Raw genomic sequence first — 67342 nt, 5'->3', positions numbered from 1 at the left:
ATGAGCCCTGAATACCACCTTTAGAGCCCTGTTCTTTGGTTGGCAGGTAACAGAAAAGACAATTTCTTCCTGATTTTATGGAATTCTCACTTTGGGGAGATCTAACAGCCCCACCTTTTCATATGTTAACAATGGTTTTAAAAACATTTTTCTTTACAAGCTGACGTGACTGAAGGGAATTGTAGTCCAAAGCATCTGGTGAGCACCATTGAAGGCTGTTACCCTTGTGTTATTAATAGAGTTTTCATTGGTAACTTGAAATCAGCATTGATTTTTTTTATTGTTTGGAATATTTATACCCCTACCAACTGGGAGACTTTCTCAAGGTGACTTACTAGGGAGAGAGAATAGTATATATAAGTTCCCTCCAGTCTGCAGATTTTCCAACTCCTAAATCTTAGGACAACAAGCAAATTACAGAGGAAAATAACTCCAGAGTGGAAATGACTGCCAGATTAGTCAGTTGTTCGTTCTTTACCAAGACTTCTCCTTTTCCTGATGTCTCTTACAGCTTCTGGCTTCTGAAGGCAGATGCAAAAGGCTTTTCAGGGAGCACAAGCCTCCTCACACATTTCTCATATGCCCCAATTGCCACTTTTAATGCAAAACTGGGGTCAAACAAAAGAAACTGTAATAAATGATTACATAAAATATAAGCATAAAAGGGGGTTTGCAAGAGCCCAATTCTTATTCTTGTCTAAATCTCTCTCAGCATGTCTCTGACTTCCCAGCTGGGCATCTGGTTCAGTTTTTTCTCAGTAATAAAGCCCAGCCATCTTCCAGAGTGTCTGGCTGATTCCTGACTGTGAGGACAATCTTCTTGAGAGCTGAATCCCAAACACATTATACACCCCTTGAACTTACAACTGAGCAGTTGAGATTGGGGCTGCACCAAATGTTTTTACACAAGCATTTTCAGCACAGAAAGGGAGCTTCTGGAGGGTCTGCAAACATGTTCTTCAAAAGACCTCCAAAACTTTATCGATTCTGCACCTTCTCTCTCACCTTCACTGCCCCTTGCAGCAGTTGTCCGCACTATTTCCTTCTCCTCAAGGGTGCCATCTTGAATATTTTTGGGGTGTGTGTGTGAGGTAAGTCCCACCCTGCATAATTGATCATAAGACGTGGCGCATGCCATTTGAATGGCAATGCCTGTCGAATTGACATGAAGGCATGTGACTCCCCCTATGTTTTTGTTTTAAAACCAAATGCAGACTTGGGAGGAGGTAAGCATAATGAGAGGTACAGTACAAAGGGAGAGACTACTTAACCCTTCCCCCCCTGGACATTTGCTGCTCAATGAATGCCTCAACCAAACTCCATTTCCCCCTTGCAGGGTAGAGCATATGAACCTCAAATCTCTTCGGAACGGTCTCCCTCAGGAGGTGGTGGGTTCCCCTTCCTTGGAGGTTTTTAAGCAGAGGCTGGATGGCCATCTGTCATGGATGCTTTAGTTGAGATTTCTGCATTGCAGGGGGTGGACTAGACGACCACTGGGATTCCTTCCAACTCTACAATTCTATGGTTTATGGAATTGTGAGGGGGAAGTGGCATACAATGGCATGCCAGACATATGTAGCTTCAGCCTGAGTCAGTACTTATGCTTTGGGCTCTAGATAGGACTGATCATTCCCGAGCTAGCAGTTTTATGCCACAGCAGGACTTGATACTGGTTTTTCTGCCCAGCATAAGGCTAGCAAAGCCAGTGGAGTCATGGAAGCTTTCTAGGAAAGAGAGGAAATTACCATTCCCAGCCAAGCAGTCCCGAGCCTACATGAGAATTGGGCAGAGGGATGTACTTCATTATTCTCTGGGCACAGTGTGTTCACCCAATATCTTGTTCTGCACTTAGCAATCTGTACTTTGCGTATCTCATAAAAGTCCATTTATTTCTTACTTTTAAAAATCAAAATGTATGTTTGAGTCATTGTTGCATAAGTCTTTGGATTCATTTGACATTTGGATGAGATACAGCTTGATTTCACTGGTTTGGCTGAAGCTTTCAGAATGTGCGTAAAATGTTTGTGCATGGTAGGTGGCTGGCATTTGGATCATATAGCACGTTTGAATCAAAGCTGTGTACAAACTATAATTGTTTTAAGCCTTGCAACACCTTAGCAAGGTAGCTTTTATTCTCCTGCATAAACCTGAAGGCGGGAGATATTAAGCAACAGGCTTTCGGCCACATTCAAAATCAGAAAGCAGAAGTCGTGATCTTGGATTTTCTGCCCTAATCACTGCATTGCATCTCCTGTTTTTCCCCATGAGGTGAACAAGGACTGTGAATATAGAAATGTAAGCAAAACAAAATCCTATAGTACTTCAGCCATAGGATCTCAGCTGTGGGACTATGTCCTCAGTTTTCAAGGAAAACCCAACCTGTTGCTTTACTGTTTTCTGTTAAGGAAGCTGACATTTGGGTGATGAATACAGCCCTACTGAGCAAAGTGTGGTTTAATTTTTCTTGGGGGATTTGTAATTAGAGCCACCCACTAGCACTTTCCCATGCAAATTGTATTCTTGATTGATTCTTTAAGCAGAGCATTTGAGTTTGTGTTTCCTTAATAGCTGTAAGTTTATGAATAATTTGGCATAATATTGTGATCTCCGGAATGTCAAAGTAAATCTTTCACAGTGTCACTGAGATGGCGGGTGGGTGGGAAGTGCCTTCATTAATGATCTTCAGCTGCTTTGTGGAGATCTCCTTTGAATTCACGATCATTTGCTTATCCAACCAATGATATAATGGTTTTTGAAGGTGGGGAAGATGCGCTTGCTTGTTCATAGGTCAGCATGGCAAAAGTTCCTCTAAGTTCCAAGAGCTACCACCAGTGCTTTGCCATTTAATTAGCAGGATTGTCCAAATGCATACTGTTAGCGCAGCTGCTGGCTGGAGTTGATGGGAGTTGTAGTCCAACAACTGCTTTGGACCCCAGCCAGCACATTCTGCCTCTCCCTCCCTGCATGCCCTGGGGCTGATGGGAGTTGTTGTTCAAAGCAGCTGGACAGCACCAGTTTGGCAAAGGCTGTCTTAGCAACACATCAACCCACATTGTTCTTCTCTATCATAATCATTCCCAGAGAGCCACTTGGCCCCTTTACAGCAGACCTCCTACAGATTTCCCCTCCAAGAAGGGCTTGTTTGCACTTTCACAAGACTAGTTAATGGCAAGTTATCACTGAAAAGGTCAACTTGTGGTGACTTCATGAAGAAATCACCAGGGCATGTTTGAAATGTTTGCGTGAATTGGCTCAGAGTTATGCTAAATGTGCAGTGAAAATCCTCCATGTGTAGCAACACAGAACTACCAGACTCTAAGATTAATGTTTATTAGGACTGTGGACATGGGTTCAAGCAAAGGCTGACACAACCTAAATTAGCACTACTTGAGTTCTCTGTTAACCAATCTGCTCCCAAATGTTTGATCTACTAAAGTTGTTCTCATCACTCCTTCCCATTCCCTTCTGCTTACGGTATTTGCCCATGATCCACAACTCCCCTACTTGAGTACTTAGTCTGATGATACCTCTGTGTGCTGTCATAGCTTTGGATATTGTACAATGGTAGAAATGGCCACTATGCAGAATAAACAGTCATGGCAGCCCCCAGATTGAATTCATCTTTGTCTTTGAGCATCTATGGAGCTGTAGTTTCTGTCTCTTTCTCACCTGCCTTTCCCCCTATTTCATTGCTGACGTAGACCTAGCCTTTTCACGCTTGCCAATTCTCCCCCAAGTATTTCCTGCTAGAAAAGATGTTCAGATTGGAAAACAGGGGCTGAGGCCAAATAGAAAGTAATGCCTTCAAGGCGAGCTAAGGACAATCATTTCCCCAGCTTGTTGAGTCACATGTGCTGTATGGAAACTACCTTGAGGATTCTGTGGAAGGAACCTCCCCCCCCCCCCTTTGGCTGATATTTTCTAATATGTTTTCTAGAGATGTGGAGAGGGCATCTGTTGCTGTCATGAAACCAGGCCTGAAACCAGGAACTAATGACATTTGATATGGGGGAAATTCTAATCACATTGAGGGAGCATTAAATTGGGCTTTTTCCTCAGTGCCATTTGAGGAGTGTGGGACACCAGAAAAAAATTGTTTCTGCACTGTATGTGTGTGGGGTGAGACACAGAATGGGCAAAATAAATTTCTCCCCTCCAGTGGTGCCTATGTATAGAATCCCAGATTCCAGGAACCTATCACTGCAACTCTCCCCGTGTAAAAAGAGTGCATGGGAAAAGGATGCTGAACACTCCCTGCAGTGGGTCACATCTTTGCTTTCCAGATGCTAGTAGGGAACAAGGAAATGTGGCTGGAGGAATAGACTGAGGGAAGGGAAGGCATGGGAAAGGGGGAAGATTCATCACCTGTAGGAGTGGACTTTGGTACTATGGTGCCCTGAGCTATGGTGCCCCCCCCAATCAGCCTTCACATTGTGCCAGGCTTTGGGAAGGAGATGTAAGGACTCTGGCAGGGTCCTAGAGCCACACTGAGATCTACAGGTAAAGGGTGGCATACTAATTTAACATATAGCAACAACAATGCCCTCCCAACTCCTTCCTAAAGCTGGACAAGCACTAAGCAGGCTTTGGGAAAGATGCAGGAGGACTCTAGGACCCTGTCTGGGCCCTGACACCTTGCCCCTTTCTCTAGTCTGAAATGCTGCAACTTTTTCCCATAGGGATACTTACCAGTATCACGTGTGTTCTCTGAATACTTTTTCGGTTCATTCAGTTCACTGGACTGCTGTTCATTTGGCATCATAACAGAAATCAACACCAGGACGGCAAGGTCCTAGGAAAAAAAGGAAGTTAGTTGCCACACAGAGGAAGGCTTTGAAGCAACAGGTCTTGTTTAGGGAAGCTAGTGTGGAACTTGGGGGCCTGAAGAGCATAGTTAGATGAGCAAGCTGTGCATTGGGACAGCGTCACCTTTTCTACGAATGTATGCACTAACACTGTGCTGGATGACGTGGTGCCTGGACAGGAAAGTTTTGAAAGGCATGGCAGGTGAAGGGAATAAGAACTTGCTTGTGGGCTTCCCATAGGCATCTGGCTGGTCACAGAAAAAAAAAATAGGATGCTGGACTAGACGGGCTTTTTGCTCTGATCCACATAGCAGGGCATTTATTATGTTCTTGGGTGTGAACCACTGTTTACAGGGGCAGACTTTGATCTTTCAGATTTTAGTGGCGCCCTGTGCATGGCCAAAATTCGACTTGCTCCCCACTTCTCACCCTCTGTTCTGCTCAATTCACTACATCCGAGTTGCAACACTCTGCAGAGTCCCCTCAGCTCAGCACCCAGTGCAGCAGAACTAGTTGCGCTGCCTGAAATCCACCTCTGCTGCTTATCAGGAATGATTGCATATGTTCATCCTCTTTTTGATAAGTTTCCTGTTGCTAATTTCTTTGGAGAATGCTTAAAATGATATCGAGTGCTACATTATAAAACACTTATAACTATGAGGACACAGGGAGGAGAATATTTCCGTGGCCACGTGTGTCATTGGTGGCCAAACCCGAACTTGTGGCCTGCTGGATCCCAAATGGAAACAAGTCCTGGGGTATGGTTTATTTACTCTGGAGGGCTTCTGAAGCCTGGCTGGATATGGGGCATATGCTAGAGCCTCAGCTGCCACAGCAGCAGAAGTGTTGATCAAGAAGTTCAGGCACAGGGACTGAATGTGACCCTGCAGCCACCTCTCTGGGCCTCGGGACTCTTCCCAGGCCACACCCCTTCTCCCTATGTCACATCTCTCAATATGGGAGTAGCCAGGATGTTGGGGGGGGGGGGAGAACCTCAGTTTTGTATTGATTTTTACTGATTTTGGGGGACAGCTGCCCCCCTGCCCCCCTTGGCTTTGCCCATGTCCCTCACTAGCCCTGTCTTGTGCCCTCCTTGAGTGCTTTCACTTGACTAGAATGTGTCATTGAACTCTGATCCTGTTTCTTGCTTCCCTGGACGGAAGGTAGAGAGGGGTGTGTGAGTCAATTGACATTTGTTTCTCCATTCACTAGGGCTTCCAGCCCTGCCCACCGCTGTTGTGTGGCCCCAGGAAGTTTGAAAGAAATGGCGTGCCCTTGGCCTGGAAAAGATGACCCACCATCCCTAAGTAATTCAGAGGCTTCATTCTGCCGTCCCGTCAGAGGGACCAGTGTTGCGCACACACCAGTTCCTTTCTGTGAGTGAAGGTAGCTCTGAGCATGTGTTGTTTCTGTATTAGCCACAGACCACGAGGTTCCCCTTTCAATCCCTGGAGTACTTGACAGGTTGTAAGGGAACAATCTGTGAACAGCTATGTTTCCCCACCTTCGGCTATGATCTTATGTGTCCCCGATTGACCTTGCTGCAGCATGACGACAAGGTCTGATATTGCTCTCGTTTCCAGCAGTGCTTTAGAGTTGCTAGTAGCTAGTTCAGCATGCAGGGGCACAGCTGATTACCGATCTAGGAAGTTCTCGTCATACTGAGCCTGAACAGCTTGTTGCTGTACCATGCCTACGGTGAACGTACACTTCCTTCTTCCATAAATGGCCGCACATGCACTTTATTTCTAACTGGAAAGGGGCTGTTTGGGAAAGAGGAGAGTATATTAAACTAAATAGGGGGAAGATGTGTGGGAAAGCAGTGGCGTAGCGTGGGTAGTCAGCACCCGGGGCAAGGCAAGTAATTTGCGCCCCCTAACCCGGGGCAAGGCAAGTAATTTGCGCCCCCTAACCCCTAACCATGGTCATTAATACTGACGGCTCTACTCTGGGGCAAATTTCGTAGTGACTACTGCCCTCCGTGGTGGTGTTTTTGCAATTAAAGGACCCCTGCCTCAAATAAAGCATGGGGATTGGGCACTGGGATTTGCCAAGGGAGCTGGGAATTGCAGTTCAGTGGCGGGTCAGGGGGAGAGGGTCCCTTCCGCGTCTGGGTGCCGTGGGCCCCTTTGCGCCAAGACGCGCGTCTTTGGGCGTTGCGGCGCAGCCTTCTCGGTCTCCCTCCCCGGCCCGGCTAGCCCTGACGCGGCTTCTTTCTGGCGCAGGGAGGGGGCGCCTCTGGGGCCAGTGGGTTGGCCAGCCTCCGGCGCGGGTGGGCGGGCCCCGTCGGGGCGGGTGGGCGGCGTGGCGCTTGGTGCCGAAGCCTCTGTCCGCAGCACCCCATCGGGAGACCTGGCCGGAAGGAGCCTCGAGCCGGCTGTCGGACGCGGCTGAAGCAGCCAGGGCGGCATGGCAGGCGGCGGCGGCTCCCCGGCAACTCCATGCGGCCAGCCCTGCGCGCTGGCCGAGCCCCGCAGGCGAACGCTGCCCGTCGGTGAGGAGGGGCTGCCTGGCGCGCCTTCCGCAGCGAGCGCTGAGAGCCGCTGCCATGGGGCTCTGGGCGATTCCGGAGGCAGCGAGCGCGCCCCCCCAGAAGTTGCGCCCGGTGCGGCCGGCACCCCTGGCACCCCCCCACGCTACGCCACTGTGGGAAAGAGACCTCTGTCAGTGGGTGTTGTTAACTATGCAGCTGTGTTGAAAATCGGATTCTGCACACAGGTTTGAAAGATGGAATGCCAAAGTTGTTCATTCAGATTTGTAGCCTTCTCTCTCCCAGGGGCTCAGGACAGAGATATACCCAGACTCCCAAAGAGCTCATACTTTTAATTCACACTGAATAGGGAAAGAATAGGGGAGACAGGATAGTAGGCAAGGGCAGTTCTGTATATAAATGGGGGAGGAAATGATGCTCTTACATGTAATAATAATGAACTGGTATAGACATAACCCTGGTTACCAGCTTCTAAATCAGCCCGTTGCTTGGTTTTGTTGCTTCCACAGGCAACTTGCAATTTATGCGGGGGTTACGTTCCAAGGCACCACACGTTTAAGTGAAATCACGTATATTTGAAACACCATTGAAAAAGCCTGCTAACACACCGCCCCACTGTGCCCTGACCCTTTTTAAGATGTTTTCAGGTCACTTCTGGGTTTGGCAGGGTTGCACACATGCTCAATCGCACACGTATTGGACACGCCTTAAACAGTTGCTGCCGGTATCTATACTTAAGGACCTTCAACAAGTCTTGTGAGATCAAGCAATGCTATAATAAAATGAGGTCAGCTAGGAATAGATGGTCGAAATAATTCAAATTGTATATTATTGGCCTATAGCTGATACATGGACAGTAAATCAGTACCCCACAATTATTATTATTTATTTCAACTTCTCAAAAAAACACCATTTTTTAAAATGGACTCTTGCAGTATGGAGTTTCTGAGACAAATTGGGGGTGGGGGTGGACACAGTCATCAACAATGAAGGATTGAATTAGCTTCTCCTAGGCTTCAGCGGACTTAGTATCAAATTCAGGCAAAATGTGACTTCCCCCACCTCCCTCTCTTTGCCCTACTGTATGAACAAAGCGGGAGAGCAAAAAGCGAGCAATGTGCTTCTTTCCTGCCTCTTCATGCTCAAATTATAGGCAAAGGGGTAGGGAGCCCTTCATGAAATCCTCTAACCCCCATCACACCCCTCCTTTTGAAGCCTGTTTAAAACAGTAGCTTAGCGGCCAACACAAAGAAATGGGGAGATGTTCCCCTTTTGCTTCCCCAGTAAGTCAAGTGCTGCCTTTTGTCAGGTTTTCCTAACAGCTTAAATTGTAATGCTGTGGCCTTCTGCTGAGGTGGCAAGGGGGAAATTTGCTATAGTGTCATGCTTAGCCAATTTAAGGCTCCCCCCCCCCCTTTCAGCAGAGTCTCCTGGGCTGGTGAGAGAATGGAGGAAAAGACAACTGTTGTAGCATTGCGGGTCCTCCCTCCTTTCCTTAAAGATCTTCATGTGCAAATACATTTTGTTTTTGCCTGAAATCAATTAAGTTGAAGCTTAGCGGTGTTCACTGAGCAGAAAATCTTACCCAGTGGGTGAGCAGTCCAGCCTGCCACTCTCACCACAACTACTGCTAGGGAAACCTAGGCGCTCTAAATGTACTTCTTCAAAGCCTGGGAATCAAGATGCTGCTGAACAGTTTTACAGGTGCCACATATTTATCTGAGGCTAACAATGAAGATGCAGAGATGATGGGTGTCCCAGGACCACTTGCTCACCTATATAGGAAATCTCTGATGATACACATCACAAGATCTCAGAGGGTGTATGCAGGATCAAAATGTCCTATTTTGGCCAAAGGTTTATACAAGAGCGGGTGTTTTGAAAAGCTGTATCTGCTGTTTGATAGGTTTAATTTTACAATACTGTGTATCATAGGGGTTGAGTCTTTTAAGATACCATGTACATCTTCACTAATGCTATTAGAATACTGTTTTGTATTATCTGTTGATTACTACACAATGAGAGAGGGCAGACACACCCAGGGAGACAAGCCTAGTCTTTAAAAGCAACACACGTTCACCCAAAAGTAAACAGCATACTATCAGTATACCCCAGCCAGCTGTAAAAAAGACAAAATAAAAATCCAACTTCTGTCTCCTTTGCTGGCTACTGCTGCTGAACTCATTCTCTTGGGCAGTAGCTAGTAGCCATCAGTCATCAAAAGCAACCAATGCTTATCTAAACTACATCTTCTGGCTATCAGTGCTCATTGAGCGAACATCTACAGAATCCTAGAGGAAAAAGTCACCTCCGCAATTGATGGCCATAAAATACTGGGTCTGTGCATTTCAAGTGAAGTATCCTGTGATCAGGAACAGTTATTAAATGATCCTCCAGTGGCCTCTCTCATTCATCAGTCTAAGCAACACAGACCACAAATGGAAACCATGTGCATTGGATAAAGCAAAGGTGGATTTAGGGGAGCACCACCAGTTCAGTCACACTGGGCACAGAGCCTCCGGGGCTCTGCAACTATGATGTAGAACAGAAGGCAAGAGGTGGGGGGACCCGAATTATGGAGCTCACTGGGGCCCTGGGTGCCCAAGAACCCACAAAATTCCCCATGAAGGTGCTGGGCACTCACAGATTTTGGACACCCATGGTGGCGGGGCCAAGTTGGCACGCCTGAGCGGTAGACATTATTTTAATCATTCTGTAGCAAAGGAAGTGCTTTGCAAAGTTTCATTTCTGTGAAATAGTCAGGCTGTGGGCAAGGCCTTAACTACATGTTATGCTAGCATGGTTAACAACCATGACACAGAATTTTAAAATAAAAAGCTCAGGGCAGAGTGGGGAGATTTTCATCAGAACCACAGTACGGTATGTGAAGAGGGTAGGCTCAAGCCTTCATTTGCCTTGGTAAAAATCATGCCCCATGCAGCAATAGGAGTTTTTTTCCTAATCCTAATTGATACACCAGGGGTGGATTCTTACCAAGAAAGTGGTTGGAGAGAGGTGGCAAGACAGCATTGCTTAAAGTTGTTCTCCCTTCATGCTGTGGCATTAGTCACTATTAGCCCCCACCCCACCCCTGGTATTATATTTAAAAAATCACATGATCTGAGTGCTAATCATGTCATTAATATAAGGCATAAGTAAAGGTAAAGGGACCCCTGACCATTAGGTCCAGTCGTGGCTGACTCTGGGGTTGCGGCGCTCATCTTGCTTTATTGGCTGAGGGAGCCGGCGTACAGTCATGTGGCCAGCATGACTAAGCTGCTTCTGGCGAACCAGAGCAGCGCACGGAAACGCCGTTTACCTTCCCACCGGAGTGGTACCTATTTATCTACTTGCACTTTGACGTGCTTTTGAACTGCTAGGTTGGCAGGAGCTGGGACTGAACAATGGGAGCTCACCCTGTCACGGGGATTTGAACCGCCAACCTTCTGATTGGCAAGTCCTAGGCTCTGTGGTTTAACCCGCAGCACCACCCACGTCCCCCTAATATAAGGCATAGTTAGAATCTAATAACCTACATAAAGGTTATCTGCTGAAGCTGACAGATGAGGAGGGATCTCAACCTAGATTTCCTGTGCTCCAACCCAGCTAGTCAAAGGAGATTGCTCTAATATTAAAGGTAATCTGCAGCTAACGATGCCCTGATTTTTTTTTTTTTTTAAATAATGTAAATGATAAGCATTTTCATCTTAAGAATTTCAGAACAAATCCTGCTCCTTGTTCAAATGCGGTGGCTAAGCACCGGCTGTGTGTGCAAAATATCCAAAAGCTGTGAAGGAGAGGCAAACTGGCCTTGCTACTTAAAATGGAAAAATGGGATTTGAAGTGGACAGGCTGGCATTATTTCTGGTGCAGGAGTGCAGCAATTATCTCAGCTCCATCCCCTAATGAATGGCACAGCAGCTGCAGAGGCTTGAGGATTCCGCAGAGAGGCCAAGACGGAAGCCACTCGAAGCATGGAAGCCGCCAGAATATCCTTAAAGCCGTATTTCATGCATTTGGATTTGTGGCAGTTCTGTCCTGTGGGCTCAAAGCAGGTAAAACACTTTATGGATTTATTTATAACTTTTGTATGCCACCCCGTAACATAAACGTTCTCTGGATGGCTTACAGTAGATAAGTAAAAAACACAATGCAATTTCGTTCCCAGGAGCATGGTGCCTGTAGCTGCTGTGGTGAGAGTCCAAGCATAGAAATAGACACAGGACATTGGTATTGGATTGAAATAGGCCACAACTTTGATTGATTACAGATGTAAGTACCGGTAGGTTTTGCCCAAGGTATTAGGGATGTATCTGGTATCAAGCAACTCATCTGCTGGTTGATAAGTAGGGTTGGGTTGACCCTGACTGGGGGAGGGGATCCACCCCTAACATGCACCAGGTGGTACGATCCCACCAGGGCCACCATTGGGAAGGGTGCTATTGACCTCATTGACCTGTGTGTGGATTTTTGGACAAAGACACACATTCCTGGACCCCTTTAACAGGGTACCTGTTCACATAAATATCCAACCCAATGCTATGAGATGGGCAAAAGCCTGCAGACCAGCCAACTTGTTTGCAGGAGAAATTCTTCCCTGGCCCTGAATATGGAGACTGAATATACCATAGCAAAGTCCTCACACTGCCCTGCCCACTTGCCTTTGGGCAAGAAACATAGACTGGGTGGGTGGTTAATCCCACGATGAACCCCTAAGAGCAAGGACCCCCGGATGTGGCCTTCAATTTGCAGCACCGCAACCCTGCCCCCAATGTCCCCGGATTAGCGCATTCAAAGGGGCCTTTGCTGCCAAGGCTACTGTGGCTGGAGAAGGAGGAGGCACTGAGGGTCCCACCCACAGCTGCGCATGAAGGAAAAATGGCCCCTGGACTGGGCAGCGGCTGCGCTGAGCAGCAAACACTGCTTCCACAGAACTGCAGGTAAACAGAGACTGCAAAGTAAAATGTGCAACCATTAAAAAAGGAGTGGGGAGCTACACAAATCCAACAGAATGGAACCTGACACTCCTCCGTATTAAAAACACAGATTAAAAAAGAACAATCCAGAGAAGCTCAGGTTAGTTATTTTAAAGGCTCGAGTGAACTCCTGACACCAGGCAAGCTTTCCTGGGAAGCCTCTTCTATAAATGGGGTGCCACATTGGCCTCTGGTTGGGGTGGTGGGAGTTGTAGTCCAGCAAGATCTGGAGGGACCACATTGGCTACCTCTGATGTAAAGGGTTGTGCTGTTAGGGGATCTGGCTGTGTACGGGGCAATCTGGGCCCTGCAGAATTGTTGTGTAAACATCATTGCAGACACATGCTGTTTAAAGGGCTGCATCCTCTTCCTACACCCACAGGCCGCCTGTTGGCAATACCATATTGAGGTATGATTAAATGGCATTCAGAAATTCTGCTGAGCTCCTCGTGTTCTGCAGATATAGTTAATCCTCAAGGAATTTGTGAATGGAGTGTGCAAAATACATTTGACCTTTAAGTAAGCACTGATCGTATGTCTTGTTTTAGGTTGTTGTTTTTTTAAATCACAATTTTCTACCCTGGCGACTGTAACTGTTACCTTGGCTGATTTTATATAACCCCACTCTTTATTTTCTCCCTCTTCCTGCTTTTTGATTTTTTCTGGTGAGTACAATTGAAAATGTCAGTGATGTAGCTCCAGTATCCTCCAGTAAGAGGAGAATTAGAGTTTTCCTGACTGAGAAGGGCAGGGGCGGGCGGGGATTACAACAGTGCATCTGACGTAAGAGAGGGCAGTTTATGATGCATCAGAGAGGATAACAATTATAGGAAAGCAGAAAAAGATGAGAAATGAATGGAATACATATCGCCAGGGAAAGCCAGCAATGTGTGTTGCAACTGTTCTTTCGGCAACCTCCCTGCTGTTCAGTGTTCTACACAAGACTGAGCCCACCCTTACGCATTCCCACAGTGGAAGCAATACACCTGATTTATCAAGCCCCATGAAAGGAAACCGGCTTTAGTAATTCAGTTACTCAGTTCTTAAGGCTTTGTGTTCCTCCCTCTGATGATATGTGGATAAATCTAGTTTTCCCTGCAGGATGCGGCATTGTACAACTGTAAGTTATCAAAAAAATTATTTCATGGTTTCTTTGTTTTTAAAAAAAAAAAATATTATGAGCAAGAGGATGATGTCAGGGGAATATTTCAGTAAATGATTTAGCACTCAGTATACAACAGTATCTTCTTTTTAATGTCTTATACATAATGCCAGAAAAGCCTAATTAATATGAAAATAAACCAACATTGGCAGTAATTCTATTGGTACATGATGCACTCATATAAATTAATTAAATGTTGCTTAAATTTGGTGGGATATGTAGATACAAGGGAATAGGAAGAGCTTACCGATTTTACACCTTGCCCAGTATTCTCATGGTTTGTACAAATGCTAAGTATGTAAGATAAGCACAACAGTCTCCTTGTAGACTGTATGCAAACTACATCAGCAAGACCACCACCACAGGGGCTTTAAGAACTGTCTAACCAATGCCAAGATTAGCGGACGTCTTGTTACTAATGTCAAAGAGTTGAATCAGGCCCTAATTGCCTGCTAAATGACCACAGAGACCAAAACACATCACAGGGCAGCTTTAGTCGTCACATTTAACTCATGGAAAATCACACTGGTTTGTTGCTGTGACTGACGTCATGCCTAACAGACTAGGGGGTTCTGTGTCAGTCTCAAAGGTGTTCTGTAAACTTGAAAGCTTGCATACTCCTATTACAGTCTACATTTCTTGCAGCACAATCCTATTTGTGTCTTCTCAGAAGGAAGTCCCATTGAGTTCAGTTACCCCCAAGTGAGTGTGAACAGAAGTGCAGCCTTATCAACTTCATCTCACACATTTTTTCCCAGCTTAGTTGTGGATATGTCATGTTAATGTAGTAATGATATTGTTTTGAGTTGGTGGGTGCCAGGGGTAATGAGTTCCAGACACTCATAATTCCTGGATTTAGTAAGTGTTAGAATTTAACCAATGCTTGGAGAACTAAACTGGAAGTCAGTCTCTTAATAGCTGGACTCAGATCTTCAAAAAGATGGGCCATTAGCAGAGAACAAAGGCAGGCATATGGGCTATCAGCAAAGCCAGCCAGCAAATGGGGGCAGCCCTTCCTGAACTATGAGATCACTGGTCATAATACAATGCCAGAGTTTTTCTTAGGAGGAAGTTTTAGGGTTTTAGTTGGCTGTAGTGTGATCAGGCTTGAGGTACAGCGATATCTTACTTCCCCAGCCACATTCACCTGCACTTTACAAAAAATTACATGAAAATTTAGAAGTGCACCCAGCAATTATATACTTGTGAATATAGCTTTTCTGTCACTCCCAGTTTCAAATTATTGATCATGGTAATTGGCACACTTTTCAAGAACCTATACGGAAATGACCACACACGTTTCAAATTTCATGCCAGCTACTGACTCTTTTAGTTTTTTCAACACTTTACTTTTCAAGTGTTGTTGCTATCTGTAGTTTAGCACATTACCGGCAAAATATAAGTGGTTTGAGTAGGTGTTATTGATGTCCAGTTGAGCTTCATCTAGGCCCTAGATTCTAGGGAATTGATGAAGACCACAAGGCCAAGTACACCTACTTGGAAGTAGCCACAAGCAAATATGTACAGGAATTTAGTGTGAAACCTCTACTCCATTCCAGCACTGATGTCATGAATTCTTAACACTTTGCATCATCCTGGCACAAGCCTCCTCTTTGAAGTTCTCTTTCCTTGCTAGCAGAGTGTTGCTGACAATGCATGTCTTTAGTAATGTCTTTGCCAATGTGTAATCTCCTTCTTCAAAGCATCTACGGGGACCACCTACTTACCAAACAAAAATCCAGCTCATTGTCAATCAGCAATTTGTAGAGCGGTGACTCATATCTTGAGCATTTTTGAGGGTTTGAGGGTTTCTAAATTAGCGTGATGGTACCTAAACTCTGCATTTCTCTCTTTGGTAAGATGAATTCAAACCTGTAAGCATTTGTGTGAAAATATTTCATCATTCCCTACCTGTAACTATACAACCTTTAGAATACATCTGAAGGCAGTCCTATAAAGGGAAGTTTTGAATGTTTGATGTTTTATTATGTTTCTGTATATGCTGGAAGCCGCCCAGAGTGGCTGGGGCAACCCAGTCAGATGGGCAGGGTATGATGATGATGATGATGATGATGATGACGACGACATCCTTCGCTAGCAAAACTCCTGTACAGGATTGCGCTATAATTATACTAGTCGAAAACTCAGTCTATTTCTTCTCTTTTTTTCTGCTTGGTGGGCAGATAACATTATTAGAGATGGATATTGACAAATCCTTTCTCACAAATCTGGGCTTATATACAGGATCAGGGACCATTCTTTCCATGCTTGTGCTTTGAGAATCAGTCCTGGTTGGTGCTCAGTAATTCCCCCCCCCTTACATTTTTATTTTAACAGTTTTAAAAGTAAATTACCTTGAATGAAATCTCTCTGCTTTTGCCATTTGACCTAACACTGCCCTCCTTTTTCATGTCAAGATGCACTTGTTTCTTCCTGCCTTCTCATCTCTTCCTTTCTTCTCATACTAATGTCCTCTTCTTTTTCCTTTGTGCAGGTTTGGTCTCTTTCCCCACCCACCCTATCAGCGGCTTGAAAAATCTGTAACCATTGCAAATGCCCAGTGCCTCCCCCATCCATTCCCGTTGCAAAAGGCTGAAACTGGTGTGGTAAGGGCCAAAGGGCAGTACATTGTGGAGATCTGTCCATCAATTCTCACCCATGAGCTCCAAATTAGCCTCTCTTGAGACAGACAGATCCTTTGGCTCTCCCAATGAATGACTGTCCTTTGTGCATCGCTATACATCAGCCTTGAAACTGATCCAGTAATTTTATTTTTAAAAAACAAATGCTAAACACCACACAGAAATGGAGTAAGAGTATGGAAGCAGCCTTGTAATAATAAGCCTCGTTGCCTGTAACCACAGAGAGCTGAATATTGGCGAAGGTTTTTTTCCTTGCTATCTCTACCAAGAACTGATGGTGAACAGAGTAAAATAAACAATGATATCAGTTACCTCTTCCTGACCTAAATAAAGATGTTTAGCTATTTAAATCAAATCACGGTTGTTGTGTTTGGGTTTCTGTATTGCTGCACAACCATGCAACACTATATGAAAAACTGTGTAGAAAAAAATGGGTCACTTAGGGGTATGCTTGTTATGCTGGCGAAATGTTTAGTGCCAGCAGAACTAATATTTGCATGAGAAAATGCTTAAGTAGGTTGTTGGTAACTTTGTTGCACAAACTATTGTGTAATGAGTTTTTGCTAACGTGACTGTTGCCCTGGATTTCACTGTTGCAGAATATTAAAACTCACCGGTCTGCTAACGCAAGAACCCTTGCGCTAGCAGAGGACATTAGATACAGCTTAATATATATTGTATTTTGTATTTGGCAGTGAATGCTCTGATAGTAAGTGGGGAAGCTGGTGCAGTGGCTCAGAAAGTTCCATTGCTCAGAAAACAAAGCAGTTTGTGAACTTCTGTGAAGGGAGGGGAAATTGTTCATTTTGGTCGGGAAAAGATTAGTGGTGCGCTGAATTTTGGCTGCCTTTTCGTTTTCAACACTGAAGTTTCCATTTCATAAATAGGTGAAGCCCAGATTGAAGAAGAAACCACCTCCAGTGAACTATCACTTTTCATTAGCATCATTATAAAGCATCTAGAGTTTGGTAGACACTGTATATACTATTTTTAAAAAAACCCAAAAAACCCCACAGACAATAATCTGTACCCAGTGTCTTACAATCTATGAATCCAATAGACACAACATGAAAGGAAGAAGGATGGGGAGGAAAGGGGAAAACAATGAAACTCAGGCACCAATTCTTAAAGTTATATAATTAGTGTCATGGTGACCAGTTTGAATGTAAACAGTTCAGGAAGGGAAGAAGGCAAGTGGCCTCTCCATGGCACCAGAGGAGATGGCTCTGCTGTCCCCCACTGATGCAGCCAGGTGGAATGATGAATTATGGCATTTACTAATTGGCATGTTTAGTCATCTTGTTCAACACTGCAATTTCCACAAGCTGTTTTTCTTTTTAATTTTGTTTTGGTTACTATTACTCTCACAGTGCCCCACCATTTCCAGCACTGCATTGTCATATTTTAAAAAGGTATAATCACAGATAATACATTTTTAACATGGGATACCCACTTAGCATAAGTAAACCTGTAAGGAAATGGTTTTCTACCAAGACAAGGCAAAATTAAACATGATTCAAAGCTTTCTTCCATCTTGGTGTGACCTGTTTTGAAATTATTTTTGTAGCATTCACCTTGGATTATTTCCAAATGTAGGGGGGTTTTTGTCCTGGGGGTGGGAGTTTGTCACTGTTTCTGCAACTTCCGCCCACCATTTATATGGTGTTCCCATGTGGTTTTTGGCAGGAAATTGGGCTGTGTTATAAAATGCTTGTTTATATTTTAGTAACCTCTTCAATAAGCATAAAAGGGGGTGGAGTTCTGAAATTTTTGAGGGGAGAGTGAATTTTTTCAAAGGTCTTGTGTAAGTGTATGCGTACCTTTACCACCAGCAGGTCCCCCCCCCCATTTCATTTACTTTAAATTATGCTGTTGCCTGTTGCAGTAGTGGAACACCTCTTCTCCCAGAAGGCCCCTGGAGCAAGGCTACATCCTGGCCTAGCATCATTCCAGGGGCATTTGGGCAGGGTGTGTGCATTTGAAATAATGGAGGCTGCCAGCTGCTGAGAGATGTTTTCCTGCTGCTGCTATGTAAAACTTAAGGCAGGGCTGGCCCACCCATGAGGCAAGGTGAGGTGACTTGTGCCTCAGGTGGCAAGATCCACAGGGGAAACTAATCTTGATGTAGATCTCTATTTCCCCCCACCCTCCTGATGCAGACCTTCACTCACCCTTTCTTCCCTGGTGGGGAGGGGAGCAGCATTTTGTGGTTCCATGGAGTGTAAAGAATCCCACATTCCCTTGTTTTGCATGTAAATAGGGTGGACACATGGAAACTAGCAAGAGTTCACCACCATCATAATTTGATCTTCAGGATGGCTGCCAAAAAACAGTAAGACTCGCTGGTGCCATGACAATTTCTGTGTCAAGAAGGCAGTTGAGCAGGTTGATGAGAAAAATTCTCAATATCTGTTTGAGGAGCACCCACATGTTTTTCCAGTCCGACATAGAAATGCCACAGTAGGCACTGGATATGCAGTTTCTGCAGCAGTCACCTGAAGGAGGAAGCTTTCATTGTGGAGCATGAAGAAATCCCACCAATGGAGCTCCCTCCAACCTCCTGTAGCCCAAGCTGTGGGCAATTTGGTGCTTCCTTCTAGTTCATCCAATCCCAGGGTGACCTCTACATTAATGACTGCCTTGTTTGAAGTCATGACATTTGCTCAGATCAGGAATCACCAGTTACTCTAAGAAAGCCCAGACAACTCCCTATGCTTAGGGGCATTTAATTTTTTTTGCAAACTCAAGAGACCAGCTTGTTTCTTCCAGAAAAGAAACTCATACCTCTTGGGTCAGGGGTGGGGTGTATAGTAGTAGACAATGGGACAAGTGTGATGAAGACTGCAAAGGATTTGGGGCTTGGACACACTGACCTAGTCTTTAGGTCATTTAGTGGTAACCTCCCATTTGGCTTGATCAACCCAAGTGTCTCATCCAAGCGTTTGGCACAGCTGGCAGTATGTTTATCCAGAAAGGGAGCTGCCTTTCACATCCATGCTCTCATTCATAGGGAGCAAAAGGAACTGGAGCTTGGGTCACCAACTGCAGATGCAAGCACCTTCTTCTCTGTTGCCATGGATCAAGAAGAGGTCTCAGAGGAACTACAGAGAAAGGGTGAAGAAGAGCCAGAGGGAAGAGTAGAAACTGATTCAGAAGAAAAGAGGGAGGATGACATGGCTAGACAGACACAGACAAGCTACCAAGTGTTCAGTTATAACTTCTTTGGCAGTACTGGTTTGGCAGTAAAAAATACTTGCATTGGAACACACAAAGTAAACTAATTGGTACCTTTCTGAGAGAAAAATGAATCCTTAATCATTATTTCACCAAACCACATAATTATTAAAAACACCATAAATTATGTTGCTATTATGTTGTATTATATTAATTACAGAATGATGATGACAGTGTCCCAAGGAGAACTTTTATAAAGGGGAGCTACAAGGAGGCCTCTTGTAGGCATTATCTTTGTAAGTAAACAACACTATATGAACTTTCCCAAAAGCTCCCAAATCAAAGTTTTCATTTTGTTTTCTAAATGTTGTCTTGTTACTTTATAAGTATGAAAATAATATTTATGCAGAGATAAATATGGTTTGGTTCTGCAGTTTTCTAAAGAATAAAAAGCTTTCCTTGGCATAAATAAAACTCAAAATGAAGAGGAAAGAAACATTGCAATCCTATACATATTTGCTTAGAAGTAGCCTGACCCCCTCTTCAATAGGACTTACATCTGAGTAAATATAGGAGTGCAGTATGTCAGGTCATGTAACTTACATGTAAGTCAGTCACAAGTAAGTCTAGTACTTCAGTGTCTTGAAGCCAGTTCTTCCAGGGCCCTAGGGGAGATCTTCAGGTGTCCCTGTCTGTCTATGCCCCAGCTGGAGCACCTGCACATTCTATTACCTTTTCTCCTGTGATGGGTAAACTCCTCTGATCCCGCCTGCTTGATTTGGAATTGTGAATCCCTTTCATGCTTCTGTTGAACATGCAGAGATGGGGGAGCAGGGAGACGTGACCAGTGGGGGCAGTCCTCCCCTCCCCACAATGCATTCAGTCAGCATGCATGTGACCGGCATGCACAAGACTGTGAATATGACGAAAGGGGGAGCAAAGGAAGCAGAACTGGGGTAAAGGTCTGGCCTAGAGAAATGATGCCATTTTGGCTGGACATGGGCAAACAAGAGAGGGAGCCAATGTGTATAGAGTTGCAAAGTCTAAAGTCTAGACCATGTTCGGGGAATTCTGACGGCTGTGGCTTTTTATAACATCACAGTGTTGTGACCTACCAACCCTAATGGGCAGAAAAGGATAAAGGGCATTGGTTGGGAGCAGGCATGGACTGAGTTTCAGAGATTATATGGAACTGGCCAGCCAGTTATTTGGCTGCAAGAATATTGTGATTATAGAATGGTTCAATCTTTATTTCACTTCATTAATTCCACCAAAAAACTACCCCTATTTGTTTTGAGTCTACAAACTCCCTTTCCTGCAGTTTCATATCTTCCTGTTGTAGCAATTCAGCCATTCCCAATCGGAAGTTAATTTGTCCATACAATGTGCAAGCTAAACAGTACATGAACACAAAGCTGCCCCTTCCATTGAACAGGCAAGCCCATTTGTGTAGGAACTTTATGCACACACATTGTCAGAATGCACACCCAGGGGTCTGCACAAGGGCAACTTTGTGGACTGATTCTATGCTGAACTGGTGAGAGTGATAAAGCATACACTGAGAATACTCTGCAAACTGCAATGTTGGGGGGAAGTCATGCTGACTCATTCCTACACAGCTTTTAAAGTGGTACAGCAGATCTACAAAGCATTTTAAAAACAGAGAGGCAGGGGAAGGAGAATGTCTTGACTTTCAAAACTTCTATCACCAAACTACTTGAAAACATCGTATTAATATTTAACTGGAACTGGCAGACAGAAAAGTGTGGGAACTTCTTTATTAAAAGAATCAATGTTGATGTAAATGGCATTGCAAACATCACAAGGATATCATAAACCCTGGGAGGTTTTAGACGAGAAGAATGGGTGAAATCTGACCTGTGTCAATCAAGCCCTAACGTGTGCTACCTCCAGACTCATCTAACATGAACCACAGATGTGACAGAGACTGAGGTCAAAATGTATAATTGGGAACCAAACACAGTCTCCACTCATGACTAGAAGCTGATGCAAAAGGGGAGGGGAAGTGGAAGAAAGTTTGGTGAACAGGCATAGGAGCAAAAAGGGAAGTGATCCCTGAACAGTACAACCATCACCTGTATACTCATACCAACCTGAGACTTCCTGTTGCTTGTGCAGTACTAGCACACAAGAGACAAGTTCCGCAGACCCTGGAGAACCCTGAGATATGCACAATTGCAAAAAGTTGCAGGGGGTAAACCTCAAGGTCCTACCCCAACCATAATAATTCAATATGGAATACTGAGAGACTGAGAGTAAACAAACTCTAACTGGGTGGGAGAGAAGGACAGAACAGTGGCTGAATGGAGTCATTGGAACAGGAGGATGGATAAACACACACATATACACATATGATGTATACATAATAATAATCTCATTCAGCGGCGTAGCGTGGGTTGTCAGCACCCGGTGCAAGGCAAGTAATTTGCGCCCCCTAACCCGGGGCAAGGCAAGTAATTTGCGCCCCCTAACCTATAACCTGCCGCCGCTGCCAGCTTCTTCTTGCTGCTGCCTGGTCTGGTCTGGTGTGGTTCTCTCCCGCGCTCAGCGCTGCGCTGGGCGGCCGCTGCACTGTCCCTCCCCCAGATAGTCCCTCGCTCTCTCTCCGCACCGCACGCCTGGCACCCACCCCCTCCACAGTGGGCGGCGACCCAGCGCCTCGGATCGGATTCGCACAGCCAGCACTGCAGTGAGAGAGAGTGAGTGAGCCAGGTAGGGGCAGAGAGCTGCGAGTGCGAGCGCACCCCCCCCCAGATGTTGCGCCCGGTGCGGCCGGCACCCCCTGCACCCCCCACGCTACGCCACTGATCTTGTTGTCTGAATAGGCCCTGGTTCACCCAAGAGCTATTTATTTATGTTGTGAGGATCAGAAAGTGAGAGCTTCCCATAGACCTCAATTGAGCAATGAAATAATTTAATGTAGCTGGAGTTAAGCACAAGTGTGTTCCTCCATATATAACACCACATAAAATTTCCCAATGAAGATTGAGCAAGCTCAGTGGGCATGAAGTGCAAGCTGGTTGCAGGGCGGGGGAAATCAGGGGGAAGGTATGGAATTGGAATGCAATGGAAACACTAAACAGCAACATTCCACACTGTAACATTGTGTTGCAAGCCCCACTTGAAGGAATTAATTCTAGAAAGCTACAAGGGTCCCCAGGATAAACCTAAGACTCCAATGGGCCTCACTCCTGTGTAATGTGCCATAATAGATCATTTTACCAGTTATGCTGAGCTGCTCAATACCATCCATTCCTAGGTGACAAATCCGTTTATTTTATGACTACAGTAAACTCCTGCCTTATTCCATGTCTAACTTTGTTTAGGACAGTCTCTTGCCAGTGTTTCAAGGGGATGAAACATAGCCTGTCACAATGTATCTCACCCGTAATCACGTCTAGGGAATTGTCCATTTGTAGCCACTGTGCTTGTACATGTTGTTTTGTTAGGTTTCTAGTGCTTCAGTGAGAACAGTGAGTTTTGTTTCCTAATAATCAGGAATATTCACCTGTTATTTCACAAAAGGTTCTTTGAGCACTGTTCAGACACTAACTGATCATCACTGAACAGGTACATCTCATTACCTCCATCACAAAGATAGGTCAAGTAAAGTCCAAGGTCATTGATCAAGTTTGTGTCTAGCAGCCCAAACACTCAAAACTCCCAGATGTCTATTCTGCTAAGGCCATGTCTTGTTTCTGTCACACCTACACTCTTGTCCTTGCAACCTAATTTTAACTTTTGGCTCACTGGAAGACAGCTGTGTAGGAACCATGCAGTGGGTACAAATGATTTTTTAAATTTTTATTTCCATGGAGTAAATGTGCACAGAATTCCTACCTAAATTTTACTGCTAAGCAATGAGATATTGACCTCTCCTTCTCTCTAAGAAAAAATATGTCCAGGATATGCTCATGGTGTTGTAGTTGGTTGTTGTTGTTTTAAACACCATAGTAATTTTTATATAACATTTATATATCCATTTGTCTCAGTCTCAAAATTTCCCTGATTTTTGTTATGTTCCTTCTGTGTGTTTTTTTTAATATAGTTGTGATTATGCTAATAATTCAAAGGGAGGGGGGAAACCCCCAAATGAAATGAAAAATGTATAAATTGGCTGGAGCCGCATAGAGGGAGCACATGCCATAAACCATGGAACTGAGTTGACTACATATGTATATATATATACATTTACGTATACAGAATTCTCTACCAAGCCCCAGCTTCTGCATCACCTCACCCCAATCTGACGTTGCTGATGGCTAAATTTTGGGCTGGGGTGATTCTCCACTCTCATTCGGAGGTTTTGCTGCATTCTTCTCCACTCCGGGCAATTGAAACTAGCCTTTGGACTCCTGGCCTGCTGCCACATTGCACGAGCTCTCGGCCAATTTAAATGGCATTATAGGAGTTGGGGCAAGGTGACCCACGCAAACTGAATCCAGGCAGGACAAACTGTCAAGGTCACGCCGGGGATTTTGCTTGCAGCCCGTTTATGATTTGTGCGCGCAGCACCTAACAAATGAAGCATTGGATCTACAAGGCACGTTTAACTGTTTCGGGACGGGGGTGGTTTGTTGTTTTAGATCCGGTGGCCGCCGGCCCCATCTTCGTGGAGTTGTGGGCGTGAGGGACCCTCGACCACCTCTCGCCCGCCGCCGAGGCGCCGTGTTCTCCATCCCGTATCGGGAGATGCGAGGAGGGAAAAACACATCTTCTTGGGCGCTTTTGGAAGCCGAGGTCTCTTTGGACCGATTTTAAGCGCCCCGAGGGTCACTTGACACACGCGGCTTCCAAATCCCTTGACACGTGGTTACAAAAATCAAAACAAAAAATAAATCGAATATGCCCGAGAGCTCGGACCCTTTGCGAGGGGGGTTCAAAGCCAACTTTAACAGGCGCCTCCCCCCTCAACCACCTGGAGAGCCCGGCGACCCCCCCCCCCCACAGGCCTCAACCCCCGGGGCGGGCGAGGAGCTGAGCCGAGCTGCCCCTGGCTGCCCCCGAGGAGAGGCCATTCCTGCCGGCCTAGCCTCTCAGAGCCGCGGCCAGGTTTAATCCCTGCCTTGGGTGCCGGGGCGTGAAGCTGCCTAATCCTATTTCGGTGCACATGGATGGGGCGACACCGCCCTGCCTGCCTCGCTTTGCCGCGTCGGCCAAGAGGTTAAATCCGCCCCACTGGCGCCTACGGGGTTAATCGGGGTCTCGGGTGAGGCGGCGCACGTGCGGCCGTTAACTGCCAAGCAGCCCCGCTCTCCGGCCGCCCCTTGCACACGGTCTCGTACATTCTCACGCAGTAGAGCCCGTAGAGTTCCACGCGCCCAATCTCACACTGGGCTCCGGGGCACAAGGGGTTAACAAAGGAAAAGGGGGGAAAAAAAGAGAGAAAGGGCCTAGACTGAATTCCGGCGCCGGACGGGTTAATTGGAGGCGCTGCGGCTCCGACAGGGGGCGACCCCTGCAATGATAACAAACGGTCACGTGGTGCGGTTCGAGCGGGGAGGGCCGTTCCTCCTCCTCCTCCTCCCTCTCCCTTTCCCTCGGCGCTAACGTCACCCCACCTTCCCGATCTCCAGGGCGACGGGCCCATCTGGGCGCGCGTCAGAGCCGCCCGTCTCTTGGCAACGGCTGGATGTCTCTCTCTCCCTTCTCATTCAGCCTCGCGCTTAATCGCGCGTCGCTCTGGCGTCAAAGTGACGTCAATGGGCCTGTCTCGGTTTTCGGAGGGGGCGGAGGGAGGGCTTCCCGCGTGCTCCTCTGGCCCCGGCACACACAGAGCGCGAGGGCAGCAGGGAGAGCAGCAGCAGCAGCAGCCTGGGAGCCTGGCAGGCAGGCAGGCGGGCGCGGAGCAGGAGGCGGCGACGGCGGCAGCAGCAGTCAGCCCGCCCGCCAGCCCGCCTAGCGCAAGGTAGAGTCGGAGAGCGAGGCGCGCGGGGAGACGCTCGCAGCCGGCGCTGCGCTGACTCGGGGCGCAAGTTTTCCGAGGGGAATTTCCCGCGGCGCCTCCGCCTCGTGGCTTTCATGCTCCGTCCTCGGGGGCATTCCTGGGCTCCCCACACAGTCTGGGTAGCCTAGTCTCTCTCTCTGCCTCCCGGGACGGCGGCTGCTTTGAGGGAAGCCCTTGCTGCAGCCCCTAGGTAGCTTTTTAGTGGCGCGTTTCTGTATCTTCATATATATGTATATAGTATAGATGACGGTCGTCTTGTGAATAGTCCAGGCGAGGTTCCCAAGCTGCAAGACTCGCCAAGCCGCAGGGGATTTGCGCGGCGCTCGTCTTAACGCCCCCCAATTCCCGTCCCATTCATTGTTAGTGGAACTTGAATGGATTGGGCGCAGAAGTTAGTTTTTCAGATGATCCTGGAACGTGTTTCTTCCCTCATCCTAGACAGAACTTGCCCAGCACTTTTCTCCTACTTATTGCTAATTTTTTTAAGTTGCAAAAGTACCTTTCATTGCCTTTGTTGTGTAGTCATCTTAGGCGAGCTTTGAAAGAGTCAGTTGCGCTTTCTCCAAGTTGAAAAGTCCTCAGGACTAACTTCTGAAGTTCGAGGCAATTTGGTAGAACCTCAGTGGGGCAGATTATATATATATAATAATAATAATTCACTGAAAAATTCACTGGAACTTTGTCTTCTTGCAGGTGCAGATTCCAGTCTCGGAAGAGGAAGGTTTATGTAGACGTTTCTAAATAGCATTTGTCACCCACCAAAATCAAACCATGGTGATCATGTCAGATTATACAACTGTCCCCACCTCAAGCCACAGCCAGCAAAGGCCTCTTCGGGTCGGATTCTATGATATTGAGAGGACCTTGGGAAAAGGCAATTTTGCTGTAGTAAAACTGGCCAGACACAGAGTCACCAAAACGCAGGTGGGTGTGTTGATATTTGCTGCCTTGATCTGTATAGAAAATCAACTGTAAAGAGCTGGTAGTATTCCTCTGTGGGGCTTTCTCTTTCCACAGATAAGGACTAAACTAGGTACATTAAGAGAAACTCCCTGGAGTAGACTGTATAATAGAATGTAGTTAAAATAGCAGCAGTTTAATTTGCACATTGAAATCACTTCAAAATGAATTTGAAATATTGGTGATTAGTGCTCTCTTCATTATTTTTGTTGACATAGTTAAAACAAACTGAAGACATGGTGTCTTAGTTGATATTCCTAGGTAGTTGTCAGTTTTTGAAATAAGCTGTGTAGTGCAACTCCAGCTTACATTACCTTTCTAGAACTTTAGTGGGATATGTGATTTGGATCAAAACACTGAAAGCTTCGAAATTGTTTTATATATATATATATATAGAGAGAGAGAGAGAGAGAGAGAGGGAGTTTAATTATATATGCTGAATTTCTTAGTCAACCTATGATCTATTTTCTTGAATCTGGACTAGACAATATATTATAAAACACGGAACATCGGGAGTGATTGCCATTTTAGTTAAATTCAGTGACTGGCACTTTGATTTCTAAGTGTAGCAGTCTTTAAGCATAGTTTAAGGAGTAAGTAAGTTGAATTTAGTGACACTTCTAAGTAAACATGCTTACAATTGTGCTACATTCACTTTTACCTGTTTACAAGTCCTGTTGGTTCCAATGAAATGAATAGTCAATGAACGAGTCTTTGTGTTATTATTGCATTTGTTGATCCCCTAACTTTCTCAAATATGATTCGTTTTTCAAAACATTTTTTTATTTGTACTTGTATGTTGTGCAGTAGTATAAAACCATATTTTACAAGTGTTCTGGGTTTGTTTTCTTGAAACTATAGGTTGCAATAAAAATTATTGACAAAACACGGTTAGATTCAAGCAATTTGGAGAAAATCTATCGAGAGGTTCAGATTATGAAGCTTTTGAACCACCCCCATATTATCAAGCTGTATCAGGTAAGAGATAAGTTCTGATCACTACCTGGCTATTAGACTTATCCTTATGGCTTTGGCTGCTAATGATCTTAAAATGCACAGGCTTCCAACAGGAAATGAATTAGCATTACTTTTCTAAACAGTGCTGGAACAAAGTGACAAAGTATTTCACATCTAAATATTTAGGAAGGTTGTTATTTTGTTTTCAAAATCAATTCAAACAGTTATAAATTGTTCAAATGTGACTGTAAATCATTTGATGTGCTAGGTGTGCTGGGTAGGCATACATAACTAAAATCCCTTGTGCTTTTACACGATGAAAATACTTCTCTGCTTATAGAATTTTCAAAACCATAATCAAACCTCTACTTACAGTGCTGATTATTTGAATTACCAGTTGAAATTGGGCTTTGTCTGAGTAAATGTGTTTAGGGTCAGGAAGTTTTCTTAAAATCTTGGTTTTAGGAACTTCAAAAGCCACAGTGAAATACTATGCAATTTGTTCTAGCTCAGTTGTATTTTCAGCACATGCATTCCTTTAAAAAAGAACAAAAACTGATGTACTCTGCATCTGGTGAGCAGAATTGAATTTACAAATGCTAAACATCTTATCTAATTAGTGTTTGGTGGAAGTTCCTCTTACTCATCTTAAAGAGCACCTTATGGATTTAAGAGGAAGGTGGTGAGTGACTTTTTGTCTAAGGAAGAAGAAAATGTTAAACGTGGCTTAAGAATATAGCTGCTCTTAAGTTCAGTGTACAGTAACAATTGCCATAATATAAGATGCCTAGAAAATATCTTTGGGAAGATGAGCAAGGATAAGCTTCGCAAATATGAAAAGCAGAGCCAGTGAGAAACTTGTTTTGGTGGCAGTATTATTTTTAAAGTACACATATATGGCTCCAATATGAACTGCTGTAACACATATTTAGGTCTATTTGTCATCACTCTACCTACCTGACAGATAATTTTTATTTCCTTTCTATAAAATAGTCCAGGTCAAAATAATATTTCAGGCATTGAATATTGTTTAAATCCTCTCATTGCTGAATTAGGCTACTCAGCTGAACCAGGAAAGTGTTTTTAGAAGCTGTTTTTGTGAGGAGGAGAGGATAGTATTTCTACCTACACGTCTTTTCTGTGTTCATTTTTTGATGCACCCCTTTGGTGGAGGAGTCTGAGCTGCAGGAATTAGGTGAAATGCCAGTTTGGGGGTGGAAGGATAGTGTTGACTTAGTTTCAACAGCACTGTCTAATTTTAATCCAATTGGCCTCTTTCCCAGAACATTTTAAATGTCTTACTCTTTCCTGTCACTTCTCTCTATGTATATATATTTAAAATTTATATTTTTCATTATGTTTATATGTGGGATGAGAGCGCCTTTCTCTGCCTTTGATAGTCAAACCTCATTGCAGAATCTTAAAAAATATAGTTTCTGAAAAGACACTGATGCTGCTTTGTGGTTCTTAATCCTTTTTTGTAAGCCAGAATTTACTGAACCAGAAAGTACAGTTCTGTTTGGGAGAGCTGTCTTTGACGGATGTTTTATATTTATCATTTGATGCTGTAAAGCAGGAGAGGCAGTCTCGGGGAGCAACGTGTTAAATTTATTTTTTTGAAAGAATTTGAACCATATTTTAAAAAATGCTTTAGGTCATTTTAAACTTATTTTGCAGGCGGTAATGCCTTTTAGAAATAAATTGATACTGAAATTGCCATTCACACTTCAGTGTTGATGGATGTTGAGAAATAGCTGTGCACACAGAGGAAGCTGTTATGGATAGACAGGCACATCTAGTAACTTACTGAATGAATAAACCTACACAATACCAAGTGTGAATGGGGCGCTTGGATAGTTCTTGTTTGCTTTTTGTTCCACCTTCTGAATGTGTCGGTCACCTGCTTCCTAACAGTGAGATCATGAGTCCTGTTAACGGTCCTTAAATAACATGATACGCCTGTGTAGTTAATATACGTTAATGTAATAAATTATGGACATTGAAGGAAGAGGTGGATGCTATTGAAGTATCTCTGTATGGAAACAATATTAGGTTCATGCAGGGAAGCCTGGTCTTTTCGTTTAGCTCTTTTCTGTGGAGCAAATGCATTTGATATTCAAAGTATATTAAATATTTCAAAGGCCTGTATCTTTAATGCATTCTGGTCCCCCCCCCCCCTTCTCTCTTTCTCCTCTCCCTCTATACCCTTATTAGGTTATGGAGACAAAAGATATGCTTTACATTGTAACTGAATTTGCAAAAAATGGAGAAATGTTTGGTAAGTTCTTATCAAAGCATAGCAGTAGACACTTCCTTAGTAACTTGAATGTTGGGTGAGGAGCATGCATCTTAGCATTCGGATAAATGTGGGCTTTGTTCATCTGTAGACTTCTACAGACATAGGATTATATGGGTTACACTCTACTTCAGATAACTGTGCTTTGAACAGACAAGCATTTGTCTGGTCTAGGCTGCAAAGCCTGATATAAATGAATTCCTTAATTAGCTGAAGTCCAAATAATGGGAATTTCTTTGTGGGCGTGTTGTTTTATGAGGGTACAGAAGCTGAGGATTTCGATCCTAATTCTTAGATATCGAAAGTAAAGGTCACAACACTGAAGGAGGAAAGTCTAGTTGGGGGTCAAAGGAGAAGTTTGTCTGTGGCATTTAGTATTTGACCCTTTTGTCATTGTCTTTGGCAGATCACTTGACTTCCCATGGTCACCTGAGTGAGAGTGAAGCACGGAAGAAGTTCTGGCAGATCCTTTCAGCTGTAGAATATTGCCACAGTCATCATATAGTGCACAGAGACCTCAAAACGGAGAACCTGTTGTTAGACTCTAACATGAACATCAAGCTTGCAGGTGAGAATGGTTGCACAGATGAGGTCACTAAAAAACTTAGTAGGGCTTCATGAAATCCTTGTATGAACAACTTATTTGTGTGATGCCGCAATAGGCAGAACCTTTGTAATTCTATGTTTATGAACCTGCTGAATGGATTATATATAATACTTTGCAAAGAAGCATAGGTGCAATTTATTTATTTACTGGATTTATATAAGCTGCTCAGTGACATACTTTCTCTGAACAGCTCACAATAAATAAAAGAATAAAATCCAATACTGAAATACAAAAACAAAACAAATACATAGAGGTCCCTTGCAGTGCCCCTGCTTGCTTTAATTACAAGTGTATTTTAAAAAATATAAAGCAATATTTCATTCATCTTCCTCTACAGACTTTGGGTTTGGAAACTTCTACAAATCTGGAGAGCCTCTCTCTACGTGGTGTGGGAGCCCACCTTATGCAGCCCCTGAAGTCTTTGAAGGAAAGGAATATGAAGGTCCGCATCTTGATATATGGGTAGGTATTGCATTCTGTATTAGATTTCTGGTTGTGTATTAATTTTCCAAGATGGTGATGCTTGACAAACTTCGCTGACTGCATTTCAGGCATTCATATATTGCACTGTTTTTATTTCTTGGCAGAGCCTTGGCGTTGTGCTTTATGTCCTTGTCTGTGGCTCTCTGCCATTTGATGGACCCAATCTGCCATCTTTAAGACAAAGGGTGCTCGAAGGACGATTCCGCATTCCCTACTTCATGTCACAAGGTGTGTTTACCAATCTTTCTGGCGTTAGAAATCCACAATTCCTTTCCTGTTTTCTAGTTATTTGTCAGATTTTTAGGTTTTGAACCAGATTTTCCAGATAAAAGCTTTTGTCTTGCATAATCCTGTTTTTGGTGTTTAGATGAACCCTTTAGATCTATGTTGATAGTGAAAACATACATTTCCCAGGTAGATTTTCTTTGACATGTACAAAGGCAAATCTGTGTAGAAGAGGATGACACTCTGGCTGTAGTGGCTTATATTTTATTTAATGAAAAGGGGCATATTAAAAATTATTTTAAATTCATTCAGTCATTAAAACTAGGACATTCTGTCAAAGACTGAAATATCAACACTTTGCTACAGTTCCCCAATAACTTACATCTTGCTCATGCTGTGGAAAAAAGAACAAGTTAATTTTTCATCTTTTTCAGCATATAGACTCAAAAACAGCTTAAACTCTTTTGAGTGGTATGTGATACAATTGCAAAATAGCCATGAAGAGATAGATTTACCTTAGGTTATCAGACAGTTGTTTGGTGCTCTTTTATGGGTAAGGATAAAAAGTAGTGCCACTAGTTTAGCTTTCAGTGATGTGTCTTGCCTCTTAATATCTATATTCATGTTTCGGTTTTGTGTCTTGTCTTTCAACAGACTGTGAAATGCTGATTCGACGAATGCTGGTTGTAGATCCCACAAAACGAATCACAATTGCCCAAATAAAGCAGCACAAGTGGATGCAGGCAGACCCTTCCCTTCAGCAGCAGCAGTCTTTGTCATTCTCCATGCATAACTACAACTCTAACCTGGGTGACTACAACGAACAAGTCCTTGGGATCATGCATACTCTTGGGATTGATAGGCAGAGAACAGTTGAGGTGAGCCCTTAGCTACATGTTTGGCATCTGAGAAGCCCTTGTCCCTTATAAAATATTGGAATAGACATTGTGCTCTATAGGAAAGGGTAATATGTTTCCCATTTAGATTTCAAATTTTGAAAATGGTGCCCCATGTTGTGGTGGTGCTAAAAAGTGGTGTGTTGCTTGGTAGAATTTCTTCCACGTTATCTGGAAGCCAGGCAGGGTGCTTCTCAAATATGGCACTATAGGCACGAGACTGAATTATTAGGCTGCAGACATACCTGGCTGATAAGAGGGAAATATAGGACATATGAGACGTAACTTGAAAGCACACATGACCAAGGTTTTTTGTCTTCTGAGAATGGGCTTGTGTTGCTTCTGATAATGCACACATCCCAACCCCTCTATTTTAAATGCATCATTTTGTAGAATCCCTCTTGATTTCGGGGGCTCATTCTTCCAAGTAAACGCGTCTTGACCTTCTGACCTTTAGCGAAGAGGTGGCACTCCCCTTTTGAACCAAGCAATCTATTAACAGCTGCCTTTCTCTCTCCTGTCTCCTCTAGTCGCTACAAAACAGCAGCTACAATCATTTCGCTGCAATTTATTACCTTCTCCTGGAGCGTCTCAAGGAGTACCGAAGCAATCAGTTGTCAAATCGCCCAGTAAGCAGCCGTCAGCAAAGGCCAAGGAGCTCAGACTTCAGCAACATTGAGGTAAGATGATGCGCTGTCCTTCATAAGGTCACACCAGTTCCTCTCTGTCCTTTTAAGAAGTATATATTCTGCTGCATATTCTGCTTCTGGGGCAGTAGCTTATATTTTGTGTGACCAAGAGTGGCATTTTCCTCATGTTTCTTTTTATGCCTGAGATCAAAGGACATTTTTCAGCAGGGGATAGGAAGCGGGTGGGGAGGAGGTTTCTTGTACCCATCCTCAGTGTTGACAGGAAGCTTCAGGTTTAAAACCAAAATTCTGCAAGCACTCAGGAGGATGTAGAATGAATTATACAAGTGTAAAAACTATAGGCTGCAGGAAATCTCCGTCTGTGAAGCATTAAGCAGACAGGATCTGCATCCTGTGCAATGTCCTAACCTCTGTATTACTTGGAACTCTGTATGGATATGTATTTATTGAAGAGCAAATTAATTCATCCTTTCATATTGATCCATACCCGTGTAGCCTTTCAAGCTTAATGTATTTGTTCTAGTTACAAGAGCGGTTGGTAATGATTGTTCTCTCAATCCTTCTTTGGCTTCAGTTGCCTCAGAACAGCCTTGCCAGCGAGACCTTGAGATCATCTCTGTTCTACCAGCAGCCCCAGAATCTGATTCAGTCGCCCTTGCAGGCAGAAATGGATTGTGACATAAACAACCCATTACAGGTTGGTGCTGCTAGCGTCCTCATTTCATGTTTGATTGAAGGAAGTGTGCATGCCTGTGTTTTTGTGTGTGTGTGTGTGTGTGTGTGTGTGTGAGAGAGAGAGAGAGAGAGAGAGAGAGAGAGACCTGGGGGCAAAAAGGTCTAGGATGCATTTAAATAGCCACCCCATCCATCTTTTTATTTGTTTTGCACTCCCATGTTAAATTCATAAAACTGAATAAAAAATCCCTTGAAGGATATCATAGAGGCATAATACACAGGGTACCCAAGCAGCTATGATAATGAAGGGATCGTTGGGGAGAGGAATGTGGGGAAGCACCAAACAAGGGCACTCTATCACTTCCTGTATTTTTTGACCTTTCAGCCTATGTTCTTTCCCGTGGACCCGAACTTCAACAGTCTTTTTCGGAATCGCTCAATCTCTCCAAACAGCCTCCTGGAAACCACCATCAGTGAGGAGGTCAGGCAAGACAAAGAGCTGGAGGAGGAAATTAAAGCCTTCAACCCCATTCGCCTCCCCATCAACACAAGCCGAAGGCACACGCTGGCTGAAGTGACAACTCATTTTTATCAGTGTTCTCCACCATGTAAGTGTTTGCAAGAAGGATATACATAGAGGGTAGAAGAGTGTTTCCTTTTTGTGCTTTAAACAACATGTTGACAGACACCAAAGTTTTTTTGTGCCTCTGTTTAGTGCATTTATTCACAGTAGGCTATTTAAAACATTTGGCTTTGGAGCCAAACAGCCAAGTAACTCTCACAGGCCTATTCCAGAATGGGGCTTTTCCTTCCAGTGCACAATAAACATGTAATGGTTATTGGAAATCTGAACGACATTTACCCAAGCATGATCATCTTTGTAGAGAGAATTTCCTTTTTTAAGCATTGTAGCTGCGGTGTTTGTCAACATTTTGTCAAAATATGAGCCCCATAGCTGGGATTCCCATAGTTGGAAGATGGTGGTATGAGCACCATTGAGAATATATAATAACTCAGCAGCAGAGCTGTTGGTTCAATCCTGGAAGTCTGCAGGTAGAGCTGGGAGAGATTTGTGCTTGAAACCCTGGAGAGCAGCTGCCAGTCATTGTAGGCAATGCTACTTGACTCTGTATAAAGCCATTTCCTATTATTTTTCTTGAGACAAGCAAAACAGGCTCTTTCCCTAGCCATGCCCTCTTAAAACCTTTTAATTCCCTCTCTCTTCGTTCTCTGTTGCTCCCCAAAACAATAGAGCACTTCATGTAACCATTTAATTTAAAAGTGCAAGTCTGAACATCAGACCATAGTTTTTGTTAACTGTTTTATTTACTTTTTTTATTCTTCCCTGTTCCCATTCCCTCCCCACCCTAGTTTCTTTGGAAATTGTGTGTTTTCACTCTTTGGTACTTCAGTGGCTATGGGGTGTGTTTTTGAAGCTTAGTGAACAGTTTGCATCTCTCGCTGCATTCCATGGCTTTTGGAAGCAGGATATTTTGCCTCTGACACGGAGTTCTAGCCAGCTATGCTAGCTTCTTGGCTGGTAGGTTGATGTTGCTTTCCAGGGAGGAGAGGGAAGAGATGGCAGGGAGGTCAGTGCAGTGCAAGCACACTGGCGGGTTAACCTCCCCAGCACATCCTTCTCCCTCCTGGTAAGCTACAGAACCTGCCATGATTTGTGTGCTACCTTTACTAAACACACACCACACAAACTCACAATAGTGTCAACACTATTCCCGTACCTTCATCCTGTCCCCTGGAAAAGGCCATGTAAGCCCTAAAACCAAGATAACTATTGCAGCTGCACTTGATAGAGCAAGGATCCCCTATTGTATTATTACTTGCTTTAGCAATAAAATCACCCTACAAGACTACATTGCTGCCATAACTGGGATGGCACGCCTGCCACGTACAAAGCCTTGTGAGTTTTATACTTGTTTGCATTGTGGTCTGAGGCTTCGGTTAATGGTAGATTTTCTTTGGGTGGGGAGAGTAATCTTATTTCCAACACTCTTCTTTAACTTCTGTATCCATTTTGCAGGCGGTCTCTTCCAACCCATCTGCTTCTTTTTGTAGGTATAGTCATTTCCTCTTCCGCAAGCCCTACGGAAGGAACCAGTTCTGACAGCTGCCTCACTTCATCAGCAAATGATGGCTCTGTGGCTTTGAGCAACTGTTTGGAAGATCAGATGATGCTTGGTCACCCAGCGACAGCCAGAGTTACATCATCGTTTCCGACTTCCCATTCGGACACACCAGTATTGCAGGCTCAGGGCTGTCTGGGTGGTGCTTCTCTGTTGCCGGTCAGCTTCCAGGAAGGAAGGAGGGCATCTGATACCTCACTAACGCAAGGTAATTATTTTCTTGCTATGTAAGCAATACCAGTCCATAAACACACACAGTAGATACATCAAGTATTCGCTTTTTGTAGTTCTGTAATCAATATGCCAGACTCCTCCTTTCATCATAAGATTAGCACAGACCATCTGCACACATTTTATTTGCCCATCCCATGAAATAACCTGAAAATGCAACAGTGCAGTTTATAAGATATGGAAGTTGGGAAAAGAGGAGCTGCTTGGCAGATGAAATTGGGTTCTATTTGTCTTCTGTGGCTCTTGTACGAGGTTCCTGATTGGTGGGGAAATGAGCTGCAGCAGGTCTGTAGTAGGTGCAAGTAATGTGTGTGTCCAAAGACAATGTCAACATGTCATGCTGGTAGATTTATAACTCTCCTTCTTCTTCTTTGCTTTATAGGCTTGAAGGCGTTTAGACAGCAGCTACGGAAGAATGCTAGAGCCAAAGGTTTTCTGGGACTGAATAAAATCAAAGGGCTCGCTCGCCAGGTGTGTCAGTCCTCATCTGCTCGGGTAGCACGGAACGGCACGAGTCCTTTCCAGCATTCTCAGCAGAGTGCCTGCGTATACAGCAGCGGGGGAAATGGTGGCAGCGGCGTAAGCAGCAGAGAGAGCAGGAACCTCCTTGAAGAGGTGCTTCAGCAGCAGAGGTGAGAGAGCAGCACACTGGCTATTGTAACAGTAGCTTAGTATATATCATGACCTTGCCTTCACATTGAAAACAGACGAGCTGTTTATTTTCCACATCACTTTTGGGACATGATGTGTGATCTGATGCTAGCATCGCTAGTTCCACTTAAAGCATCAGTTTGCGATATAGGGTGCTCAGGTTTAAACATAAATGGGTTGCTTAAATGGGTTGCTCAGGTTTAAACATAAATGGGTGGGCTTAGGTTAGCCAGGGCTAACTGAAGCCCACTGCTTTCAATGGGCTTATTATTATTGTTATTGGGGGTGGGAGGAATTCCAGCTGTTGTCATAAGATTTGTTCTTAGTATTTTCAGGCATGGAAGGATTCTTTTTAGCATCTTACATTGCTTCTGCATCACACAGAGTCCTGCGCAGACATCCAAACTGTGTGCATGGTGGGGATGCAAATCACACCAGCCCCACCCCGGGTCATCCTCTTATGTACAGGGGCTATGTAGAGCCTAGTATCCACATAAGCTCAGACCACACTGAACTGTGCCTCTTGATTTTCAGATCTCCGGGTGGTGTGGGTAGGATCTGTGCATGCTGGGTTGTACACACATAGCTAAACTTGCAAACAGCATTTTGGGTGAGGCAAGCAAACCACGGAGGATGGGATGGGCTAAGCTGGCAAGATCCCCATTTCCCACCACACACATAGAGATGGAATGTCTGTGTAGGGCTGCAACCCACAAGGGAGACTCTGTACCAATGGCTTAGTCATGCAGAAGAATGTTTTCCCCCCACCAAATCTGCTGTCATGACTTGCAAAGACAAATGCTTCTAATGCCAAGGTGTGAGGGACAGAGGCTGTAATGTGAGAACAACCCCAAGGAAGCATATTAAAAATGGATAACTTCTCCACTCTCTTCTTTCTTGTATCCAGAATGCTCCAGTTACAACATCACCAGCCAGCCTGTCACCAACCTTCTCAGGTGTCCCAGTCGCACACCATCCTCATGCCTGACACTACAGGAAGCAAAGCATCCAGTTCCTTCCCCCTGTCCGAACTGCAGAGCGAGAACTCATTAGAGTTTGCCTTCCGCAACACCCAGTTTCTCCAGCCTCACCTGTTTGGAGTCAGTGTTTCTCCAGTAACTTCAGCTGCTCACCTCCTAGACACCCACCTGCACATCAGTAGCAATGTCTCCCCCATCGCCTCCATGTTTTCTCAGCAGAATGGCTTTGCTGTGCAATCTCCGAGCTATGATGCAGTTACTTTGCAGCATGGGGACTTTGAAATGGAGGACCTTACATCCACCCAGATGGGGAAGTTCGTCTTAGTCAAATAAGATTCCCCTCCCCCCTTCCTGCTTTCCAGTTCTCGTGATTCACACACCTCTCTTTTGGAAGAGTGTGCTGCTCTCGCTACGATCTGCAGATGGGTGATTTTTATTATTTTTTGCAACAGTAAAAACTCAGAAGCAATAACCTGTTTGAAATATGTGAAGAGGCCATTTGGCTTAGTAAAGCCCCAAACTTTATAGAACTAAAAGAAAAAAGCAATACTTGCGTCTTTTGGCTTCAACTGTACTTGCACTGAACAAATGTAACCAGAAACTGAAAGGAGAAAAAAAAACACTTTTTTGTTTTTGGAAGAAAAGAATGACAGGGAAGTGGGGGTGGGTGGGGAGGGCACAGGAGAACACTTTTCTGGTACTGTATTAAAGTCAGGCCAATACAGCTCTGCTGTTATGCAAGACTTTGACGGCTGTCAATGGTTGTGGTGTAGCAGGGGAAGGCTTTTCAAAGAAGGGACCAGAGCCACCCTATTCACAATATTTGTTTATGGATTTGTGAAGACGATAATTACCTCTTTTCTTAAAGACGACAAGCAAGAAAAAACCGCCACCCACAAACATAAACACAGATGCTTTTGTGTCACATTAATCGTTGATAGGGGAATAATGACAAAATTATTACGCATTATTTGTTTTTATACTCTTGTTAAAGGAACCAGTACCTCTCTTTACTTTATATTCTCCCTTACTCAAAGGTTTATACCTTAAGAGGAAACTGTGAACTTTTCTGCTTAGTCTCTCACTTGTAGCAGCTAAGGGTAGTTTGTATTCATTAGAAGCAATTAATTTGTCCTCTGGCGGTTCTGTTACCAGACTACAAATTGTGTTCCTGCCTTTCTCTCTTCCGGTGGTGGTGAGGTTCAACAGTAGGAAAATGTCTGTGCATCAATGAGGAGATGCCCATGGAATACCGCAGAGGTGATGGGAGCAGAATTGCTAAGAGGTGCTTGTGTGGGAAGGCTTTCTTTTTAAATTCTTCTTTTACCTCCCTTCCCTCTGCCACCCCTTGAAAAGCACTATCAAATGCTTTGAGGTTGCCTATGGGATGTCTCTCAGTGCTGCACACAATTAATGCCGCTGCTAATAAGATTTTTATGCATTTCGTTATCAGGGTCCAAACTGAACAGTCTCGTTGGGGAAACGTGCAATATTCAAAAGGTTGTGACAATTATACTGACAGTCAAAAGGAAATAGGATAGCACAACTTGATATTCTTCGTAAACAGTCGTTTTTTGAACAAACTAGTTTAAGTGAGATGAACAGCACAACTTCTGGGTTTTGTTGTTTTGTATACTAATAGACGAGAGGGTTGTTGTTTTTATTTTAGGCATTTTTATTTGCGGTTTTAATAATCTGTGTGTGTGCGTGCACACATATAGGACTCAGAAGACAATATACACTACTTGGCTTTTGAAATAAGCTTTTTGGAGTTCCCTGGCATTTGCTTCCTCTGACCAGAGAATGGCTTTTGTTGATACCAGTGGAAGCCTGGCAATGGATGTCACAGGGAGCAGGGAGACCACAGCGGGTCTTCCTTTGACCTAATACATAGTTGGCGGGGTAAAGAGTGTGGGAGATCAATTGTCAGTAGCAGGTGAGCAAGCTTGGCCAAAATTACCATTCAAATGTCTGAAAACAGCTTCATTCTGTCTAACACTTTTAAGGACCCATTTCTAAATGTAACACAGGGGTGCCTTCAAGTTACTACTACTGCTTCTTGCAACCTGCAGTGTTATATATGTAAAAAAAGAAAAAGAAAAAAAAGCTATTTTTTTAAATAAATAAGCCAAAGACTGTCTGTCTGTGGTGGTAGTGAGGAGGGAGATAAAGTTGTATAGATCTATCTGTGGCTTTTCAACCTCTTTATCTGTGTACAGTATCTATATTGACGTGTCTTCAGTTTGCTGCTGCTGCTTTGTGTTCTGGAATCTCCAAGGTGAAGGGAAATAACTCCGTACAACCTTCTCTCTGACTGGTGCCTTTCGGCAGAGAAAATGCCAGACTCATGCTAACTTGCAAGGCGGTTTGGTGTGTGGTTTGTAGGAGTGGCTACAAGGAGTGGGAGCAAGATCCGTCACAAAGCAGCAACGTTGCCTTCATTTTCGTAAAACGGTAGCAACATGTTATTTTATGAACTGCATTCCCCACCCCAACCATTTCTGTCTTTTTACTTTATTTTCTACCATAGATCAAGAGGCCACAAAAAACAACTTTTTGTTCTAAGCAATGACAAGCACTTTACTTCTTGAGCCCCCCGTCCCCAATTGCTATAGAAAATGCTTTGAAACTATTCTGAAGTAGAAAAAGGTCATTTTCAACATTTCAGGGTTTGTGTCTCCTTTCCCTCCCCCTTGTAGTGTTCTTGACAGTACTGTTTTGCAGACTGCAATGCAATAGATTATTTAAATACACTATGTGATTGGTTTAATTAAGATGTATAGTTTTATTTTTTATCATGACGAGATCATTTTGTTTCTTATGTTAAAGAGATGTACACCAAAATGATTAGTTGTGTTTTATTTAATATTTAAATAAACAGTTGTTGAAATAATCTGCCTTGCAATCCTTTTTTTTAAAAAAAGTGTGGGTGTTTTTTTTTAAAGATACATCTATTTGGGTTTCCCTTACAGCTGATCTTTTTGTAAAGTCTTTTATTTACATGGAAAACAGAAGGGCTCCTCAGATGTTTTCCACCCCCACACAAATATTACGGTGTTTCCTGATCGGGTGTCCTCCAGAGTGTTTTGGATTACAGCTTCCAAAACTCTGTGCTAGCTGAGGCTGATGGGAGTTATAGTCCAAAACATCTGAAAGGCGCTAAGTTGGGAAAGGCTGGTATACGGAATACATGGAAAAGGAAACAGAACCATGTTCCCTGGTCCTATCCCCAGTCTCCACACAGTCACTGGAACGTATACAAGGTCTTTCTTTTTGTGTACAATTCTATCCTCTTGAGCGCAAGCAACTAAAATTCATCTGGCACTAACAAATTTATTATGGCTTAACATTTTATGGATTTTGGGGGTCTTCATAGGGTTGCCAACTTTTGATATTAAAAATACTCATCTGCTGCTCTCCTAGGACCTTACGTAGAGCTAGTTTCACCAAGAACACCTAGAAGGTTAGGGGAGAAATTTGCAGAAACATAATGAGTCGAGATGAAAATTATATAAAGTCTGTGTCTGTGTGAAACTCAGTATAACAAAACACACCAGGTGATGCACTGGATCAAGTATAGTAATCAGTCAGTCTCTCTCTTCCTCCTACTATTGTATATAGTAAGTATTAAAGTCCAAATAAAAGGAATTATGATGTAGAAATGTCATAAAATTATATTCAGTATGGATTTCTAAAAATGGGGCAATAACTGTCACCTAATAAATTCCATAGGAAGGCCGCATAAATGCCAAATGACTTGTGATCAAATCAGTAGCACGTTAACACACAAGAAATCCACAACCAATATATGTAGAAGTACAAATTAAGTATTGTAACTTCACTCAGACCAAACACGAAAGAAGCATATTGTCGAGGAGGAATTGTTTTAAAGTTCTGCCTCTCTCACTGGTTCTCCCCTGCCCTGAATAATGGAACATCATAAGATTGTCAAAAGTCTTGGGATCTTTTGGAAATGTTGCAAATCATCCTCTTGGCTGGCCTTTGAAGCTAAGGATTAAGGTAGCAAAATGAAGGAAGTATCAGTGAACTTAAAAAAATATCTGTTCACGTATACGCAAATTCTTGAGCTGTCTCTGTAGTTTACTGGCATTTTAATCCCAGATACTGGTTACTTCCCTGAATGCAGTTTTGCTCGTAAGACCTGTCAAATAATGGCTGGTTGGCAAACCTAGATTTACCCAAGCGAATACTGTTGCCCTTGTTGTGGGGTGATGTAAGTAGGGCAGCTTCTGCTTCCTCCTTGGCCTGCCACTAACATCCCATCAGCCACTAAATGCAGTGTACAGGACTTGGGCAATAATTATAATTATTACTTTGTGTGGCATTGCTAGAGACAGGGCTGTAGTGCCAGCACGGCATAAACACCACTTTCTGCACTGGGGTGGGGGGTGGGGAGGTGTGTTCAGAAAGAAATTTCTGTCTCTTGTTGGGGACCAATCACGGTTTGGCAGATGGGTGTTGGCCGGGAGGGGGGGGAAAGCGCTTGTCTTTTGCTTTCAGCATTTGTCAAACAGGAGATGCTGGCAAGCTCTGTGCATGTCATCTGTTTTTGCATATGAATTTGGACAAGATCTTCCAAAGCATCTAGATTTTCCACATGCTTATCCCTCTTACATTGCATAAGCAGAAATAAATTGCCTATGAATGCATACTTTTGGCTCAATAATTCCTTTGGCTACATACCATTAGGGAACTGGGGCTGACACCAACCGTGAACTTAACTCTTAGTATCCCTGCTCATAATGAACGGCTGCAAATGTAGCTTTTAAATCTGGGGCGTAGAGTGTTGTGGCTTTGCACACGTTTATTTTGAGAGGCACAGAAGGCTTCTGAGGTTGGAACCTGATCGTGGGACTTGTTCTCCCTTCTCCCAGGCTGTTTGATTGGTGACCTTGAAGCGTTTCCTTCTTCCTCTATAGCCTGGAATACTGCTCTGTTCCACAGATAATCTCTCTCTGTAGGGAAGTACTGCGTTGCTCATCCCACTTCTCCAAGTTGTGGAAAGTCCCATGGGTTCAATGTTTACTCACTTTGGAAGGAAGTTGCTGGAGGCTTATTGGCCTCTTTTAATGGTTCTGTTTGCTTACAAATAAATGGGCTGAGCACAGGGAGAGCTGCAGTGTAAAAACCCCAACAGACAGCCCAAGTTCACTGCTGTCATGTCAGATTTCTAGAGAGGCACCCGACACCCTATGGTGCTTACAGAGAGCCCAAAGTCATCTCTCTCTCTCTCTCTCTCTCTCTCTCTCTCTCTCTCTCTCTCTCTCTCTGTCTTTCTGTTGCCCTCAAACTGTGGACCCCCAGACATCATCATTTATTAAAGGACAGGTGGATACCTGTTGTCTTTGTCCATGTAGTTTTTTTGGCAGGGATACTGGAGTGGCTTGCCGGTTCCTGCTCCAGGTGGATCACGTTTGGTCAAAACTCTCCACTATGACCTGTCCATCTTGGGTGGCCCTGCACGGCATAGCTCATAGCTTCTCTAAGTTATTCAAGCCCCTTGCCCACCTCATGAGAAGAGAAGACTCGCTGGAAAAGACCCTGATGTTGGGAAAGATGGAGGGCACAAGGAGAAAGGGACAGCAGAGTTTGAGATGGTTGGACAGTGTTCTCGAAGCTACCAGCATGAGTTTGACCAAACTGCGGGAGGCAGTGGAAGACAGGAGCGCCTGGCGTGCTCTGGTCCATGGGGTCATGAAGAGTCGGACACGACTAAATGACTAAACAACAACAACAAGGTGGATACCAGCTTTTTGCCTGCTTTTAGGTATTCCCTCCCATGTCTGTGGAGTACTATTCCAGTTGGAATATATTCAGCCCCTGTAATGGAAGGGTGTCCCCCACTGCAGCACCAATCCTGTAAGGAATCCCAGTAGCAAAGAGGATCCCATTCTGGTCCTCTCTGCTGCTGCCACCCACTTAGTGTCACTTTGGGCAAGAGGCATGGGATCCGCTACTTCCTCACAGTGATCTCCGTGGGATTAAAGAAACAGCAAACCAAACACTGGCTTGGCAATTTCAGTCCATATTCCCACCTGCTCTCCCAGGTACTTGAGCAATGAGTAGCCTAGCCCAGACAGTCTAAGCGACATGGAAGACAACCAGCCCTTGTGTGTGCCTAGAAATCAGTACAGTGGTACCTCGGATTAAGTACTTAATTCGTTCCAGAGGCCTGTACTTAACTTGAAACTGCTCTTAACCTGAAGCACCACTTTAGCTAATGAGGCCTCCTGCTGCCGCCACACCTCCGGAGCACAATTTCTGTTCTCATCCTGAAGCAAAGTTCTTAACCTGAAGCAATATTTCTGGGTTAGCGGAGTCTGTAACCTGAAGTGTATGTAACCTGAAGCATATGTAACCCGAGGGACCACTGTATAGCCCAGGAATCCAATCCAGCAGTTTATTTAAAAGGAGTATATCACTTGCAGGTTGAAGGATCAAGATGGACAAAGGATTGTTTGGCCCAGGGTGTTGATTGACAGGTGGCCACGTAAATGCCCAGGGTCTTGGGGATGAAGCAAGCAGGGGAAGAATGGCAGGAGGTGGGTGGGGGCTGACAAAAGTGTGAGACAGAAGCCTTGGTGTGCATTGGGAGTCATAGCCTTCTCATCTAGGCATGATGAAAAGCTGGGTAATCTCAAAGCAATGAGGTGGGTAGAGTGTAAGTGTACCACAGCCCCAACAAGGACCCCCCCTTAAAGTAATAATAATACAAATAAAAATGTGCACCCAAGCCCCTTAAAGGTAAAGGTAAAGGGACCCCTGACCATTAGGTCCAGTCATGACCGACTCTGGGGTTGCGGCACTCATCTTGCTTTATTGGCCAAGGGAGCCAGCGTACAGCTTCTGGGTCATGTGGCCAGCATGACTAAGCCGCTTCTGGCGAACCAGAGCAGCACACGGAAACGCCGTTTACCTTCCCGCCGGAGCAGTACCTATTTATCTACTTGCACTTTGATGTACTTTCGAACTGCTAGGTTGGCAGGAGCAGGGACCGAGTAATGGGAGCTCACCCTGTCGCGGGGATTCGAACCGCCAACCTTCTGATCAGCAAGTCCTAGGCTCTGTGGTTTAACCCACAGCGCCACCCGCGTCCCACCCCAAGCCCCTTATTTATCATGATTATCCAACTTTCCAAAATTTTAACACTTCTTGAGATGGTTTGACCCCTTTCTGTTTTAACAATACAAATTCCACAAATATTTTCCATATTTCCTAGGAAGTTTTCCCAATAAAGGGAATACTGAGCATGGAAGGTACTGTCATTGAGCAAGAGGGTTACAATACTTATTGCTTTTGGGTTTCCCTGAGCTTCTCTGTCCCCTTTTTAATTTGTGGTTTTCTCTTTTGAAAAGGATACAGTTCTCTTTTTGAAAGAACTTACTAAATTATAGTGCTGATGCAGAAGGCTGTCTGTTTCGTGTGTGTGTGTGTGTGTGTGTGTGTGTGTGTGTGTATGCACGCAAAGTCTTCAGATGATTTGGCTGAGAGAGGCGAGGAGATTATAATGAGCCAGGCTCTGGCATGGGAGAGCAAACAGACGTAATAATGCTGTGAACTTGTTTTCCAGCAACAGCTAATTTGGAATCAGCAACCTGCACAAAGAACATTAACACTGCTGACTCATGAAGAAATTCAAAATTATTTTTGTTGGCTAAGTCTCTACCCTTGCCCCATGCACAACATTTCTATGAGCTTGCTAGCCAGATCATGGGTTGTTTATTATTTTACCCCACTTCCAAATCATATCTGGCTGAGTTAGATTGAAGTACCCTCATGTGAGTGTCTCAACACAGGCAATGGAACTAGATCTTTAGCTTCACCCTACTTGCGATGGTTCAGTTCAGCAAACAATAAACCTGGCGTTATGCACTTTAATTTCCAAACCAAAAAGGGTTTGTCTGCTTGCAAATTGCACCTCTGATGTTGTAAAGTCCGGTCTGAGATGCATGTGCTTGTGATTAAAATCATAGAAGGTAGCCTGAGGGTTGTCAAGTCCAACCCCTTGCAGTGCAGGAATCTCAACTAGATCATACATGACAACCTCTGCTCAATTATTACCATGCCCAATGTTTGCTGGTCTGTGTAGACATGCTAATAATTGAGCAGAGGTTTCTTGCTGAAATCTGTTCCCAACCTTTTAATTAGGTTTTTAAAAGTGTCCCTTTTAAACACACACACACACACACACACACACACACACGAAAATGCTTCCTATTCAATCGTACCTTTTAATAAGATATATCTACTGTCCTGATCTTTTGTTGTTACTTTACGATAGAGGTTATATGACCAATTTTAGTTTGGTACTAGCTGAGGCCTAGTATACAGATTGTTTAAATGCAATTCTCAAAAAGTTTCTCCTGTGTTTCCTATGTATGTGCTTCTTGCATTCAAAGGATATCTACTCTGGGAGTTTTTTCATGCACAAGTTGTTTTGCACTTAAGGAAGAAATGTTATCTACGCTTGCCAGAATTAATTAACTGAAAGAAAAAACACACACACCACATAGCACAACAATTTATTATCTCAATAATTCGCTACTATCAACTTTGTATTTATTGCTTCAGCTTTCTCTTCAACTGGGTAATGTTTTAGATATCACGTTTCCCTTTGTTCAGGATTAGATTGCCTCATTGGAATACTTTGGTCAAATTCTTCTTTGGCCTTCCTGTTCTTCAAACATCCCCAACAACCCGCAACACACAATTTTCAATAGTTTGTTTGCCGCTGCTGATTTCTTGATTAGTTCTCTGGTTTTCTTTATCTATACACTTTACAAAGTTTAAATTCTCAGTGATTATCACTATGTTTTTGTGATTATGAACCACAAATAATTTTGGTAGGAAACCCCACTGGCATTTTATTCTTCGGCAGTTCTCTTGTCATGATTCTAACCCCCATGTCTTAATAGCGCTGGGTGCTTGTCAAAACACTTGTGTTTTAGCTCTGACTAGCATTATCCATTGACTTTAATAGATATAGTGTGGAATAGTTACTTACTTTAAAATATAATAATTTTATTTTACACATCTCTAGGTTTCTAAAGCTGGGCTGTTATATTAGAATTTAACCTTTCCACAGATTACAAAAAAATGAATAATCAAATGGCCTCAGTCCAGTATATCTGAAGGAGCGTCTCCACCCCCATCGTTCTACCCGGACACTGAGGTCCAGCACCAAGGGCCTTCTGGCAGTTCCCTCACTGCGAGAAGCCAAGTTACAGGGAACCAGGCAGAGGGCCTTCTTGGTAGTGGCGCCCTCCCTGTGGAATGCCCTCCCACCAGATGTCAAAGAGAACAACAACTACCAGACTTTTAGAAGACATCTGAAGGCAGCCCTGTTTAGGGAAGCTTTTAATGTTTGATGTATTACAGTATTTTAATTTTTTTTGGAAGCCGCCCAGAGTGGCTGGGGAAGCCCAGCCAGATGGGTGGGGTATAAATAATAAATAATTATTATTATTATTATTATTATTATTATTATTATTTACCCTCCACAAAGGATTTCCCTCCACTCTTTACTCATATGTAAAAGGTAAAGGACCCCTGGATGGTTAAGTCCAGTTAAAGGCGACTATGGGGTTGTGACCCTCATGTTGCTTTCAGGCCGAGGAAGCTGGCATTTGTCCACAGACAGCTTTCCAGGACATGTGGCCAGCATGACTAAACCACTTCTGGTGCAACGGAATACCGTGACGGAAACCAGAGTGCATGGAAATGCCATTTACCTTCCTGCCGCAGTGGTACCTATTTATCAACTTGCACTGGTATGCTTTCAAACCGCTAGGTTGGCAAGAGCTGGGACAGAGCAATGGGAGCTCACCCCATTGCACAGATTCAAACCACTGACCTTCTGATCGGCAAGCCCAAGAGGCTCAGTGGTTTAGTGCCACTCTCCTATGTAGAATGTGCCATCTATTCTGGTCCTCGTAGCCCCACCTGTGAAGGCTGCTTATCCTGCAGCGGGTTGGTGGATGTTGTTTGAAAGAGACCTGATTTTGCTCCTGCAAAGCTCTCTTCCCTCTGGCTACATCCCCTTCCTCACAACTAAAACACAAATTAATTTCAAGTATTCATTTCTATCTAATATTGGGTATTGTTTCCCTTCAGTACTACCTTTGTGCCTGCCTCGTCCCCCGGAACATCCATTAACCAGTTCATAAGCATTCAGTGTCTGCATTCATAATTTCATTATTTGTTTGAAAAATTGCTGCACATAACATTGTGTGTATTTGTGCATATGTACATGTTTTCCAACTCTTGCTATTCTCGTCTGATTTTAGAAGTAGGACTTTATGATTGTTGAGAAAGTATTCAGCCATGCAGGGAAACCCTCTGTGGTAGAAGAAATGACGCGCAGCAAGCCAGCTTGCTTTGTGCGGTGGAATTTTCCTGCATTTCTGCTACATGAATCATTCTGACACTTGTACTGTTTCGTGATCTAGAAAAGTCAGACTTGCTCCCTACCTGTTAATGAGGCTAAAACTTCTAAGCCCCAGCGAGTGGCATTTGAAATGTTCCAACAGGCAACAACTAAATAACAAATTAAATAAAAGGGGGAAGAATCAGAACAGCCAGCAGAGTTTCCCTCTGTGCCGAACATTTCTCTAGTTGTTAAAATAAGGCTGCGACTTTCCAGACCACACTCATGCAGTGGCTAAGAGTGTGGTCCGGAAAGTCCCCAGTTCATAGGCTGCTCCAGTCATAAGTGATCTTGAGCCAGTTTACAGATGGATACATTTGTCAATTTTGGCAGCACTAGATTTAGGGTGGTGCGGGTGGTTCCACTGTACAAAGTACCGAGCCGTAGGGGTGCAAAACTGAGAAGACCCATAATTGAGAAGATCCATTTTGGGGTGCCAAATTTTGGCCTCCCACAGGGCTCCATGTTATGAAAGATAACAAAGTCTGCCCCTGGTTTTTTGTTTCTCTCCATTTGTTTGTTTGTTTTGCAAAATTTAGTTCTCCTCAATTCTGTGAGCAAATTGTGTGTGTCTATATATGTTTAATCTCATGGAAATTTGTCAGCATTTTAGTGTAAATTTCTTCTAATATGTCACTTTCTGCATGCAGTTTTGACCAATATATACATTCTGCAACGAGCTTACCCTAACATTTTGGCATGTTATTTTGACAAATGTAGCATTTTTCGAACATTTCCACCCAATATATACATTTTTGTAAATTTTGTTTGACTGGAAAGTTATTAACACAAAATTCAGAGAACGAAGCTTTGAACAGGGGGAGCTAAACATTTATCAGTTACTACCTTCTGCCTTGTTCAAGCCGCTGTTGAAAGACTCAGCTGTTTGAAATTGGCAACCCCAGAAACAGGTTCAGTGTTTTTTAAGTTTTCCAAGTAGCGTTGCTATTCAGCGATGGTGAATCACTGAGGTAACATTTGTCCAAACAAAGTAACGTACTTTCAGCACTCTTGCTACCATCTTATGGAAATGAAATACATCTACCAGGATGCTTTCCCTTGGCTTTTCACGACATGAGACTCACAGCATGATTCAAAATAAAATAATGAGAAGTCTCGCATAGCAACAAGAAGTGACAGCAGATTTGTTTAGGGCGTGCCTTATAATGAGGCTATGGGAACAGAAAAGTAATAAGGGAACACTGATGGTATCAGAAACACACTGGATCAGATGATAGCTTCATATCTCTATAGCTACCAGTATACCCAGTTAAGTAAATACAAGCGTGTGTTTCTTTTTTAAATCCTCTGAAGAAAAATACACATGTATAAACAGAACGAGAATTTTTTACTTTGTAGGTATCACATAATCCCAAGTGAAGTTTTATAATTCATCTTGGCCACTTAATTAACAGCCTTTCATTACATCTTAATTAAATGTGCATATCTAAGAAGCTTTGTGCAGCTTTTCACAGAATTGCTACATTTTTCCACCTTCATGCCTGGCAGATGGAATTTGCTGAGCTGCTTCAAACGTGCTTATCCATTTATTTTCCGTTCAACCCTAGTGCTGAGATTTCCCCGTAGATCCTAAGTGGGGTGGGGTGGGGTGGGGCGTTAACAAGAAACATCCACCCATGTGGTTTATATCTGGAAACCACAGCACAGTAGTAGTACCTGGCAACTTTGGCTATTATGAGTTGATAGTTGAGTGAATAAGGCATTAGAGATTGAGACTCCCAATTGTATGAGGCAGCTGTCTGCAACTCCTCCCATGTAGTTGCTCCTTTGAGGAATGTATGAGCATTGAGTGGGTGCTAAGAATATCAATAATCTTAAAAAAGTAGTGTTGTAATAGTAGCTTGATGTGGTTTATGAATGTCATTGAATAGGTGTAAAAAGCATAAGCTTTGGAGAAACTTTTCTTCTAAGCCCTCTTTCAAGCTCAGTGTTCATTGGCGAAGATATGCCCCTAGTTGCTTTAGCTTTGGTTGTGCTGTTGACTCATTGCTAGTTTACCATAGAGTCAAAACACTGACCTAGGACCTGGTGTAGCAGTCCTTCCAGTTTCCTTCACTTCTGCTCTAAGTCAGTGGATTTCTAGCAGTCTGCAGAAATTCTACCTCCTTTAGAATCTGCTTAAAACAATGAAAGAAGCAGAAAGCCAGGGATGTTTAATGAGTGTAGAGAGCCAAGACAAGGAAGAACTTTGATTCAGTTCACATCTAAAGGCAAATTTGCATAGTCTGCATTTTCCAAAACAATATGCTAACTGAAACACAACCATCCTTTGAAATTCATACTTCTTCAAATTTTGCAATACAGTTCTTCAGCTTAGCATTGTGCACAGACATGTATACAGTGGTATCTCGGGTTAAGTACTTAATTCATTCCGGAGGTCCGTTCTTAACCTGAAACTGTTCTTAACCTGAAGCACCACTTTAGCTAATGGGGCCTCCTGCTGCTGCCACATGATTTCTGTTCTCATCCTGAAACAAAGTTCTTAACTGGAGGTACTATTTCTGGGTTAGCAGAGTCTGTAACCTGAAGTGTATGTAACCTGAAACGTATGTAACCCGAGGTACCACTGCATACTGAAGTGTGTATATAAATGCACACATTATTGAAAATATCATACTAAAATGAATTAGGAAAATCACACTGCAAAAAAAAAATTGTTAGGCAAAATTGAGCACAGCTGAGGTGGGTGAGGCAGTGCCCCTTTCCCCTAATGGACCAGCCTCCACTGACCCTTCTCCTGAGCATGTTACAACAGCCCAAGAGAAATTTAACAAGTGAAGCTTTCCCTGGGACAGAGGCAGAATGCTAGGAAATTCAACTCTTCCTCCAGGAATCTGCTTTAATGAGCTCAAAAAGTCTTATAGGGGACCTGGAAATGCTTCACTTAGCTGTGGCTTTCCCACTGGACTTACGGAAAGATCTTGTTCTCATTGCACATTTCCCCCAGTGTGAGTGACAACTGCATCTGCAAACACCCACACCCCAAAACAGGGCAACGTGTGAATAATCTGTTAATAAACGCCTTGTAACCGTTTTTACGCACATCCTTTTGTTCACTGGTTTAAGCTCATTGAAAGCTGTCATGCTGCCTAATAGCCTCAGCTGTTGCATAACCATCAAGGTGTGGAACGAGTTTCCCTCAGGAGCTGGTGGGGCATGTACACATTCCGCCCTGATCTCTTCACTGACGCAGCCTGGAGCTGAGCCAGAACGTTGGCCCTTCTAGATCACAAGTGGGCAGCCTGTGGCCCTCCTGTTGTTGTGGTGCTACAGCTCCCATCATCCCTGACCACTACACATGCTGGCTGGGGCTGATGGGTTGGAGTCCAATAGCACATGGGGGGGGGGGCAGCGCACAGATTCTCAATCCCATTTATCATCACAACAGTAATAAGGCAATCCTGGGTATGGTATTTTGTATTTGCATTATTCTGCCCGCTGAATGAGTGACAGCTGCCAGTTACATAATACAATGGAGGTATGTGTCAGTGGGCTGTTGAACATTTCCTGCAATACATATGCTCACAGAAATACTCTGTGTAGGCTGCCATCAGATGCTACTTCCTTAATATCACCCAACACTTTTCAAGATATGTCCTAATATATTTCTAGCCAATTTAAGTGAAATAATGAAAAATCCAGTGTCTCTGTGGTCTCTGTGAAGCTTTCTCAGAAGCTTGTGCTAATCTGCAGCAATCAGACAATCTTATATAGTCGAAATGCTTTCGTGAAGGTCCCCCCCCCCCCCGCCCTGAGACTTTTGTCTTACTTCTTCTCTTCCTTATGATGGTGCGTGAAGATTAGCAGCAAGATTAGGAGCCGTAGTGCCATCATGGGAAACTTCAATCAGATACACCATTCATTTGAAGTAATTAGCATGCTTGTTTGGGAAATGGAGGTGAAAGTCAAAATTTTCCAAGTTGATATTTCTGAAGGAAGTATTTAAAAAAATAATTAAACATTAAAACTGCAACTTACTTTCAAAATGTTTTGCATCAAGCCAAGAAAGAGAAGGTGGAGAATTTTATTTATTAGATTTTTATACCACCCTTCATAATAAGATCTCAGGGCAGATCACAGAATAAAATACAGGATGAAAACAAGGAAATAAGTAAAACATCTGATCATCATGCACATATCTGTTTCAAAAAATGAAGCTTGGGGAGATGTCTCTGAGAGATTCATTACATGAGAAATCCATCTTGCAGCATTTGGAAAATCAAGAAATGCTTCAGGGCAGCAGACCATTAGCCATGCTGGTTGGGCAGATGAAAGCTGGAGTCCAACAACAACCAGAAGATGACAGGTTTCCTATTCCTGCCTTAAGGCAATACCTGGCCAGGCTTGACGAAGGAAGGACTGTAGCCCTGTGGTGGCCTGTCTGATCTGCATGCAGAAGGTCCTGGGTAGGAACTCCAAGTAGGACTAAGAGAGGTCCCTGCCTGGAACTCTGGAGACAATAAAGAGCTGGGTGGACCATTGCTTTGACTTGGTGCAAGGCAACTTCCAGTGTTCCTAACAGCTCTGGGTATTCAGATGATGCCTCTCAATGGAGAAAGTTGCTAGCAGGTTGCTTTTTGATGCAGAGACCACTTGGGAATGCGAGGAGGTATTTATGGAGGTAACCCAGTCAGGAGTTAGATTTAAAAGGGAGATGGAGGCAGAAGCAGAGGGCAGAGCTGAGCTTTGAGCTTTGCGATCTAAACACATTGAGGATGCAGGTGGGTGCACCAAGTTTACGGGGAGATTAGATGGTGTTGGCTATGTACTGAGCATCAATTCTGATTTGTCTGTGGGGAGGTTATATTATGTTGCACCATAGTGCCATTCTTTAATATATATATATATATATATATATATATATATATATATATATCATGGCTCTATGTACAATTGTTGTAGAGTGCTCTGATTTTTTTATGAGTAGCAGCACATTTTTTTAAAATATAAATAAATTATTTTAAAGGCTAAGAATTATTACTCAGAATAGGCAAATACTGAATACCAAGTTACCACCTCTTCAGTTGGGTCAACTTTTCTCCTGCAATCTTAGCTTCCATTTCAACTCCTACAAAATGTCCTATTTTGGAATCCACCCTTTCCCAACGACTCCCTTTGTGAATTTATTGCTGTGGGATTGGAAATCTGGTCATCTGTTTTAACACACAACCCAGAGCAGTTTGCAACACCTGGAGCATTACATAATATCTTTCCAAGCTTCTGATCTGTATTTTGTAACAAGATTTCTGCCCTATGGAAGATGCAAGCTCAGAAACAGGGAGCCAGAGTGGTATAGGGTAGTCTATGTGAGTGTTTTTAGAGGAGGCTTTGTGAATTTCTGGTCTGTACTGGTCTGTTAGGTTCTTCCAGTGCAATCCAGCTGCAAATGTCAGAAGGAACAATCATAGCTTTAATCCTTTGAAAAACAAAATCACATACACACAAAGCAACAGTGACTGATAATTGACAGCGTTAACCTATACTCTGTTTAAATAAAGTCTTTCATGCTTTCTGGTCCAGTCAACCCCAAACCTGTTTACTTGCCGTTATGACATTACTGAGAACAAGTACCCATGTGCTTACCCCATGCACAACCTTTGTGCATTTACATTCCAAAATGAGAGCATTTTCTAACCAGTGTCTACCATATGATAAAGAAATATTTGGTGGGCATGACTGCTTGAACTTGAAAGCTGCAGGCTTTGGAAGTCAGCCCCATTCGTCAACAAGACTTGCATCTGAGAAGCTGAGTATATTTTATACTGGTATAAGAAGACATCTGAAGGCAGCCCTGTTTAGGGAAGCTTTTAATGTTTGATGTATCATAGTATTTTAATATTCTTTTGGAAGCCGCCCAGAGTGGCTGGGGAAACCCAGCCAGATGGGCGGGGTATAAATAATAAATTATTATTATTATTATTATTATGGTATGGCAGCCAGAGGTCACAGAAGTACCTACATCATCCATTGAGACCTGAGTTCAAATCCCTACTCAAGCTTCAAAGCTCACGAGCCCTGAGAGATCTGCACTGGCTCCCAGTATGTTTCCAAGCACAATTCAAAGTGTTGGTGCTGACCTTTAAAGCCCTAAACGGCCTCGGTCCTGTATACCTGAAGGAGCATCTCCAACCCCATTGTTCAGCCCGGACACTGAGATCCAGCACCGAGGGCCTTCTGGCGGTTCCCTCATTGCGAGAAGTGAGGTTACAGGGAACCAGGCAGAGGGCCTTCTCGGTAGTGGCACCTGCCCTGTGGAACGCCCTCCCATCAGATGTCAAGGAAATAAGCAGCTATCCTATTTTTAAAAGACAGCCCTGTTTAGGGAAGTTTTTAATATTTAATGCTGTATTGTTTTTAACACGCGATTGGGAGCCGCCCAGAGTGGCTGGGGAAACGCAGCCAGATGGGCGTGGTATAAATAATAAATTATCATCATCATCATCATGTAACCTTGGACCAGTCACACCTCATCAGGTTGCTGTGAGGGGAATTGTGGGGTGGGGTGGGGTGGGGCATGTATGTCATCCTGAGCTCCTTGGAGGAAAGGTGGAATAAAAATGTAATAAAATAAGCATAAAGGCTCCTGTTAGGGCAGCATTGTCATGCACATCTTGTTCCCTGCCACACAGACACAAAGGCAGAGGTTGCCAATGTGCTCTCCACCAGTCATCATCCCCAGCCAACATGGCTAATGGTCAGAGATGTCAGGAGCACCACATTGGGTACTCCAGTACTAAAAACACAGGTAGAATTCTCACCTTCTGTTCTGACCCAATGATGGTCCCTGCTTCTTTGAAAGGTGCACCTGCAAAATATCATGCTACATTCCCTTCCTCAACATCATTGGATGGGTAGTGACCAAAGAGATAGCAGGTGCCCTTTTGGTCTGTTCCAAACTTGGGTCTCCAACTGTTTTTGGACTACGATTCCCATCATCCCAGACCACTGGTTTGGCTGGTAGTGCAAAAACAGCTGGAGACCCAAGATTGGGAAACCCTGATTTCTGTTCAAATTCAGCGTCTATGCAAATACCTCTTTTTCAGGCATAAAGGGACCCTTGACCATTAAGTCCAGTTGCAGATGACTCTGGGGTTGCCGCGCTCATCTCGCTTTACTGGCCGAGGGAGCCAGCGTACAGCTTCCGGGTCATGTGGCCAGCATGACTAAGCCACTTCAGGTGAACCAGAGCAGCGCACAGAAATGCCATTTACCTTCCCACTGGAGGGGTACCTAATTATCTACTTTCATTTTGACGTGCTTTCGAACTGCTAGGTTGGCAGGTCATCCCCAAATGCAGAAGAAGACTGGGCTCCTGGATATGCAATAGTTATCTGGAAGCTGAAATTTTTGCAGATCTGACACGTTCGCTATGCCTTGTTTCAAAACTGGCCAAATGAATTGGTTCAAGATTTTAACACAGGGATGGGAACCCTGTGGCCATCTGTATTTTGCAGCACTACAACCCCTATCATCCCTGACCATTGGCCACTCTGCCTGAGGCTGATGGGTGTTGGAGTCCAACAACAGCTGGAAGGTCACAGGTTCCCCAGCCTGCTTTAATGGAAGCTGACAGGTCCAGTTGACTCCTCCTTTCCTTCACAAGCATATCTGATCAGCAGCTAGTTTGTAAGCTGTAACAGTGATACCACATGGAAAAGCCTAACTGGTTTAGAAATGTAATAAAAAGGCCTTTTCTCAACACCACAGACTTTTCTCTTCCATCCCTTCACCAGATGATGTGTTTTTGTTGGTTTTTTTTAAATGATATTTATTGAGAATTTTAAAGTTACAAAAGAAAAAGAAGGAAAAAACAAGAAAAAGAAAGAAAAAAGTAGATAAAAGTAACAATTAAACAATACAAATCAATAAAAACCAAAATTAAAAAGAAAAAACAAAACACACAATGCATCACAATCAAAAAGCAAAAATAAACAAAAAAATTAAAAACAAATCCAATATTCCCAAACCCTTAACTTTCATTAACTTATTTCATCGACCTCCTCACACCTCCCTTTTTTGTATTCTAGTTGTTAATTATCTCAGCAAATCCTTTCCATCTTTCACAATATTCTGTCATTAAATTACCTTAATCTATTTTAACCTTATCTTACCATAAAAAACCCTAAAACTTAAAACTTAAATCTTATTTGTACCGAATTCTTTTAACCATAACATATTCTTACATAATTCTTTTTAACATTTCTGCTAAAGCCAAATAATTTCATTCCAACATTTTTCTAATACTCATTAATTTTACGATACTTTTCTAAATAAATTTTAAAAACTTTCTTCCAATCTTCATCCATCGTCTCTTCTTCCTGGTCTCGGGTTTTGTCAGTCCTTTCTATCCCATCCATCTAGTCCATCAACCTAGTGACCTTATATCCGAGGCTCTTAAGTCTTTTCCATGTCCCTTCCGCAGGTCTTCTTCATGTTTATACCTGTACTTTACTTTGTCTTCTGCTCCTTTCACTCGGGGAGACTCCAGCTTGACAATATTTTTGTCCCTTCTCGACAAGTCAGCCCCTTTTCCATAGTCAACACTGAAATCCATGTGGTATTTAAAGGCATGTTTCAAGGTCCCTCCAAAGTTAGGGGCCCCCACAATTCCGAGCTCCCCCCGGCCTAAAGCCAGACTTGAAAGATCAAAACATCCCTGCATAGGGGGGTCCATCCAGCCCCCCATCTCCAAGCCAAACAGAACTCCATCTCTCCAAATCTGACTTTTTCCAGGTTCATTCGTCAAATCCAACAACTCATGTTCCTGCTGGGCCACAGCTCCCTCCATCTCTGCCACCCGAGGTCCAGCAACAACCTCCTCCCTCATCTCATCTGTCAAAGCACATTCCTGGATTAATTCCTGAGTGGGTTCTATATAGGTACCCACTGCCTGTCCAAAATTTCCGATCGCAACAGTCATCAAATCCATCTTCTCATGTAACTGTTCCAATAAAGCACTTGTCTTGCAAAAGGCAAGCACCAGAGCCTCTGAGCACATTCTTGTTCAAGGTCGAAGTCTGGTCCCACGATCTTTAATCTTTACAGCTGCAAAGCTCCCCAGTTCGACTTTAATAACAGTTTCACAAGCTCCCTCTAGGGGAAACAATTTCTATTTGTATCCATCTTTTTTTTTTTTTTTTTTAAAGCAGATCTAGCAACAAAGTTTTCCTTTTTCGGATATTTTGTCAAAATTTTGTTCCTTTTAAATGCGAAAGGGAACAATGGAATCAATATGTTTCTCTTCTTTTAACTATCTGTCAAAAACATTTGTCCATAGTCAATGAACTTCTCCAAAACGTCTGTCTTGACACCCCGCTCACAGGTTCAAGACGGTGGAAAATTATCTTTCTTTACTCTCTCTTCTGCAGGTTTAAACAGTCTAAAAAAGGTTCCCCCCTCTTCTCCTGCTTCCAAGGGGGGTTCAGTAATTTTAAATGATGAAAATTTAGTCCTTTACAAATGACTTTCTAAACTCTAGCTTGCCGTGTCTTTGCTTCAATCTATCTACAAAAGCGGAAGGCGGACTTCCTGTTTAGACCTTTCCGCTTTCGGTGCCTAATTAAGAAATTTCATAGCCCAATTTTCCGTTCTACTCACGGGCAGTTGTTTAAAATCCAATTGTCCACAGGAAAAAGTCAGCGCTCTCCGGCAACAGCAATGCGGCTTCACTCCGTGAAAGAAGCAGTCGATTCAAAGCACCGCGCCACTCACCCCACATTGCTCCGGATCCCCAAAACAGGGTTTCCCCGCGAGTAGGGGGGGCGCAAAGGTGCCAGCCGCATCCCACGTCCACAGGCTTCTCCCACCTGTGGTTTTTGATGGGTCTCCGCCTTGCCGTGGCGGTTCAGACCCTGTTTTCCACGGAGCGGATTCCTCCCGATCGGAGGAAATCTGCCATTGCCAGAGGCGCCAACCCGGAAGTCCAGATGATGTGTTTTTGAAGGCATACTAGCATTTTACTTCAATCTGCAAGAAACATTTTTAAGTTGCTGGCTTGAATTTAAAAGAAAAAGAAAAAGAGAGGACTGGGTTGAGTCAATGCACCCACTACAAAGGAATAAAGGAAGAAATCTTGCCCTTAGCCTGACCTTCTCTGAACTGATGATTCAGCCTCTGTTACAGCTCAGAAGATTCTGGTATGCATAAAGAAGCACATTGTATGTCAAGGTGATTTCCATCTTTAGAGTAATCCAGAGCAGGAGGTGTTTCCATTTTAGAGGACTATTTAGCACAGCAAGCATCCGAGCCTAAAAAAACTTTAAACCATTTTAATTCTGATGTATGTGTATAGATCATAGACAATGTTGAAGTTGCTTCAAATATCTCCTAGGCTTGTGAACTTCCATGCAGGGAGATCAATCCATGAAATATAAATGAACAATCAAGCACGATGGTCACATAAGTATCTGTATTTCTGTATGAAAATGTCCTGGGAAGTGGCAGTTGAAATGGTTTGTTGGTGCATGGACAGAGTAGTGCATGTATACACAGCAAAACAGATGTACCGAGTTTGCCCTTTTTCCTATTGATGTATTCCTGGTTTGGTGTCCCATGGTGTCTATCTAGGCTAGCATAACAGGTCACGACAATTAAAAATATCTATAAAATTAAGTTGCTCTGATTCACAAGTTGTTTGTTTTCTCCCATTTGGCATTGTGGCTGCATTCCAGCTGGTTCTTATCTATGTTTTTGATTGCATAACGTACTTACTCAATTTCTATCAAGTGCGGCTACACAGGCTCTTTGAAGTTACCCTTATTCCACAAAGCACAGCTGCGTTTAAACAGGTCAAAAGCAATTTCAGGAGCAGTGGCGTCAGAAGGGAGGAATTTCCTAACTCGAGGAGCAGTATCAAAGTTGGGCATTGCTGTGGGAAAATTCTGGTGGTTCTGATAGCACCACTTCCAAGTTAGACACATTGTCTGGGAGCTTCAGGGTTCTCTTTCCTCACTTATTTCCCATGCTCTCCGCTCACAATCCGCTTCCAGTCCCACAGAATTGGCACCAGGCAACGTCTTGCTTTTGCCAAGGAACTCTATATGATCATCCGCCCCTAGACACGCTGTTCTTTAAGGCTTATGTAACAATTGTGCATGTTAAAACAGTGTATTCAGCTTCAGGAGCGTCACAGAGTCTTTCAAAACGAATCTTGAGTAGGTGGAAATAGGCCACGGTGAGTGATGAGAACTATATTCTGAATCACTGTGATGAAGCTGACCCCATCCAGTTCTTTACTTAGATGTAGGGTGCTTCCAGTTGGGGGTTTTATGCCATAAATGAGTCAATAAGATACCACTTTTCTCTATGTATGAGTGACATGCAACCAATTACGCAATTTAGTCTTTGACATTTCGTAGGTAAGCCCAGTGTTTTTTTTCCATAAAAATTTTTTTAGGAGTACTCTCATTTTGACTCAAGAAAACCACCATTTTATAGTTCAAATCGGGAAAAATAAATGCAGTAAATGGACAAAAGCACAAAGATTCACAAAATGTTTAGGGGTATGCATATCCCTGCGTCCCTCCAGAAAAAACAATCACTGGGTAAGCCCCTGCTTTCCACCCACATGGATGAGCAGTCCTTGATGGGATGTTTCTGGCCCCTCCCTTTAATGCCTATTCCACACCCTCCACCACCTTTTCCCATTCTGGGCATGTACGCTGCATCTGTGTATGCACACCTTTTAAGTTCCTACTGAAAGTGTAGAAGAGTCAGCATATCCATTCCTAGTTATGTTCCCCAATGGGCAAAATGAAGGGTTGTGCTTTGTGTATGGGTAGGGTGAAGGGACAACATTCATTCATTTCAATTGGTAGTTTGTTTGTTTGTTTGTTTGTTTGATTGTTTAAAAATACAGAGGTCTTCCTCAAGTTTGATTGGCAACTATACCAAAAGAATGCCAACAATACCAAAAATCTGCTAAAGAGGACTTGTGGGAGACTTGTGTATTATTAAGTGCCAATATATGTACTGCAGTTTTGGCCTCTATGTGATCCCCCACATATGTTCAAAGAAGAGCTCTTCTGAACTGGGTTGTTGAAATTTCCATATGCCTTCAGCATGCAGAAATTGGTGGAAATAGGCACACTCGTATTTTTTCGGCTGCCAGAAACAAAATGGTTAGGTTGGACATGGATGAGGAGCAGACACAAGCAGGGGAGTGGCAAATGGGACCACCCACTGAAATTTCAACCCACATATGACAAACCAGTCACCCCAAATGAGCTTCCATGCCAACAATAACTGTGGGTGTATAATGGGTTGTTTTTACTTAATGGATTTTCTGGCTTTGGGCTCATCTACACTTCCATGATTTCTTCCACTTGTCCCATGACTTCTAGGCATGGGTATGAGAGGTTTTTCTTTTGGCCCTCTGCTTTCCTTGGGGAAAACCTGTTGTTTACTGCTAAATCAGAACAAACACCAATCCACAGAAGACCCGATTGATATTTGTTCTGATTCAGCAGTAAAGAGCAGGCTTTCCTGGGGAAAGCAGCAGGACCCAAGAAAAATCTCCCTGGATCCATGCTGAGTGTCGATGAACCCTAAAATGTACCCCCCCAAAAGCATGGGTAGGCATTTTGATGACAATGATGTCAGGGGGACAGTGCAAAACACTGTGTGCATGAACAGTAACAATTCCACAATAAACCACCAACTGGAAGCAGCTTTAGAAAAGAATATAGGGACCTGCAGCCAATAAGTATCTAAGTGTTTAGTTCCAGTCAATGTGTGAATTGTCTACCTCCTTAGTGTCACCAGTCAACACTGGTTAACAATCCTACAGTCTTGCCTGTTCACTGACAACAGCACATAAGCTCACACACTGTGAACAGGAGGGCCTGGGAGTCTGTTGCATGTAACAACCTCCATAGAAATACATAAATAAAATACATAAATTATGACTGCAAAAACTGGTGATGGCTATTTTTAACTCTGCATTTTTATGTGATATTTGGATGGCTGGGGATTGTTTAATTAGCATATGCAATTGTTAGTGAGCAGCATTGTCAGACATTCTATCATTTCTGGGGGTTTCTTCTGCATGCTTTCATATGGAAAAGAATTGCAATTAGAGTATAACATCACATTTTAAAATGTTGTGATGGTACACAGGTTGGGGTGTTGTTGTTGTTTTGGCATCTCCCCCCTCAGAACAAACTGTCATAACCAAAACGTAATGACTGCTGGTCCCTTTTCTTGATAATAAAATATCTGTTTCTGTTGACTTCTGTCTTCCGTACCTGTTCATTAAGCCTTACCTGCAGCCATGGGCTCTCAGTTTTCCTTTGGGTCACATCCACACCATACATTTAAAAGACATTCATACCACTTTAATGGTTATGGCTTCCCCCAAAGAATCCTGGGAGCTGTAGTTTACCCTCCCCCCAGCTGCAAGTCCCAGCACCCTGAACAAACTACAGTTCCCAGGATTCTTAGAGGGAAATCATATGCTTTAAATATGCTTTCCTCTCCCCAGAAACATGGGAGCCAGTGGGCCCAGCATCACAAGCTTGCAAGGGAATGGGGAGGGAGGTGTTAATCTGGCACTGGAAACAGAACCCTGGACATAATTGCTGAAATAGCAAGAGAACTGACCTTAAAGTAGCCAAGGCTGCCAAGAGCTGGACAGGATGGGTACTTTACCATCACCTGCACGATAGTGCCTGCAAATTCTTATGGTGGGCCTCTGGAAGCAGAGGAATACAGAAAGGTTCCTTCTGCCGAATCAGATCCATTTCACTCAATATTGTCTAAGTTGATTGATAGTGACTCTCCAGGGCTTCAACCAGAAATCTTTCCCTAGTGATGCCAAGGATTAAGCTCTAAGATTTTTGCATGCAAGCCATGTGCTCTCCCATTGAGCTATGGCATACCTGTCAGCTGGCCTGTTTTGAGCAGGACATCATGAATGACAGAAGCCATCCTGGCTTCTGATTGGCTCCCAGGATGTCCCGTTTTAGCTCCTGCACTCTTCTTGGTAGACTGGTGGAGGGTCTGCTCCTGGAAGCACGTGCAAGGTCTGGTTCCTAGGAGCCTAGCTAGGAAGAGGGAGGGCTTGTGCTGCCCAGCAAGCACTCCACTCCTGGCTTCTGTTAGGGTTCATCGCCTTCTTTGTTCCTGGCATTTGGTGCTTGTAAACAGGAAACTGCAAGGACAGCAGGTGGAATCAGATTCTTTATGGATCCTTCCTGGACAAAATTATATTAAATCTTCAGTTAAAGATATCTGCGTTGCATGGTGATGAGATATTAGAAGTACAGTGGTACCTTGGTTCTCAAACGCCTTGGTACTCAAACAACTTGGAACCCAAACACTGCAAACCCGGAAGTAAGTGTTCCGGTTTGTGAACTTATTTTGGAAGCCAAATGTGCTCCGTTTTGAGTGTTACGCTTCCGATTGGAGTGCCACACTTCTGTTTTGAGTGCCACACATCCGTCTTGAATGTTATGCTTCTGATTTGAGTGTTACATTTCCAATTTGAGTGCCACACTTCCGTTTTGAGTGTTATGCTGAGGTCTGTCTGTTTTTGCTACTTATTTTGCGTTTTTGTGGCTCTTTTGTGTATGTGTGAGTGTGTGGAACCCAGTTCAGCTACTAATTGAATGATTGTGTGACTGCAGTACATTGCTTATTGCTTTCATTTTATGGATCAATGGTCTCATTAGATAGTAAAATCCATGTTAAATTGCTGTTTTAGGGGTTGTTTTTAAAAGTCTGGAACGGATTAATCCATTTTGCATTACTTTCTATGAGAAAGCGTGCCTTGGTTTTGGAACGCTTTGGTTTTGGAACAGACTTCCGGAACGAATTAAGTTTGAGAACTAAGGTACCACTGTATGGTTACTTGAGATGATTTTCAGTTTCAGGTTGTATGTGGTAAGCATCATCTCCCTCTGTCTCCCTCACTCAGTCTCTCTCAAGAGTTCAGGGTCCAATGCCATTCCTTATTTCCTGGATCTCTGCAACCTCTTGTTGTGCCTATTAACCAGGACATTTATATGATGCAGTGCCTTGCATTAGCATGATCCTGATTGGTGCTTCTGGGTGCTACTGTAATGCAAATAACAATAATTAACTCCAGGGTTGAGAAAGGATTAGCCTAGCCCAATCAAAGTGTGAAGCAAAAGTGGAAGAGACGGAACATTCACTGGAGGATAGGATTAAAATGCAGAATGGATTCTGGCAAAATGATGAATCAGAGAAATTGTGTGACATGCATTAAAACAACAACAACCCAGAGATCAAATGCAAAATGAGCTGACAGCAAAAGGGAAGGAATGACTGGGGTCATAGGAGCACAATGGGAAATGGATAGTTGGCCAGGCAGCTGTGCGCTGGAGAGGGGGGCACATTTTGTCTGAGTTGGTGATGTTCCGTGGCAGCAAAAGGCACAGGCCATCCTAGGCTGTATTAATAGGACGTCTCATGTCAGATAGATGAGGAATCTTTCTAGCTCTGGTTAATATGCATATAATCCGTTAAAAAGAAATGAACATAAATAACATTCAGAACCGAAGAAAAAATAGAATGAAAATTAATGCAAAGATCCGGAACAAGATACCTCCAAGTAGGTGAATTTCAAAGAGGTAAAATGATGGTTGAGATCTGCTTTCCACATTCGTCCTACCAGTGCTCCAGCAAGCTGCAGCTTTGAGTAAAACTGTTAAGTGGCAAGAACGTTTGTCGCATGCTTCCATTCACAAGCCAGACACCTAGAAACTGCTCAGCATTCCCAAACCTGAATTCTGAGCATATGCGTAGAAGGGGTCCCATACTGATTCAGACCATTGGGTCCATCTAGCTCCCTAATGTCTATACTCACTGATTGGCAGTGGTTCTCCTGAGATTCAGGCATTCCTATCCTGGAATTAAGACCCATTGCATTCAATGGGATTTACTTCCTAGTAGACATCCATAGGATTGCTTTGTAAGGCTGCAATCCTATGCACATGTGCCAAGGAGTAAGCCTCATAGATTCATTAGGGCTTGTTGTTGTTGTTTAGTCGTTTAGTCGTGTCCGACTCTTCGTGACCCCATGGACCAGAGCACGCCAGGCACTCCTGTCTTCCACTGCCTCCCGCAGCTTGGTCAAACTTATGTTGGTAGCTTTGAGAACACTGCCCTTCCATCTCATCCTCTGTTGTCCCCTTCTCCTTGTGCCCTCAATCTTTCCCAACATCAAGGTCTTTTCTAGGGAGTCTTCTCATGAGGTGGCCAAAGTATTGGAGCCTCAGCTTCAGGATCTGTCCTTCCAGAGAGCACTCAGGGCTGTTTTCCATTAGGGCTTACTTCTATGTATATATGCATTTACTCAGAAAAATTCTACAAAATTTATGAGGACGAATAAGTGGGCTCATTACTGGACACATTTCCTTAGTTTCTTTATCTTCCTCTCTGCTTTTGGCATAACATGATTGAAACAAACTGAACCACTGTGTAAGAAACACTGAGATAAAGACAACCCTGACTTGATTCTGGATTAATTTACCAAATCCCCCAAATTCTATTCAAAGCTTGTCATCTTAGGTGGCAAAGCCTGACTTATCATTTATCCCTTAAAATCAGGTTGATCTCATAAGTATATACTGAAGATATGAGCATTGATCTTGATCCTGTTCAGTTCCATCCATTTTCATCAGAGTTAATAATCCAGCAGCAGAGCACAGGAGTGGCAGGAAAGCTTGCCTCTTTCCCTAGACTTTTAGCAATATCTTACCACTAGCACAGCTGCGATGTGTTTTAGGACTGTTTTAAATTTAAATGTAATTTTATTATTGTGGCAGACTCCCTCTGGGGAAAGTGCTGGTCGTAAGTCTGAAGCAATAAATAATAGCTATATATTATTTGCCATTATCTTCTGCATGGAATGTAGGATGGATTATTGTTTGCGGGCTCTTCTTATGACTGGGCTGGAAATAAGGAACCAGCGAATCTGTTCTTCTTTCCACTTTAGAATCACATAATTGTAGAGTTGGAAGGGACCATGAGGGTCATCTAGCCCAACCCCCTGCAATGCAAGGCCAACATTTGACACCTCCCCCCAGCAATCGTGGTGCCTTCCCAAAGTCAGGTAAGGGGGGCTCGAGGCTTTGGGAAGGAGGCATGCGGCTCTGGCAGGATCCTAGAGCCATCCCACCTCCTTTGCAAAGCTGGGCATGCACTTACTAGGCTTTGAGAAAGAGGCAGAAGGACTCTAGGACCCTGTCAGAGCCCTCATGCCTCCTTCCCAAAGCCCAGCACTTACTAGGCTTTGGGAAGGAGGCAGGAAAGCAGCCTCTGCGCCCTGTGTGGGGGAACCAGTTGTGCTGCCCTAAATCTGCCTGTGGTTCCTCATGTACTACCACTACCCCTGAAAATAATTTGCGTGAATGGGACCTTTTTTTTTTAACCAAGCCTAACTGCTGTGTAGGAAAGGGGTGGCAACTGAGAAGGCAGGTAAAAGGTAACAGGTAAAGGACCCCTGGACGGTTAAGTCCAGTCAACTATGGTGTTGCGGCGCTCATCTCGCTTTCAGGCCGAGGGAGCCGGCATTTGTCCACAGAGAGCTTTCCGGGTCATGTGGCCAGCATGACTAAAACTACTGAGCCTTTTGGGCTTGCTGATCAGAAGGTCGGCAGTTTGAATCCCTGGGATGGGGTGAGCTCCCATTACTCTGTCCCAGCTTCTGTCAACCTAGCAGTTCAAAAGCACACCAGTGCAAGGTGCCACTGCAGTTTAGTCATATGGCAGAAAGAGAAGGAGTGAAGGGTGAAGAGGGGGAGAGGGGTTTAATAACAGTGTGAGAAAGAAGGAAGTGTTGTGGGTGTGTATGGGGGTGGATATGGCTCCCCCCCCTTTAACTTTGGCCTCACCCACCACTGCACATTTACCAATGAGGGAATGCAGTTCTGGGGTTGAACAAGATTCCCCAGCTCTGAATGAGGGCATGCATAATTCAGCCATACAGTATCTGTACCGTGGTACCTCGGGTTACATATGCTTCAGGTTACAGATTCCGCTAACCCAGAAATAGTACCTTGGGTTAAGAACTTTGCTTCAGGATGAGAACAGAAATCGCGCAGCGGCAGTGGGAGGCCCCATTAGCTAAAGTGGTGCTTCAGGTTAAGAACAGTTTCAGGTTAAGAATGGACCTCTGAAACAAATTAAGTACATAACCAGAAGTACCACTGTACACACACACACACACACACACACACACACACACACGGGACATGCTCTTGTGCTTGCAGGTTTCCCAGAGGTATTTGGTTGGCCACTGTGAGAACAGGATACTGGACTAGATGGGCCGTTGGCCTGATCCAGCAGACTCTTTTATTCTAATATAATATCTGTACAGTGTTCTTCTTGGCTTTACAAACACAGTGACTATATGCAGCACTCCCGAAGTGGACATAAGACAATCACATGGAATTACAGGATCGTAGAGTTGCAAGGGATCCTGGGAGTTATCTAGTTTGGTCAATGCTTCCTGTGTGTGGTAAGAGATGCACACAATGCTGGCTCCACCATTTCTGGAATCAAACCCAATTCACAACTCTCTCCCACACTAGCATTGTCATTTGTATACATATACCAGCATTTATTGTCTCTTAATTGCAGTGGGCTGCTATGTGAGGCATGGTAATCTCTGGACATCATTAGGCTACAACTCTGATCGGCCCCTGCCAGCATGGCTGATGGTCAGAGATGGTGGGAGGACACCATATTGGCTATCCTTGCCTTAGAAGGTATGTTCTTATATTTAAAAAGCCCCTATATTTGCATCCTCTTCTGCAGCTGTTGTAAAGAAGCAGGAAGTGAAAAGAAGGTTCTCGTGACACACATTATACCTTGTGGTGGGCTGTATGGTTGAAGGAATGGTGTTGTGACCTGGGGCAAGTGAAGGTTGATTTTATCTGAGGCCCCAGACTGCTGAAACTGCAATTGCTGTAGCCATCGTGCTGGGATGCAGTGAAGAGATAAAAGTGAAGTAAGCTGACATGCACACATTAAATCTATATAGCCAAACGTAATTGCTCTACTGTGCCTCATTTTAAACTCTGCAGTCTTCAAGGCTGCAATCCTGCAAAGAACAGAGGTCTAGATGTACAGGAGCATGTAGCAGAAGAGAATCCTGCATTCTGTGCTAGTGCTAAGGTGGTACCTGGTTGAAAAGAAAAGAAAAACCTGGGTCTTCTAGTCACCCTGGCCAAATCAGTGGCATTTCAGATCATGGGACGCCCCCCTCCCTTTATATCTGCAAATCTTCTCATTGCTCCCTTGCCAGTTATGTATAATGCTTTTGTGAATCATCCATAACTCATTCCTCTAAATTTAAACATAAAATGGTTTTTGGAAATATTGGGTTTGAAATCCCTTGTGAAAACACATAGTGTTTTCAGCTTTCCCTGAAGTCGTGCAATGACAGCTCATGTGGGAAAGCATTAGGGACAATGACTCCTGCATGCTCCCGGAACAAAGTGAATTGTGTGGTTCTCGCTGGTATGCTTTACATTGTACTCAAAAGGCAGATAAACAAAGGAGATCTAGCTTTCCTACCTAGTGCAGGGCACCTCTTTGATTATGTGACAGTCTTCAGAATAAGTGCTGGTAAGCATTGCTTTTTTTACTGCCAAAGTGTCAGAATACTTTTTTGAAAAGTAAGAATAAATAGCAGTTGCTTACAAGCAATAAGGGATTTACAATCATAGATTTACATTTCCGTATAAGGAGTGGCTTGTGTAAAACCAAAGGATAGGATTTGAGTAATCTTGCCATACTTTGATTTCAAGATCTTCACATCAAAATCTGACATATGTAGGGATGCAAAAGTGAATCAGAAAGGAACTGTATTGGAAGAGTTATTGATCTGCAGCAAAAACGAGTCTTGATTAGCTACTTTTTTTATTCTACCACATACT

General features: G+C 43.6%; 1 protein-coding gene and 1 long non-coding RNA gene across 3 annotated transcripts; both read left to right on the top strand.

Annotated features, from left to right (window-relative positions):
- The first annotated feature begins 13081 nt into the window (after positions 1–13081).
- LOC308476253 lies at positions 13082–17065 on the top strand. Its single transcript, XR_013985810.1, has 2 exons — positions 13082–13392; positions 15929–17065. It is a non-coding gene; the product is annotated as an uncharacterized lncRNA (long non-coding RNA).
- Positions 17066–25032: 7967 nt separating this feature from the next.
- Positions 25033–39863, top strand: SIK1 (salt inducible kinase 1). Of its 2 annotated transcripts, none has more exons than XM_081003739.1 (14): positions 25033–25179; positions 25912–26142; positions 27040–27156; positions 29350–29413; positions 29838–29999; positions 30376–30500; positions 30626–30749; positions 31401–31624; positions 32173–32322; positions 32867–32989; positions 33353–33575; positions 35041–35316; positions 35722–35971; positions 36898–39863. In XM_081003739.1, the coding sequence occupies exons 2-14, from the start codon at positions 25990–25992 to the stop codon at positions 37301–37303; spliced, it is 2397 nt and encodes a 798-aa protein (XP_080859865.1). In that variant the 5' UTR covers positions 25033–25179; positions 25912–25989; the 3' UTR covers positions 37304–39863. The 2 variants fall into 2 exon arrangements, with proteins under 2 accessions (XP_080859865.1, XP_080859866.1); XM_081003740.1 differs by lacking the exon at positions 25033–25179 and adding an exon at positions 25279–25408.
- The last annotated feature ends 27479 nt before the right edge of the window (positions 39864–67342 follow it).

Source organism: Podarcis pityusensis, assembly GCF_964106645.2.
Source record: "Podarcis pityusensis genome assembly, chromosome: 4".
Classification (NCBI taxonomy): domain Eukaryota; kingdom Metazoa; phylum Chordata; class Lepidosauria; order Squamata; family Lacertidae; genus Podarcis; species Podarcis pityusensis.
This window is presented reverse-complemented; position numbering and strand designations above follow the sequence as displayed.

Excerpts from the sequence above, each read along its gene's own strand:
- SIK1 (XM_081003739.1), top strand. The coding sequence starts at position 25,990 with ATGGTGATCATGTCAGATTATACAACTGTCCCCACCTCAAGCCACAGC. Across the intron at positions 32,323-32,866 it reads CAGACTTCAGCAACATTGAG|TTGCCTCAGAACAGCCTTGC; the intron begins GTAAGATGATGC and ends CTTTGGCTTCAG. Across the intron at positions 33,576-35,040 it reads TTATCAGTGTTCTCCACCAT|GTATAGTCATTTCCTCTTCC; the intron begins GTAAGTGTTTGC and ends TTCTTTTTGTAG.